Genomic DNA, 72089 nt, shown 5'->3' with positions numbered 1-72089 from the left:
TTGCCTTTGGGTCCCCATATTGTTAATCAATGTATATGCTCCCCCCACGAGTGGAGAACATACTTATTTGATGAATGTTGTTGAGAATGTATTATCTTGGTTTGAGTGGTTTCCTAAGGGAGAGTAATACCAGTAGGTGATTTTAATTCTCCTACATTGTACCCTCAACCGGCCCTCATCAGCGGCACTTCGAGTGGCAAAACATATACAGAGGCAAGTGGTAAACATCGCACTAGATGCATGGGTTGGGGGTACCTAATTGGATCATATGATATGCTCTGCCTTAATAACAGGGGGGACCAAGTGAGGACATTTCATCCTACATGGACTAATGGCAGTGTAAATTCCTGCCTGGATTATATCTTGGCAGATTATGACACCTCAAATTGATGTAGTGAACTAGACATACAACATACTGGGTACAGTGACCATGCGTCTGGACAAGCCCAGTTGTAGCAGAAGTATTGGCAATTGGGTTACGTTAAACTCCGAAGGAAATTGTATCACATGGTCAGAATTGAACCTTAACAAGTTTAATAAACACATTATAGACAGGGAATATTCCCTCTTAGGCTGTCTGGAAAGCCATGGCTGGGATTTTGGTGAGCTGATCAGGGTACTGGGCAATCAACTTGGCATAATTAAAAATATAGCCACAAGAGCTGCTCGTGGACATGGTCCTATTGACATTCTAATACAGACACACTAAAAGGGGACTATTGCTCTACCAGAGCTAGGATAAAGAGAGATAGGATGATTCCCCGCCTGATAAAAAAATAATGTCTAATTTGGCTACACATTATAAAAACCGGCTCAAGACTCAGGTCTCATTGTCCAGTGTCAATTGGATGCTCCTTTTTAAGCTATTACGGGTTAATGATAACAAAATATTTTGGTCTCTTATTAGGATATTGACATCAGCACAGATGGCTCAGGAAGATAATGCGATTTCGGGCACAACATTGTCTAATGCAAACCAAATCTTATAATGTGATGCCAGCATTATACCCATACCTGTGGTATCCTGGCCATCTGATGCGGATGAGAAGCTATCATTTGACATTGATGATTTACTGCTAATCATTAAGAGGCTTAATAATGCCCACGTGATGGGACCTGATAGTCTAGCAAATGTGGTTATTAAGGCAAATTCTTTGGTCTGGGCTATTACACTATCACAACTTTTTCATAATAGCCTTATTCCAGGTAACATCCCAGAGAGCAGGCAGATGACAGTTCTCATCCCAATATCCAAAAAGGGAGACACGTGTAGCCCTGATAATTACCGGCTCCTTGCAATGATGGACAGCATTCAGAAGATTTTTGCTATGATGCTTCTAAAGAGACTAAATAAATGTGAAGAGGAAAAAGGCCTACTCAATAAACTCCAAACTGATTTTAGAAAGGAGCATACCACCAAGTTAAATATTTGTGCTATGCATTGCCTGATGACAGAGGCCTCTCGCCAAAAGGCAAAGAAATTGTATCTGTACTTTGTTGACTTTAGCAAGGCATTTGACACGGTGCCCCAAGCAAGAATTTGGGTGAAGCTTCAGACTTCCTCTTGTTGCTTCACTAATGTCTATCACACTGGCACCATTCTGGTTCAGGGCCCACAACCCAACCTCCTTCTTTTTGACCGCATCTTGCCTTGTCTCATTAACTTCCTTCCTTTGCCTAAATCCCCCTTCTCCCTCTCTCCCTCCTCTGAATGGTGTACCACGTCCCTGTAACCCAACTCAGAAAACCTTCAAAGCACTGGCCACCTCCACCTGGTGACTCTTAATGCGCGCTCAGCCAACAAACACTCCTCTGACATCTCTTTCCTTGAAGACATTGTGCTCGACATTCTCGCTCTAACTGAGACTTGGTTCAATGCGACCTCAGTCACTAACTTTGACTTCCTCCTCCCCAATGGCTTCAAGATCATCTCCAAGCCTCAACCTCACTGCACTGGTGGGGGGTTGCCTTAATCTTAATCTTCCCTGAGTGGGTTCCTGCTTTGACCCTACCTACCGAGACCTATTTGAAAGCCTGGTTTGCAAGTTGGCCACCCATCCCACATCCACCCTGACTATTGCTACCATCTACTGGCCTCCAGGCACCATCTCCCTTTTCCTCTCTGAATGGGCTGACTTCTGCTCTTCTCTACTTTCCTCCACCTCTATCCTTCTCCTTATGGGTGACTTCAACATTCAACTGACTCCCCTTGCTCTGCATCCACTCTATTCACTGACAACTGCTCCTCGCTTTCCCTCTACATTCTCACTTTGGGGCCAACCCACACAGCTGGACACACTCTGGATGCCCTCATACACTCTAACCTCTCTCTCTCCCCTCCACAAGTCACCCCTCTCAACTAGTCAGACCACTCTCTCCTCTCTTCCCATCTGGGTCCTATTGGCCCCCTGACCTCCCCCCTAAAAGTTGCACCAACCTTGTTCACTAACATTTGCCTGATGAAACGAGTGACTGCAGCTGCCTTCGTCTCCTGCCATCGTCTCCATCTTCACCCCCTTTTCCCCCCACTTCCGTCTCTGCCCTCACCAACCTCCATCTTTCCATCACCAACACTCCTAACATTCTTGCACCAGTCATGAGGATCCGTCTGAAACCTGACTCAAAGCATAACACTGAAAATCAAACTTGCAGTCCTGAAATTAATATTCATGGCAGTAGAACGCAAGTGGATACCTCAGGCTCATCCTCTGACAAACTGGCCAGGCGCCTGCTCCAAAGGCAATACAGACTCACCATCCGTGCAAAGAAAAGAGCCCACATTCAGGCACAAATCTCCGTTGCATCCAATAACACGGCTGAACTTTTCCAAATCTGCAGGGAACTAGCCAACCCTTCTGCAGTCTCCTCCTCCCCTTCTCCTTCACAGGCCCTCTGAAATGCACTGGCCTCCCTTTCTATACTCCCTCACAGACCATCCCACTCCCCCTCACAATACTCCCCCCTCCCTCCTCCATCCTCCTTTTCCTCCTTCTCTCCTGTCACACCTGAAGAAGTTACCAGCGTCATCCGCTCCATGAAGGTCTCTTCTAAACAGGTCTCCCCTTGCTCATCCTGTACCTTCAAGGATAATATTGACCCCCTTGCCCCTGCTCTCAGTGATTTCCGCGATCAATCCTTTATCACTGGATCTTACCCCTCCTCTCTTAAGCACTCCTTTGTGTGCCCACTTCTAAAAAAAACATCCTCTGACCCTCACTGCCCTGCCAGCTATCCCCCTTATCTCCATCACCCCCTTCCCGTAGAAGCTACTTGAGAAGCTGGCTTTGCCCCAACTTAACTCTCACACTGAACTTGTTGGAGGCCTCCAGAACCATCAATCTGGATTCTTAGCACCCAGAGGTACAGAAACTGCTCTTCTGAAAACCTGTGAAGAACTGCTCGCTTCCCTGGACTCCAACTCCCCAGCTGTCCTTACCCTTCTCGATCTCTCCTTTGCCTTCGACACAGTTAACTGTTCCATCCTCATACAAAGGTTTCACGATACACTTGGTATCTCGGAAAAAGGCAATGGATTGGTTGTCCTCTTCCCTCACTAACCGCTCTTCTCAAGTCATCCTGGTACCCTTCTCCTCTCCTTCTACTATCTCCACCGGTGTGTCCCACAGGGCTCTACACTGTCCCCTGTCTCTTTAACATCTACCTTGCCCTCCTTGCATGCCTCATCGCCTCTTTCTCCTCCAACTTCCAGTGTTACACAGACGACACACAGCTCCTCCTCGAACTCCTTGCTGACCCTCTTGCACCCTCCATCATCCCTGACTGCCTATATGAAATCCAGTATTGGTGCGCCTCCATTGATCTCTGCCTCAACGCCTGTTAAACTGAGATCCTTCCCATTGGGACGCATGCTCCCTACTTCTTCCTTTCACTCTGGCCTTCCTCTTTGAGCTATCCCCCTGTGCCTTCAACTGAAGCCAGAAACCTTGGAGTCAACTTTGACTCCTCTCTTTCCTTCCCCCCTCACACTCAGGACATTGCCAAGAAGTCCAACTATCAGCTCTTCCTTCTCAAAGGAATTCTACCTTTTCTCACTTTCCCTCAGAGGCTCAATGTGACTCAAACACTTGTTCTCTCTAGAATTGACTACTGTAACAGCCTCCTACTGAACCTTCCTTCTTCCACTCTGCGACCACTCCTGCTTTTCCAGAATACGGCAGAAAGACTTATCCTTGGCCTTAAGCCCAGGGACCGCCTCTCTCCTGCACTAAAAAGTCTGGCTCCCGTTTGCTACACAGATTAAATTCAAATCCCTCTGCATCATCCACAAGGCTGTCTGGGCCTGGGGACCATACCATCTTCAACTTTATATCTTGAAATACTCTCCCTCTAGACCACTTTGCTCCTCTGGCACCAACTCATTGTTTGTAAAGCGTTTTGCTAAGCAAAGGGCAGGGGGTTGCTCACTCTCCTCTGCGGGCTCCCTCCTTTGGAATAGCCTCCCCCCGCGCCTTGAGCAGGATCTTCTCAAATTTTGGAAGTTCCTTAATACTTTCCTCTTTATTCTAGGCTACCATAACTCATGTCACCTCCGTGCACTAACACCCAGGACATCAAAGATGCATCACACATTTAATTGATGACATCGTATATCTGGGCCACTTCATATTTTGCTCACTGACTTTTTTAGGCCACATGATTTTGTTAACTGATTGAGATGACCATTTTACAAATTAAAAGGTGTTACATATGTACACATTAACCTTGCTGTATGCTGTTAAGGCACTTTCTGTAGGATTTGCCCTCAGTTAATGGTACACATAAATGGGCAATTAAGCAGGCCTCAAACACACAATTCATTTGTTTACTTAATGATAAAGTCTAATATTACTGTCATTTTTGGTGGTGTTGTTTCTTTCCTCCTTACTGAAGTTTTTCTGTATGTGCCTCAGATTTGTATGCATTGTAGGTCTTGATATGTATTGTTTGTAGTAACACAAGTATGTAAGTAATTTTTAGCTATTTGCTATTTAGTGCGTGTTTATCATTACTCAAAACTCTGATAACGTACCATTCATTATTTTACTATCCAAAATTACCAGATTCAAAATATTGTACTTCTACAGTGCATTCTGCAGTCATTGCCTATGTGTCTGGATGATTAAGTTCCTGTATTAACAACACCACTCCAATATTATGTTTTGTTCAGATGAGTACATTCTTTAATACAGTAAGTAGTTCATGATAGATCTACTGATCACCCCAGACATTGTGTTACTAAAATTATAAACAGAAACCCATTTAGAGACTTTTTATCATCAATGACATTTGTGATGTCGTCTTTGATGTCCTGGGTGTTAGTTTTAGCAGTGCACAGAGGTGGAGTGAGTTATTGTTGCTTAGTCTACCATAACTCGCGAGTTTCAAGAGTTTTTCAGTTTTACTTGTAACCATAACGTCCCTTTCACAATGTTTTTTCACTGAATTTCATGGGTTTTTGTTAGGACAACTTAACCATAACGTCCCTTAAACAAAGTTTATTCAGCAAATATATATATATATATATATTACATGGCCACATTGGTGGCCATGTAGTTATGGTTAAGTTGGTGTTTCCATAGGAAGAGCACTTTTGGGCGGCTTATAACTTAGCTCCCCCTGCAGAAAAAGTATATGGCCCACTCTAAATTTGTTTGCAAAGTTTGGTGAGGATTCGTCCAGGGGGGGCAAAGTTATAGGGGGGGTCCCAAAACTTTTTTTTCCCCATAGACTGAATGGGGAAAAAACTTTGCTCGTACCTACAGCCCAAACCGCTGGACGGATTTTCACCAAATTTGGACCAAGAGTAGCGGCTTGGTCCCGAAAGCGTGCTTTTGCAGATTTGGTGAAAATCCGTCCAGTAGTTTTTAAAAAATGACCAAAAAGTAGGTCATAAAAAATTAGTGATATCTGTGTTCGGTGCGCGGACACACTTCCCTGTTCGCTCCGCGGACAGTGTCCTGATTGGCCAATCAGTTTGCGTGGTGTCCGCGGACAGGTGACGTGTTCCCTGATTGGACGGTGTGGAGCGTGAAGCGCGCCCGATTTTCGGTAGCGCCCGCCATCTTGGATTCGCGGACGTCCGCGGACAGCGCGGTGAAACTTGGTTCAAATTTTGTATTTAGTAGAGTGTGTTGGTGTGTAGGAGTGTTTGGGGAGGGTGGGAGAGTATGAGATAGGTTGAAAGTTGTGTTTTTTAATGTGGTAGACATTCTTGTGTTCGATTTGTCTGCGGACATCACAGATGTTCTCAAATGTTCTAAATAAACTGAATCGGGGGTGTTCTTAGGACTCAATATGTGTCCGTTTTGTTCACAAGCAAGCTGAAACTGTTCCAAGAACACTCGTGGTGTCCGGAAATGTTCGTAAATAAACAAAATGGGGGTGTCCTGAGGACACTGTCCATATTGTTCTCTGGTAAGTTGAAAGTGTTCTAAGAACTCTTGCAGTGTCCTGAAATGTTCGTAAATAAACAAAATGGGGGTGTTCTGAGGACGCTGTCCGTATTAGGTTCGTAAATAAACAAAATGGGGATGTCCTGAGGACGCTGTCCGTATTGTCTGTTGTCAAGTTGAAAGTGTTCTAAGAACTCTCGCGTTGTCCTGAAATGTCTGTAGGGGATGTCCTGAGGACGCTGTCTGTATTGTTTGTTGTCAAGTTGAAAGTGTTCTAAGAACTCTCGCAGTGTCCTGAAATGTACGTAAATAAACAAAATGGGGGTGTTCTGAGGACGCTGTCCGTATTGTTCGATGGCAAGTTGAAAGTGTTCTCAGAACTCTCGCGTTGTCCTGAAATGTTCGTAAGGGGTGTCCTGAAGACGCTGTCCGTATTGTTCTCTGGCAAGTTGAATGTGTTCTAAGAACACTCACGGTGCCGTGAAATAATCGCAAATAAAGAAAATGGGGGTGTTCTGAGGACGCTGTCTGTATTGTTCGTTATCAAGTTGAAAGTGTTCTAAGAACTCTTGCGGTGTCCTGAAATGGTCGTAAATAAAGAAAATGGGGGTGTTCTGTGTTCTAAGAACACTTGCGGTGTCCTGAAATGTTCACCAATAAACAAAATGGCGGTGTTCTGAGGACGCTGTCCGTATTGTTCATTGCCAAGTTGAAAGTGTTCTAAGAACTCTTGCGGTGTCCTGAAATGTTCGTAAATAAACAAAATGGGGGTGTTCTGAGGACGCTGTCCGTATTGTTAGTTGTCAAGTTGAATGTGTTCTAAGAACACTCGCAGTGTCCGGAAATGTTCGTAAATGAACAAAATGGGGGTGTTCTGAGGACGCTGTCCGTATTGTTCGTTGTCAAGTTGAAAGTGTTCTAAGAACTCTCGCGGTTTCCTGAAATGGTCGTAAATAAAGAAAATGAGGGTGTTCTGAGGACGCTGTCCGTATTGTTCGTTGTCAAGTTGAAAGTGCTCTAAGAACTCTCGCGTTGTCCTGAAATGTTCATAGGGGGTGTCCTGAAGATGCTGTCCGTATTGTTCGCTGGCAAGTTGAAAGTGTTCTAAGAACAGTCATAATGTCCGTGGACATTAAAAGTTTCCATAGGCCATAGTTGATATATTTGACTCTATGGGTGTGATATGCAGTGGTGGTTGTGGCCAGGGCATAGAGTTTTGGGTGCATGGCCATTTGGCATTGCACCCAACACTCTATGCCCTGGCCACAACCACCGCAGCATATCACACTTATAGTTGCTTATAACTTTGGGTCAAAAACACATTTATAAGGAACAAAGTTATAAGATACAATGGGTGTGATATGCTGCGATGGTTGTGGCCAGGGCATAGAGTGTATAATATACTGACTGTTTGGTTTAGTAACTGGAGTACATGCATTTCTTGTTAATTTCTGTGATAAAAGAAAATAGCATGTTAGTATTAGTATTTTGTAATGACTTATTACATTGTATAATCAACATTTTTTTTTACCCTCATATTTAGTAGATTACAAACCAGAGTACTGTTCAATTTGCTCAGTTTCTGTGTTCGTTGCTAAAATCATTGGGTCTGTGGGAGAAAAAAAAATCCATGTTGGATTAAAAAAAAAAACTTTTCTGTTATGCTACAGTTTATTTGTTTGTTTGTTTTCAGTGTTCACTTGTTTCTGGCTAATGCTTTATACATTGGCTTGTTGCATTTTTTTGGAGCAGTAACATATTATTTATTTGTTTGGATATTGCAAAATCTTGGAGCATTTAGATACCAGTAGCCATATTCTAACTGTCTATTTTTTGATATATTTTAGTGGTATTGATTTATCTGTTTGGATATTGTTAAATTTTGGGACAGTTAGATACCAATTGGCGTATTCTGTCTATTTTTTGCTATAATTTAGTGGTATTCATTTATCTGATTAGTTGTCATATCTTTGGGCAGTTAGATAGCTTTTGGAATATTCTAACAGTTTATATTTTTTTACTACAAGTTTACTTAAGGTTTAAGTACAGTTTAGTTATCAAATTTTCATTTTAAGAACATTAAATAAGCGTTTGTAAGATTTGCTGGTAATCTCTGCTTTAGAGTAATGGTACTATCATTACATTCAAACCATCCACATTTTTTTTAATATATATGCAGTGTAGTGCCCTGAATTGGTTGTGGCTCCTGCATGGTAGATTATTCCTATTGTTGTGAAGGTTTTCTTACCAAGTGATATTTGACCATGTGTGAATCCAGTCAGCTTGCAGTTGTTTTTGGTACCATCTGCATTGTAACGTAGAAGCATTAGTATTACGTATTTACTATGTGTTTGCATTACTAACGTGGAGCGATTATCTGAATTGCAGGTAGAACATAATCTACCATGGTTTGCGTTTTGTACAAGTTGCTGAAATGGAATGGATTCACAATTAGGTATTGATATATATACGAAGCGTTCATTGTGGATTTGTTCTTGTGTCACATTGTTGCAGAGAGTGCATGTATGTTTCCACATATGTATGTTTTTGTTTTCCAGTACCTGTAGTAAGTACATTAGAAATTCTTGTGGATCTTCCTGTGAGTTTATAGTGAATTTCACCATTCCAGCACAGTAGTCCAATTGTTGTCTTATTCCATAAACACTATACGTGTTGTCAGGATTGTTTGTTGCGTTTCTATGAAGTACTAACATTTGCAAACACAATGGGTCTGTACTGTGTAAGTAAATGTTGTCAACAATTGGTGGTAATTGAAATAGAATATTCATTGCTACATTTGCATAGCAACTTACACCAATTATATTTGAGAGTTTAAATGGACCAGGTAGTTCTGTATCTGACTGCTTTTTTTGGAGTTTGTCTTCTTTCTTTGAAGAAGTACCTGGTTTACTTTCCCTAATTGATTCTTTTTTGCTTGTGGTACTTGATGAAGTATTAGGTTCTTTTACTCTCTTTGGAGGATTTGCAGTGACATCCTGTTGCATTTCTGTTTGATTTATTTTTCTTTTATAATGTTTTATTTTTGTGGAACAGAATATGTGTTTAGATGGGGGTGTATAGTGAGCGAAGTCTATTGTACTCTAAAATGCAAGGAATATCAGTGTTTACTTTACTTGCATCAAAGTTGATTAGAACTAGACCGTCAAGTGTACGTAAGCATTATAGTGCTATGTAGCTTATGCCTTCTTTAAAGACTGTGTTGCCAATATCTATCATTGCTTTGTCTAGGGTAAGTCCTTGTGATTTATGAATCGTGACTGTGTATGCAAGAGTTAGAGAAAATTGTTCTCTGCTTACATTCATGTCTTTGAAGAGAAGTAATCGAGCTGTTCAGCGTCCTCTCCTTTTTACTTCTGAAAGTTTGTCAAAGAGAATATTGACAAACTGAATTTTGTTGTCACGTGGGTATGTTTGAAAGCCAACAACTGTACCCAGTGCTCCATTAACTAGTCCTTGGTCCACGTCAAGGTTACGTTCAAGCATTACTCTGCAATTTAAAGATAATTTTAATATCTTTTCTAAGCCTGCTGTGTTTGAGATTGATTTTTCTAAACTATTTAGTCTTGTTGTGGCTTGGTCACACATGGGTAGTGTCATACCATGTACATCTAGTTTGTCTGTGGCGCTAATTTCCATTATTGGTTTCATTTCTTTACTTAACATTATTTCATTGATTTGGAAACAGCTTGCAAGAGTTGGCATTAAGGCCATACAATTGACATTTTTGTGGGCTAATTGTTCCATAACATCTGTAGCACATGCATTATCGCCATAAAGTGCATGAATGTGCCGGGTTTTCAATATTGCTTCTGCTTCTTTAGAAAGTATAACAACTCTGATAGTTTTTAAGATGTTGGCATAAGTGAGATCTGCAGATTGCCGCATGTTTTCTGTTAATGCTCTGCATTGGAAATGTTGCCAAAGGTTGACATTTCCCATGCTGCCAACAGTTTTATGGCAGAGTTTGTGTCCTAATGTTTTAAAAATAGGCTCACCTTTTACTGGTGTCAATTGAAGAAGATCTCCGAAAACAATAATGTGTTTTCCTGCAAAGAGCTCTTCATAGTTTGTTTTGAGTACTTCTTGTAATCTGAGGTGAATCAAAGCCAACATTAGGTTGGAGACCATGCTCGCTTCATCTATTAGTAGCATTTTCATTTGTTTCAATACTCTGCGTAGTTCCATTGCAGCTTCTGCAGAAAGTTTGTAATAGTCTAATTTGTTTTGGTGTTCTACTGGCAATAGGAGTAATCAGTGTAACGTGACACCACCTACGTTGTAGGCAGCTAAACCAGTGGGGGCAGTGACAACAGCTGACAGTTTGTTGTTTGTCAATTGTTCAAGGAACTTACTGATGATTTTGATTAGGAATGTTTTTCCAGAACCAGCTTCACCACTGACATACAGTAGTATAGGTTTTTAATTATGGCAGGAACATTCTTTATTTTCATGTTGTACACCATGTGCAATTTGTTTTGTTACTTCTTGAAACATGCTATGTTGCTCATTGTTTAGTTTTGATTGTAGTATAGTTAAGTCTTCTTTATCTTCATACTGACACATGGTGTTTTCTACTTATATCATAGCTAATTCTGCCTCATTTATTATTAGTGGTTCTCCTAGTGGTTCTTGGCTTCCTGTTACAGAAGGTTGACTCCTGTCAGGAGTTTCTTTATCTAGTTGGGCCTGGAGTTCTTCTTCGTGTTACTGTTCATTGTGCAACATTGTTTTGTACTGTGTAAAGTTTACATCAGTTATAGTGCTTTCATTTGCTTTGAAAGCATCTTCATCTGAGTCATAGTTATCTAGTATGTCTTTTTCTTTTCTCCATGGTTTAAAGAGTGGTAGCAGGGACATGTAATATACTTCTTTATGTTGAGGAGTCTTTAATGACAATTTGATATGATTAATTAAATTTGGTTTGGTGAGTTTAACTAAGCTGCCTTCACAGTTTGTCACTCTGTATTTACCTTTTTTTCATCAGGTTTAATATTATTTTTGTATGTGTAGTTTTGGGCTATGTGGCATAGACACATGGTTTTTTAAAATGTCTTGGCTGTTGGGATCACATTTGGCTATTGTTTCTATATCTTCGTATGATTTTAGAACTCTTTTTCTAGATTTAGCTGGACCAAGACTTAGCCATACTATATTTTCAGATTTACCATACAATGCAGTACCAGTTAAACAATCAGCTGCTTCATATGATCCACATTCTCTATGGGAGAGCATTTTTATGCCCAAGCTGTATAATTTCTGAGACACTGTTTTATCTGATGACAGGTCATTCCAGAGGTCTTGGAGCTCTGTCTTTTCTGCTTTGGTTAAGTATGCTGTGACATATCGTGCAACTGCAGTAGAATTGTCTGCAATGCACTGCACATCTATGTTTGCATTCCATAAGTGGGCAATGATTGCATTATAATCATTGATATATTTTTCTTCTTCTTTTCTTTTTATGTAATATGTATTTTTAGGTGACTTACCTTTAACACTATGTCTAACTGAAGACATGAGGTTGTTCACTTGACCTGTATTTGTAACTGGTCTAGGGAAACCAAATCGGCATTTGGTGTAGTATTTCCCTTTGTTTTTATATTTGCGATAAAAATATTTTCCATATTTGTGTCTTTGAAATTGTAAAATTTGTGCATGAAGATCACTATTTGTTGCTTCCAATGGAATTTCACAAGTGACATATTTTTCAATAAACTGTAAAACAGTGGCATCACTGTCTTGACCAAATTTAGGAGCATCTTTAATCCATAAAAGCACGTGGATATGTGGTGCTCCTCTGGCTTAGTATTCTTTTCTCCAAAAGAAGTGTTGCACTTCTCCAAGGGGAGGAACAGTTTTATTACAAATAAAATGTAGCATAGCAATGAAGCGATGGTGAAAATATCTTGAAACATTAACAGGATCCAAAGAACAAAGTTCTCCATCTGTTAGTATATCTATGTTTGTTTTGTTTTTGTTTGATATGCGTAGGAAATCATGTAAATCTTCCCATGCATATTCTGCACAACTTAATGTAACAAATCAAGTGGGTGGGCCAAGGTTTCTGATCATACAACGTACATCTCCATGATGTCGAAACCAGTACTCTTTAGTACCACGCATATTTGCTAATAGATTTGTAATATTTCATTGTAAAACCTCATCCTTTTGTTGCACTTTTTGTAATAATTGTGTAGCTGTCATATTTTGAAAGTGTGATCATGATTTTAATATGTGTGCAACTCCGTAACATAAAGTTGCTAGTTCACTTTCAAAGAGTAGGTGGAATATGTATTCCACATTTTGTCTAAATCTGGGATCTTCAGAATACATCCGTAATGAGCGGTATTCTGATGCTGATATTTGAATAGGTCTATCATCGTACCTTCCTCCTTTGCCAGTAGGAAAGAGTAGAGGAAAAGCACGTGCTTCTATGGTTTTTTCCCATATACTGATTGGTGATCCTTTTGTTTGACGCATTTGGTATGTTTCCAGTGCATCTTCTATGGTGTCATTAGAGTGCAAAGGATGAATTGTATAATGGTCTAAAGTATTTAATATTGTAGCAGGATCTAGGAGCTCAAATTGACCAGTTTCTTGTGTTTGTATCCTTCAAGTTTTCTTCAATTTTAATTTCTTTGTAATATTCATTATTCTCTTTAAGATATTGCAAGGCTTTTCTAACTTTATGTAAATCTACCTGCTTTTGCCATATTGTTTTGTCTTTTGTAAGTACTCCATTTACTAAGATAATTCCAAATTATTTGTGATAGCACGTGAAGGAGTTTGGTTGTTGTCAAGTTTTGTAGTGCAGTAACTGCAAAGTATTAAGGGGTCAGTTATTTCATATTTGTTTTCTGCTACAAGGTAGAGAGCTAATTCAAACCATTTAGAATCTTCATTGTCTTCTATTTTGTATGATAGGTCTACAGTTTTTGTGTTACTTTTATAAAAAGTTCTGCGGCAACATACACACACATGGTTTGGTACTTCAGCTGATGTACTTTTAACTGTTATTATTTCTTTTTTGTATGTGTTTAGTAAAAGGTTGCCATGTGTAGAATAGTTGCTAATTTGGTTTAAAGCTATTTCATTCTGTAAGTGGCTTTCACTTCCAAAATATTTTTTCTGGATATAGTCAATTTCTTCAGGTAGGTCTTTTGCTGTACCATGTAGAAGAATGTTATTTAAATTTGCTGGTGCTGAAGCAGGACTTTTAGCATAGTACAGTTTATAGACTGGATTTCTTATAGTTGAATGATGTGTTGATATCCTTTTGATATCATGGAAGGTGGTTTTACAAGTAGGTCCTGCAATGCAGGCCAATGAATGTCCTTGTAGTCCTGTGTACTTGCGCACTGGACAGGTAGCCATATTTTGCAGTAGTTTAATTTTTATTTTGTATTTGCTTTTCACATATTCATTGAGGAATTGGCGTAAAGACTTGAAAAATTGTTTGGGAATGTTACACATCGACGTGCATGGCTATTTGTACACTAGATGTTCTGATTCAGTTGAATGGAGGGGTAATTCTAAGTTTTCACAGCATATTTTTGTAAGGAGTACTTCTTGTTCCATTATGGTATTATTCACTTTTTCATAACCTCGACCACTGCTATGTATGGCAATTGTATCTGTTTGCTTTTGTTTGTACGCTTCTTCATTAAAGTATGGTTCTGTGCTCGTTATGTGATTCCATTCACCTCTGCAGATACTTAAGAAGTTCTTTCTCTTGACATTTCGTTTATTGAGAAGTCTTTTTTGTAATTTAGTTATTAGTTTTGTTAGTGGTTTCATTTTGTTTAACACTAAAATAAATAACTTTCTTTTCAGAAGAATTGCACTGTTTATCAACGCTTCTAAGATTAATTTCCTACGATAGGTTTTAAGCATTTTACCTGATTCCTCTCCTGTTTTTATAAGATTTTGAAGGACTTTGTGACGGTACATTCTGGCTAAAATACTTTTCTTGGTATGCTTACTTTGCACTATATCAAAATTTAAAGAAGCAGTTTTATCTGTAGTGATAGCTGATTTTCTGTTAATTTTTTTTGCTTTGTTTTACATTTTGATAGAGGAGGCAAAGTTTTTGTACTTGAAACTTCTTGTGTTTCACTAAATTACTGTATTAGCTGTTTTGTTTCAACTTTTTTGTACAAATTCTGCTAGAGATGGATGCTTATGTTGGACACTTTTATTTTCATTTGCTCTACTTCTGCGTTGCTTTCTACGGATTTGACTTTTGGTAGGCATTCTTTAGGGTCTGTTGAAAAAAATAAAGAAGGTATGGGTTGGGGTGTTCTGCAATGTATGTGTGCTGTGTGCGTGAGTGTTTGAGTAAGATGATAAAGATGTATGTAATGGTGTGTGATTGTGCATTGGGAACTACAACTAGTAGGGATGGGTATTCTTGAAAGTATGTGCTACTAAAATGGGGTTCAGATAACAGAAAAAGGTAAGCTAGTGGTATGGAGAAGTACAAATAGTAAATCTAATGCATACAATTAAAACAGTTGTTTGTTCTATAATATCAAAATTCTAGCAGTTGAGTTGGGTAATTTGTGTGTCCAAAAATAGAAATTTGCGGGCCATTCTGGCTGTAAATCGCTGTTTAAGACATGGGGATATTTGGACAGATTGGTGCACAATCTCTATTTTTAGGCAAAGAAATAGCATGAACTTCAGTGTGTTTGAGTAATAAAACAAATATTATGGTGATAGTCTACTTACTTTTTTTCTAAAATGAACAGGTTACTTCTTAGTTCTTCTTTGTTCTTCAAATTTGGCTGCTTCTTTTCAGGAGAATGGTCTTCACTGCAATTGTAAAAGAAACAAATTAGTAATTTTGCTTGTTTATGGCACTGTTTTTAATTTAGATATTGATTTTTTTAATTGAAATCCTCAGCGCCTTCCTCAAAACCATTAAAAGTATCTTATTTACATAAAATACATTGCACCAGATCAATAAATATGATATTTTCTTAATGAACAAATTGTATTGCAATGACTAACTGTAGCAAACAAAATATCTTTACTATGTCTTGTGAAATTCATAAGGTACCACTGAATACCACTATTTCTGTAACTAAGCTCTTCCAGGTAATAGTGCCTCAATGTCATTCTTAAATTAAAGTAATTAAATAAATAAAGAAATAAAAAAAATGATGTCATTGTATAAGTATTATTTTTTTAGATTTGAACATAGAGTGTGCATGCATGCAATTTTGTTTGAATATATGTAGTCTATATATTTCATTTAAAAAATGTTAGTTTAACATGATTTGTGTGTGTGTGTATAAAGAAAGTACATTTTATAAAGGTTTAAAAGTGACAGTTGATTTTAGGAGATTGAAAAAAGACAGTACATTCATTTTACAGATTACACAAGCTAAAAGTCAGTTTGAAAATGTGTTCATGTACTGTACAGAAAATATGCATACCTGTAGTTTGTGTTCATGCATATGGATATGCATGGAGCTGCAAGTAGAAATCTTGGAGACTTGTACAGTATTTCTTGTAGATGGTGCTTGCCAATGATATGACACTTGTACTCAGAGAGATTCACAGTACATTTGCAGTGCTGATCTATGATGATGCAGTTAGATGTAGAGGTCTTGAATGCGATTGGTGGATGGTCATGTGACTTCTTAGCTACATCCAATGAGGGAATGGCAAAGAGAGTGAATTGGAAATGGTAGAAGGGCTGTTCATGTTACGATATGTCCGCAGACATGGTGGTAGTTCGCGGACATCGGGTGTTACATCCAGGGATTTTTGGGTTCAGAAGTCATGCAAATGAGAATGAGCACTGAAAGGGATTGGTCTGGAAAGTTTAGGGGGTGTGTTGTGCCAGGAGAGAGTTTATCAGATACTCTTTTTGCTGAAAGAACAACAGATAGCTATGGCTGTGTGTTTCAGAAAACAGATTGTTTGGATTTTGGGAGATTCGTGGATACATTGGTTGAAGGTGCATGCTGAAAGCTGTGGAGTCGCTGTAGATCTTGGATTTCCACATGTGGAAGTACACTGGCATGGAGTAGGTGGAATGAAGTGGTTGGACTTTTTACCTCTCTGTGCTACTTTGGAGACAGAGCAACATCCAGACATAATTCTAATTCATTGTGGAGGGAACAGTTTAGGACATGTGTCTGGAATTTCTTTGCAATTTGCTATGAAAGAAGGACTTGGGAAGGTTTTGGACATGTTTCCTAATTCTCAAGTAATATTTTCACGTATTGCGCATAGACAAATGTGGCTTCGTTCTTCTTCATTTGGTCCACAAATGGAAAAAGCAAGGCGCAATGTTAATAAGGCTGTTTGTGCCTTTTGGCATGTCCTCTTTTCACAATGAAAATATTATGTTTCATAGTACATACATTTTTCGCAGAGATGGAGTCCATCTTACTTATGGTGGCAATCAGATTTTTCTGAGAAATGTACAAAATGCATTGTGACCTTTTTTAGAATTACAGCATCCATTTTGAAGTAGGTGTTGAGTATTTATAATTTTTGACATACAAACACCTCCCAAAGGCTCTTTTCAGAGCCACCACTTCCTTCCAGAGAAAATTGCAATGGTTATGATAGGGTAGCACCCCAAATTTTTAGATGTCTGCGGACTGTCTGCGGACTTCTAAAAATTACAAAGGGCCCTTCTTCATTTATTTTCACTTCTATTTTTTAACTGTGAAAGGCGGCCCTGAAAAGAGCCTTATTTTTTTTTTTATTTTTGTTATTTTGTATTTTGTTTGGTTTTTTATACACGACACAATAGGAGAGGAGGGGAAGGAGGGTAAAGGGGGGGACACCAACCACAGGGATAAGAAAGGGCGAGCTGAGAGAGGAAGATGTAGAGTGGGTTTTATTTGGGTAGTGAGCAGGTCTTCTCATGCTCTGAGACGATAGTCTCAAAAGCACTGCAAAGTCGCTCCCCCCTGCAGAGTACTGTGTCGCAGTACATACATACAACTGTGACCCTCGAAAGGTAAGGGTCATCAGAATTCTGTATGGCCTGTGAGGCAGCTTGAGGAAGACGCTGTCCCACAGAGGTGGTCCTTGTGGTGACAGGATCAGAAACGGAGGATGAAGTAGAGGAAATCAACCTATTACGCTCCTCGCAAGGTACAACCTTGCGAATGGCCCCAGAGTGAAATGATCTTAGGCGTCGCTTCATGGTAGTGGTCCCAAAGCTGTACGAACCATGCCTCCCACGACTGAGTACCATTTTGCACTCATTACAGGTGACACAGTTCGCACAAGCCTTAGGACCATTCCCATGAATGGTAAACAACCGCCACACCCTAGACTCACACCTAGTGCGGGTAGTAGGGATTTCCTCTACCTCATTCTTATCATCCTCTTCTTCCTCCTCTGCATCCTCACTCCTGTTCCCCTCTTCACGCCCTTGGGAAGGTGGTGGTGGTGGAGGGGGTGGGGGTGGTGCTGAAGCAGGTGCAGCACCAGGTGGCAGTAGTGCAGCCATGGATGCCATCTCGATGATGGTGTAATCTGCAAGTTGCAGGAAAAATAGCTGTGCTCTGAAGAATAGCCAGAAACACAATGAGAATAAGCTCTAGGGCATGGTCTTTTATAGGGGTGCTTGTACGTGGTTCGCGGACATGCGTGCTGTCCGCGGACAGATCGAACACAAAAAAAGGTTCAAATACTTTCAAAAAGTATGTAGAAACTCAGGCTTAGTATGTGGGACTTGTGCTATGGTGAGTTTTTATTGAGAAATATTGTGGATTACTTGAAAAACTACTTTTAAATTGTTTGGGACACAAACAGTGTCCGCATTCAGAACACGCGATCAGCATGGGCGCGGTCACATTATCGCTTCGCGAACATGTTCGTGAAGGAAGCGGCTGTCCGCAGGACACCAAATGCACGGACATTGGTTTGCGCATGCGTGTTGTTGTTCTACGGACACTGTTCGGGTCCTGAAGTAATTAAAAGTGTGTCACACATCAAACGAACATTTCTGGACACCGCATTTGTTCTAGAACAGTTTCAACTTGCTAGCGAACAGCACGGACAGGTATAGTGTTCTTCAGGACACCTCCATTTTCGTTTATTTACGAACATTTCAGGACACCAATTGTGTTCTTAGAACAGTTTCAGCTTGCTAGAGAACACTATGGACAGGTATAGTGTTCTTCAGGACACTTTCATTTTCGTTTCTTTATGAACATTTCAGGACAACATGTGTGTTCTTAGAACAGTTTGAACTTGCTAGCGAACAGTACGGACAGGTATAGTGTTCTTCAGGACACCTCCATTTTCGTTTATTTACAAACATTTCAGAACACCCGCGCTGTCTGCGGACACCTACATTGTTTTTTTTTTTTTTTAAACGGAAACTAATTACAACACAATATAAACATTTAACTTTATTTAACATATATTAATAATTTATGATAGAGAAGGTGAGGCAGAAACGGAAACAAAAACAGGAGAATTAGGGGTTTCAACATGATTGGTATCAGGTGAAGAAGGGATGGAAGTCTCATCAAAACGTTTTGGGTTATGGAGAGGGTTTGGGGATAATTGACTGGGATATGGTGAGGAGGGACAAGTACATGTGGGACAATGGTATGAGGTTTTGTTTTAAAATGATCTTCAACAAAAGTTTTCAAATTATTAAAATTGGTCAACAATAAATCCATTTTTTCTTTTATGCTGTCAAGAGTGTTATCCATAACAGTTTCTTCAGAGGTATTTTCTATTTTGGTATGCTTTGTACAAAAAATATATATATGTTAAATGTATATAAAATTATAATAATTAAATGGTTTATATTGTAAAGTGTTTACCATAAGTTTCACTATCTTCCGACATTTCCTCATGTGGGAAATGCTCCTCTAGCCATTCCAGAGTACTAGACATTTCTGTGAGAAAAAAAAAGATAATATTTTTTTTTTATCTAATACAGAAAGTTTATGAATATATGAGTAAAATGAAGTACACTTACTATTTCAGGTAAGATATGTTGTAAGTACTCTGTAGGTCTGGTCTTGCTCTTAGTTCTGTCGTGTCTGTGAGGTAATTATGTTGGAAGCCAATTTATCTTATTTTGGTATATTCCATTTTAGAACATTATGGGCCTCATTAAACGGATGGCGGTGGACCAAGGTGCTATTTGCACCTTGGTCCATGCCGGTAACATACCGGCACCGCCTTGGTGGAAAGGGGAATTACCGCCCTATTCCAAGGTTGGTGGGGCGGTAATTCCCCCTTCCCCCATTGCCCTTCCCCATTCCCATTTTTGCCCCATAGGTCTCAATGGGAACGGGGAAGGTGCTAATTACGGCACCGCAAATTGCAAAAAGCAGGCGTTAAATTCCCCAACCCGCAAAGGGACCTCATAGTAAGGCAGTAAGTGTTTACCAGTACCGGTAAAATACCAGTACCGGTAAACCCTTATCGCCTACCGTGTAATGAGGCCCATTGTATTTAAATGAATGGTTAGTGTGTTACATATATGGGTTACATTTCTTATGTATTACTATACATAATGTGTCTGTGTGCTGTTTTTTGAATTTGTTAAATGTTCCTATGTTATGATATAACAATCAAACATACCCCCCCCCCCGAGTTTTTAGGTAGTGGTACTGTTCTCCGAACATGTCCGCGGACATTAAAAGAGTTCGCAGACATCAGGTTCAGTAGAAGGAGTTCAGTGTGTTCCATATTACATGTACATAAAGTTAAAGTTATAATTGTTAAGTTGCGCTACTAAAAACCTATGAAATTCAGTAAAAAAACTTTGTTAAAGGGACGTTATGGTTAAGTTGTGCTACTAAAAACCTATGAAATTCAGTGAAAAAACTTTGTTAAAGGGACGTTACGGTTCCAAGTAAAACCGAAAAACCCTTGCAAATTCGCCAGTTATGGTAAGCTAAGCAACCATAACTCGCGCCACCACCGTGCACTGCTAAACCTAACACCCAGGACATCAAAGATGACATCACAAATGTCATTGATGACATCACTGATGACATCAGATGTGCATTTACCTTTCATGAAAATTCTGTACAAGGGATTCTTAGTGTAATGTTAATAAAAACAGTGTCAAGGATTATTGGAATAAATATCAAGTGCTAATCAGTGCATTAAGCTATGCATTCATATAAATAGCATTCTATTATTAATTTCAATCCAGTATACTAAGATACTCATGTAGAAACATAGGCATTGTTTGCAGCATACATGATGGAGATGCAATATTCATAAACTTGCCATGTTGAATAGTGAAATGATAACTGTTTTCATATTAGAGTTTTGCGTACAGTGAAACTTCTGATAAGTAGGTAATAAAACCCACTTACTACATAATTGCATTATTATAGACAAATCACAAAGAGACAACACCACATACAAATATGAATATATACAAGGGTATTGAAGTAAGAAAAAGAAAATAGCAATAGTAGCATAAAGTGTTCATAACCTAACTGATTACCTTTATGCAGAGAAATGATTGCTCTGTTTCAAAGCTGTTACTTACCCTATCTATATATATCACATGATGTGTTTGGACCCTAAGGAAAATAGTGTGAGTACAACATATAAAAATATGAGCATATACAGGGAAAGTACAGTAATAAAAAAACATAAAAACTATCAGAAAGTGCTGAGAAATCTACTGATAATTTTAATGCACAAAAAGGATTGCTGTCTTTCAAGGTTGTGTCTTCCCCTATGTATATGTTTCATATGATATGACTGGACCATAAGGGAATTATCGTAAGAACATACTTGAAGGATAAGGCTACGAATATAGCACATTTACAATTAAAGTTCCTGACTGTTACTGAAGAAAATCATGTGGCCTAGATATGTCAGGAAAGGAAAAAAAGGGAGAGTCAGACATGTGATGTTATCAGTGATGTCATCAATGACATTTGTGATGTCATCTTTGATGTCCTGGGTGTTAGGCTTAGCAGTGAACGGTGGTGGTGCGAGTTATGGTTGCTTAGCTTACCATAACTGGCGAATTTCAAGGGTTTTTCAGTTTTACTTGGAACCATAACGTCCCTTTAACAAAGTCTTTTCACTGAATTTCATAGGTTTTTAGTAGCGCAACTTAACCATAACGTCCCTTTAACAAAGTTTTTTTACTGAATATATATCTAGTTATAGTTAAGGTGAAACCCTTGTAGATAGACTTTTCAAAAAATTCTATTGCTAATTACTTATGAGTCACTAGATGGATTTGGGTAATATTTACCAAACAAAGGTTTTGTCGGGGGCCTGTCCTAGGTGAAAATATTGTGAAGGTTTCATTAAAAAATGAAAAAGTTATTGGGAAAACAATAAAACTTTCTTTTCGGCATATTCCCATTCATTTTCCAATAGAGAAAAAGTCCAAATGTGGTAACACCAAAGAGCAAAAACTGATGGGTGGATTTGGACCAAATCGAAGCGTTGACTTAATTTCTGGGACAGGTTTGGGGTATATCCGCCCAGCAATTTCTAAAGTATTTAACATGGAAGGGGTGCTATATCTCCTATGGTGCTTTGCAGCATAGGATGAGAGGTTTTTCAGAAATTAAAAGATGCAATTTTTACCACAAATTCTATTGCTAATAAGTTTTTACTTCCTGGATGGATTCAGATTACTTTTTCCAAACAACAAATGTTTCTAGGAGCAGATTTCTGGGAATAATATGATCAAAAATGAAAAAGTAATCAAGAAAACAAAAAAAGCCTATTTTTTTTTCCGCAATTCCATTAATTTTCCCTTAGAGATTAAGTGCAGGATTTTGAACAGCCAAGCATGAAATCTGTTGTGCAGATTTAGTCAAAATAAAAAAGAATATGGCACAAAGTGTTTACTTAATTTCCTTGACTGGTTTGGGGTAAATTCATCAAGTTGTTTTTAAAATATTCAAGAGAGATGTGGGGGTATTCAACAGAGAAGGAGGTGCCCACTGCTCCTTAATACCTTAATATCAGCCTCGGTGCATTGCACCAGAGGATGAGAGAGGCTAATAACTTTTGACTTGCCAGATGGATTTGGAGGATATTTTCTAAACCAAAAGTTTGTCAAGGGCCCCCAAACTGGCTGGAAATCCTTGACTGGGTTGGGGTAAATTCATCCAGTAGTTTTTAAAATATTCAAGAGATAAATGGGGGTTACTCTGCTCCTTACACATCTTATGCCTATCTGCCTTGATGCTTTGCAGCAGAGAGGATTTTCAGGAATGACAAGCCACCTGTTATCAGATATAGTAAAGTAAGGAAAGTAAGTATCACAAGCAACGCAGGACCACGTCTTCTTTCACTAACCAACCTTTATTATAGTTTCATTTCCTTTATATACCATCAAACTGACGTGTTCATGCCCACGTGGGTCTTCCTAAAAGGCACAGTGCCTTTTACCTTCGACCCGTGACATCAGCCCCCCCCCACAAAAACTCTTAGTGCAAACTCAACATTCTTCTATTAGTCTCGGTGGCCATTTGACAGTCCTCTGGGGGTGGCACTACCATCCAGGACACCAGCCCCCTTTCTGGGCCCTGCATCTGTAGCTGTCTCTGTAAAGTTCTTCCTGGGGAATTTGCAAATACCCACCCCCCCCCGTCTCCACCTCCTTCGGAGGCACATCTCGTCCCACTTCACGTTCTGTCACTGTCTCGGTCTCTTCTTCACATTTGATAAGATGTTTAAAGTGGGACGCATTTCTTGTTATCTCTTGAGCTTCATTTCCTGATGTTATCATGGACCCCTTATCTGCTATGACACTAAGCGGATGAGGTTTATATTTTGAATCTATTTTCTTTCAGCCTTGTTGTTTCACCAGCACCTCATCCCCCACTGCCAAGTCATTTGACCTGGCTCCTCTTCTGCGGTCAGTTGCTTCTTTATCATGACGTTTATGTTCAGCTTCCCTTTCTTTAGTTCATTAACCCTCACACCTCTATCATCAGGCAGAGTGATCAAACAAGTGTTAACTTGTTAAGCCATCATAAATTCAGCAGGGGTTTTCTTAGTATTTCATGAGGGGTATTCCGATAATCTCTCAACATACTACAAAGGGCTTAATGGTAAGAAAAACTCTGAATGGATGCTCTCTGAATGGTGTTTTTTATAGAAGACATACATTGCTCAGCCTTCCCATTCGCCTGAGGCCATCTCAGTATTACCTTTAGCTGTTTAAACCCCATTTACTTGGCGAAGGTTGCAAAGTCCTGACCATTACATGGAGGCCCATTACCTGACTTAATAGTACTTGGAATCCCCCACTTGCTGAGCGCCTCATCAAACAGAGAAGCAACCTGCAGGAAAGCAGTTTTCATCACTCACTTCACTAGAGGGAATTGTGAAAATTCATCTATGAACACAAGTAGATGACTTCCAGTGTCCATGGGCCATAAAGATTAAATTCCACTCTATCCCATGGTCTTTCTGGAATTTGAGTAGGTTGCAATGGTAATGGGGTATCCATTCCAGTCATGCACTGGCAAGGTAGACACTGTCTCACTAAGGTCGCTACCATCATATCCTTGTGAGGAAACCACAAATGTTTCTGCAGCTGTTTCTTTGTATTTTCAGCACCCCTGTGACCTTCTTGCACCGTCTGTATGACCATCTTCCTCAAAGTGGGTGGAATCACGAGGCGGCATCCCCTCAATAGAATCACATTGTTCATTACAGTCAACTCCATATACACCTTTGTCAGTCACTCCATTTCAGTCAGACTGGCTTCGGGATGGGCCCCACTCTGTCTATGATAACCCTTTCATTGATTTTGATTTGTGAGCTGAAAAGTCAGGGCCATAGAGGGATCCTTCCTTGACTCATGTGCCACCATCTCTAGAGTAAGGGCAGGTGGCAAAGCGTTAGCCATAACATAATTAATGTACACCAGATCACCTTATTTTGTCACATGATCTACTCTAGGATGTCTCAAGATGTATTCCGCCGGGTTTTGATCTCCTCCCGCTTTATGGATAATGGTATAATTGTACTATTGCAGGCAAATTTCCCATCTCTCAATTCTACGTGGCAGTTTGGTTCGAGGGTTTCCAAATAAAGAAAGAAGGACCTGATGGTCTGTCACCAGCGTAAAAACATTCCCAATGACAAAATTGTGAAAATGCTCACACGCCCATACTTCAGCAAGACTCTCTGTCTCAGCCTGAGAATATGCCATCTCAGTACGAGGCAGACCCCGACTAGCCTAGTACCATAGACACAATATGTCTATGGTACACATGAAAAGGTGTATGCTTAATCTCCACCTGGGCCGGGATAGCCCCCAACCCCACAGGGCTGACAACAATGATGATTTCAGTATGCCATCTAGGGTTAAAATATGCCAACTCTTTCCCCTCTGCCAGCGCATCTTTTATTCCCTCAAAGGCAGCCTGACACTCCTCCGTCCATTCAAATTTGGAATCTTTTTCCAACAACCAGCTCAAAGGTTCTGTCTTAGAGGCATGATGTGGAAGGTGCCTAGCACAATGGCCTGCCATACGCAAGAATGATTGCACATCCGCCACCTGTACAGGAGGGGCTAAATCCACAATAGTGCTGACTTTCTCAGGATCAGGAGCCATTCCAGTATTAGAGAAAATATGGCTTCTTGTTGATATTGCATATGGCCACATTGAGGGCCAAACCCACTTCATGAAACGTGTCCACCAAAGCCTGATAATTCTCTTCCTGAAAGGACCCATACACAAGAATATCATTGCTGTAATTCAAAGTAGATTTCATAGGGAAAATGATTTGACGAATTGCTTCCTGAAAAACTTCGACAGCCGAGAAAATGCTGAAGTTCAATCTCCAATATAGAAACAGGCCATCATGGGTTGAACAAGTTGTAATTTACTAGACTCAGGATGCAACTCCAACTGGTGGTACCCCTGATTTAGATCAAGCTTCGAAAACACGGTAGCACAGTTCAGTTGTGCAATCATATCCTCAATACTAGGGCCAGGATGTCTCTCTTGCTGAATGCGGTAGTTGCAACCCGCATCTCAATGCACAGCCTGATCTTTCCACTGTCCTTTCGAACAACCACCAACAGAGAGACCCACGGTGTGGCTCCAGTAGCTCTCCCAATGATGTTGTTTCATAAGAGCTGTTCAAACTCTTCAGTTACAGCTTCTTGCAAATGAAACCCCACTCTCCAGTTGTGTTGAGGAACGGGTCTAACCGACTTGTCGATATGCAGCTTGACCATTTAAGCCTACCCATTCCCTCAAACAACTTTGGAAACATGACTTGGGTAGATCATTTGGAAAGAGGCACAGTATTTATCATACAGAGGGACTTTGGACTTTCAGAATGTCGTTCCACAGATTGCACAATGTCACTATCCTGATAATGAACCCCAGTTGATAAGCCATACCATAGCTAAGGAGACATCTCCCTTTTATGGGACTGCGAATTACATGGAAAATATCATCTGTTGATCTACCCTTGTACACCTTGTCTGTGTTGAAACTGGCCCAAAGCCTGCAATGGATGAACAGCACCCCACTGAAAGATCCTTGCCATAAACCTAGCCAGAATTGATAATTGGACCAGTAGTCATCAGCAGGAATTCCTGCTCCCCCCATGACATTCACAGTCGCTACCGTATCTGTCAGGAAACAATGAGTTGTACCCCCGCCCCATGTCAATAGATACCCTTGGGGCCTCCTCTACTTCCTGACCATCCTGTATAAAATTCACATACTCATCTGAATGATCTTGCTTCACCACAGGTAAAAAATCATGGTATTGATCACCGTCAGGATACACATGTGCTACCTCCTCTTGATCATCACCACAATAAATGTATTGAGGATTTTGATCCATCCTGCGAGTGTATTCAGGATCCTGACCCATCCTGCGATTACATCCTCCAAATACCTCATCAAACGCTCTCACATAGTTCCAGGGACCAAAGGCATCCCCGGAATGCATTCCCTTTGGACCTTCAAATGAAGAATATGGACCATGAAATGAAGAATATGGGTACCCTGACTGCTGCTACCTTTGTCATCAGCAGAAGTCGCTCTGGACATTAAAACAGACCTCCCAGCCTTACAAACAGCCTGAAAGTGACCTTCCTGGCCAATATTAGAGCAAAGCTGAGAAATGGCCGACACACCCTTGTATGCGGGAAAGCCAATCAACATCGATAACACAGTCTCTGAACATTTGACTTCCGATCTGCAGTCCGATTTACAAACCGCATTTGATCCCGCACTTCACAAGTCTGCATCCATCACCTCACAATCTACTTGCTGACCAGGAGCACCCTCGATGCTGCCTGTAGATCAACCCTCTCATACATTCCTGCCATTTCAATAACTTCATCAATAGAAATTGGTTTCCTTAACAGTTGTTTCCTAAAAGTAGAGGAGATACACCCTTCAATGACACGAAGCCTAATCACTTCGTCATCTGAAAATTGAGAGAACTGGCAATGTATCCATTTCTGGCATAGCCTTGTAACAAATTCACAAATAGTCTCTTGCACATGCTAGGTACATTGATTGAACACATATCTTTCATTTCATAATCCCTATTGGGCTGGGTGGCAACTTTCTTATTCAAAGCATCAATCAATTTCTCAAAGGTGTCCCATTCACCCAACGGAATAGTCTTAATAATGTTCTTAATCTCTGTCCCAGCAAGATTAATGAAGATGTCAAGTAAGGCTGATGAATCATCTTCCCCCACAGCTTTAAGAAAACCTTGAAAATCCTCAACCCACTCCAGCCATCTGGGACCCTTGTCATCCTGGGAAATCAATGTAAAAAGGGAGTGGATTGCGAAAGAAGGCCACCCTAGCCCTGGAGGCTCAAGGTTCATCTTCAATTATATGACTGAGAAACGGTACATCAACACTCACTGTACCTTCCAATGCTTCTCCACGTTCAGGAAACTCAAACAATCCAGGCAACAGCGCAACTCCACTCACTGCCACTTCTCCCTACTCAGGCAGCGTGGCACCTGCACTGTCACGGCAGCACTTTTCTAACTCCAGCCGCCCTTGCGTCCCCGCAGGGGCACCAGCGCACCTTTAAACCATGGCCAGGTGCACTTCCCGAGCCCAGATACAACACAATGTACACAAGTCAGTAGCCGGTACACAGGACCCCTTTTCACAACGCACTGTTATGTCAGCGCAACTTCAGTGATGGCAAGCAGCCACCCAGGACAGCAGACAGTCAACAGGAACACATAGGCCAAAACTTAATCACCAGTTGTTATCAGATATAGGCAAAGAAACTAAGTATCAAAAGCAACACAGGACCACATCTTCTTTCACTAACCAACCTTTATTATCGTTTCAATATCTGGAGCAGTTTAAAGTGAAAGAACTCAATCGGTATTTGAAGGAAGAGCAAAGATGCCATCAAGCTTCGGAGTGAACTCCCATATGATCAGTGGCCAGTCAGAAGGACGAGACAGACCAGAGTTCATCATGTTTTAACTGTGTTTTATTGAATACAGGAATAAAAAGCCTAACATTCCCTAATCTGCAGGCTACCCTACCTAACACAACTGAATGTAGGGCACTCATCGTCAGTGCCAAAGTCCAAATAATGCCTGTTCTAACCTGCTCTGACCCTACCACTAATCTCTAACAACCAATGACTCCATTCTCCCGGAGTTGAAAAATCCCTTCCTGTTATAGTGTTTCTCTTCATTTTTTTATCTTCCAATAGCGTCCTGCTATGTGCTTTAGCAGTTCATTCAATTCTATTATAGGACTCTCCCAGGTCCTATTATTCTTCTTTCTGGATCTTCTGAAAAAAGTCTCTTTTCAGGGCTATTGACTCCTACCTTCCTCTGTAACTGGACCTTATCAAAGAGCAATCTTTGTTGTTCCTTGTCGCTGTTGTGCCTCTCTCTAAGAGACTAATCCTTAGGCCTCTTTCTTTCACAGCTTCCTCCTTGGGATCTCTGTACTGTACCCAGCATCTCCCCTTGTTTTCCTTGTTCTTCTCTGTATTGCTGGGATGAGTACTGGGAGTGCCATGGTTTTCTCACTCTTCTTGCAATGTTCGTGAATACTGAGATGAGTAATGTGAGTCTCGTACTTATTCCCACTCTTCTGGCAATATTTGTTATGAGTTGGGTGAGTATGATGAGTCCCATACGTGTTGTCACTCTTCTGGCAATATTCTCTATTACTGACTTGTTCTCACTCTTCTGCCAAAAATTCGTTACTGATGGGATATGCATGATGAGTCCCAAATTTGTTCTCACTCTTCTGGCAACATATTTTACTATTGGGACGAGTATGATGGGTCCCATACTTCGTTTCACTCTTTTTATCAATGTCCCAATTATAGTTACACCACTGTGAACAGCGCCACTCTCCCCTGGTCTCCCGCACTGCCCATTACCTTCCTGTGTGCCGGGTTGCATCACCAGATTGGTGTCTCTGTTCGGCGTCCCTCTCCCTCAGTTCAAGGGGGCTTCCTTGCTTCTGTTTTCTGGTATGTCTCGGCATACCTCCAGGACGATCATATAAGCTCTGGGAGGAGTGTCCTCTCTCTTCTCCTCTGATCACCATCCATCTAGTAAGTTATGGTTCTCTTCCCGCTAATGTCAACAGGTACCTCTCGGGATACTGGCACCTCGATAGCTTGAACAAAGAGGGTTTCTTCCCTTCTACCATGCTACTGCCACCACAGTCCAGGAGCGAGCCCCTCCAGGGACACTCTTTCACCTCCAAGGCTTTTGGTAGACCCTCTACATATTGGTGCTCTTTGCAACACGTGGTTGTCCACCCTTGCTGGACAAACATCTTTCTTGGACTCCTCCTCCTTTTATGTTATCATCCGGAGACTTCCCCAAGCTACACCAATAGTCCTTCGTTTGTCTCTGAGTTATGCTCAGCGTATCTCTCTGGGGCCTCCTCGTCTCAGTGTCAGTTGTAATCTTTTTGATGCTTGGGCGTGTTTCTGTCTCACAGGTTCTAGTGTAACAAATGTAGGGGGATTCTGGTTTATGTGATATTTATTTATGGGTCTCGTGATGACTTTTTCAAGGGAGTTCCCTTTCTGAACGGGAGTGCCTATCCCAAAAGGTGGAGTCTCTCCCTCTGAGATCCCACTTTCTGCCACCCCTATGGGGAATATTGCGTAGCGGGCTCACCTCCCTAGTCTCACAAGAAGAGGCTCCCCTCTGGGGAGAAGTAACCAAATCCCCCAATTTGTTACAGATTTTAAAGAGTCTAATATCCTTCTCAACTGAAGACTCACAACTCTTCTGTTCATGTAGTCACTTCTAGAGGAACACTGATTGCTTTGAACAACAGTGCTTAGATGACCTGGCCATAGCTGCTATATAAACACCAGTAGTAATAGCAATAGCAATCTCATCAAGCTAGAGGTCTTGATTGGGAAAGAAGATACCATGTGAAGTTGGGGATTTGGAGGTGGTTTGGAGAGCCAGTTAATGCTCAAAATGTTTGTTTTATCTGGGCAAGAACATGGGAATCTCATAGGATTACAGTGGCAACAAAGCAAGATGTGCTCAGAATTTGTTTTGCCTCACAGGAAGCAATGAGTGATAGTGGTTAATGGAAGAGGAATAGGGAGGGAAGAAGCAATTGAGTGGATTGAGGGAACTTAGAAAAAGAAGGGTTACAAATGCTGAGTGCCTCTGATGATGTGGAAGTGTTTTTAATTGCAAGCATTTTGTACTGTTATCATGGGAATCGTGAACTACCACTGTACAGCAGGAATTTCTGTTATTGGAAACGATTAATGTGAAATTATCACGGGAGTAAGGAGTTAAAAAAAGGTTTAACATCTGCAGAACCGAGTTCTACTGGGCAAGAGGCAATGGGTGTTTGGTAACAAATTAATAGTGTGGCAAGGCCAATGGGCCCAAAAGAAAGCTATTGGTGCAACATATACAGAAGACACGGCCGAAGCCCATAGCTAGTGAGACCTCAAGAAACTATGCAACATGTACAGAGGTCATGGCTGTAGGCCGGTGCCACTGGCTATGGCTAGTGGGCCTGAAAGAAAACTATTGGTGCAACATGTGCCAAAGGCCATGGATAGTAAGACCTCAACCAACTAACAAAGGCCATGGCTAGAGGGCCGAAAGGAAAACTATTTGTGCTACATGTACAGTGGTCACGGCCGAAGCCTATGGTTAGTGGGCTCTGAAGAAACTATAGTATAACAAAACCCTGGAAATTCTGTGAAAAACATGATTTAAGAGATAGTTAAAGTGATCAGATTTAACGCAACAAAACCCTTACAATTTAGCATGCACATTTCAAGCAAGTGCACTTTAACTATGGGCCCCATGTTGCGCAGCTTATGACCACAACGCTAACATCACAGATGACATCACTGATGGCATCATGTGTGACATCACTAATTACATCACACAAGATATAACTGATAGCATTACTAATGGCATCATGGAAGACATCACTGATGAAATCAATAATTGCATCATATATGACATAATTGATTATATAAGTTAGAATATCTTTGTTCACATCTTTGTTCACCTCTTTTGATATATATTTTATTGTATTACACTACACAATAATAACAACATAACATGGAACAAGACACTTATACAGAAGTATCATCATCACGTGTGGAGCCTTCGTTTGTAGTACTTACCAACTTATTTCATTTAAAATAAAAATATGTAACATTATACAAACGGGTTGAATCTCATGTTATTAAGCAATTACAATACTTAATTGAAGGAAAAGTACCTGATTCCGGTGAAATGATTCCAGGTATTTCAAACATTTTATAAATATATGAGGAAGTAAATAAAATAAGAATAGATGGAAGTAGTAAGAGAAAGTATGTGCTTGTGTGCATTGTAATAGTTTAGAATGTAAGAAGTCAAAGTTTGGATAGTATACAAACAAAAACAATTACGTATGCTTCATAATTGTATAACTGTTCTGTATAATGTATGATTTAATTAGTGAGGTCACCAGTGATATCATCATTGTGGTCATGCACTGTGCAATAGGTGGTGCATAGTGAAGATGGACTTGCTCAAAATGAGATTGCTGATTTTCAGGAGTTTTGTTACATTAAATGTATTTGTAGCTATGTATTTTTCACATTAAATCCGATCACCTTAACTCGCTCATAACTAAAGTGTTTTCACTGAATTTCAAGCATTTTGTTATACTATATTTTCACTGGGGCCCACTAGCCATGGCCTTCAGCTCTGGCCACTGTAGCTGTTGCACCAATAGGTTTCTTTGACACCCACTAACCATTGCCTTCAGCAATGGCCATTGTCTACGGCCTTCTGGCGTGGAAACTGTACATGGTGCACCAATAGGTTTCTTGGGGGCCCAGTGGCCATGGCAGAAGACCTCGATTTTCAGCTCTGACCACTGTACATGTTACACCAATAGGTTTCTTCTGAGCCCACTAGCCTTGGCCTCTGGTCATGGACACTGTACATGTTGACCAAGAGGTTTCTTTAGCCATGACCTTCGGCACACAGACCCATTGCACCCTGCCTAGGAGATGTGATCACTGCAGATGTAAAACTAATCTTTTTTCACTCGCTCCCGATTTTCACAGGATTCCCCAGATTTCCCCCTGATAATGGCAACAAATTACACATACAGCGGCATTGAACTACCCATGCCATCAGGATTCCCCTATTATTCCCCCGATAATGCTTGAAAATACCAAACTCTTCCCTGTCATCTGAGGCACTCATCAAGTGCCCCCTCTGCTTTCCATGGTCCCCGCAACCCCTTCAATTGCTTTTTTCCTCCCTGGCCCTCTCCTGGCCATTACCTCCTATCACTGATTGGTTTGTGAGACACATTTGATTCCTCGATGTGGACTTGATTGAAATGCAATTGCTGAATTGCAGGGATTTTGTAGCATTAAATCTCTTGACAAATAGTTTTTCATTGAATTTCAAGTGTTTTTGCTACTCCTTAGTTTCCTCATGGCCCACTAGCTGTGGCCTTCAGCCATGGCCAGTGGCCATGGCCAAACATGTTGCATAATTTCTTGAGGTCTCATTAGCTATGGCCTTTGGCTGTGGCCTCTGTATGTGTTACACCAATATCTTATTTTGGGCCCACAAGCCATGGCCACTGGACATGTCACATCATTAATTTGTTTATAAACACCTAATGCCCCCTGCACAGTAGATGTAGGTGAATAAGAAGACCCATGAAGTGATATACCAGGAAAGAATGATGGGATGTACAAGTTGTAAGAAAACACAAGTTTATTACAAAGTCACACGGCCTTGAGACTGAAAAGCTGAGATCTATCTCTGCCCACATCAGTCAGTAATATTTAAAGCCAAAAGCCACACAATTAGTTTAATTGAATACACAATCATGACATTATTTGTAAAAGCATTCTAAGCATTCAATTGGCTCTCGCCTGTAGAAAACGTCAGTACCTATGTTCCTCTAAGCTGATTTGTTAGTGCCTATCCCTGCTCTTGTAGGTTAGTACTTTTCCCCGCTCCCCATTGATTAGTACAACATCACTTTCCTTCTGGTGTTCCTCCTTCCCGCAGGTGACCTAATTATGTGCAGTCAGCAAGGAGAGGAAAACTTTCCCTTATTGGCAGTAAACTAACCCCAAAGCCACCTTGCCCTGAGGGACCAGATACAGGCCTCCTGGCCAACTCCCTGCACCTGCAGTTTGCAACTATCATCTTCTTGTTTGGCTATGCCAAGGACACAGCTATAAATTCACTGTGTGCTTGCCTCCCTTTGGAGGTTCTCATGAGATAGTGTACCAGGAACCTATTTACTAAAGCTAATAAATTGCTCTGCTGTGCCATTCAGCCAGGGCTCCCTGGATGTAGAACTAAAACTTTAATTCAACATGGCAGAAACACTCAAACAAAATGGATGGCATTCTGAGGCCTGTTTCTTAATGCAGCGATTCATATTTGTGCTGCCAATACATTCGATATGAAAGCTTCTGTAACCTATCTCATCAGTTGATTGGCTGCTGTTGTACACGAGGCTGCATGTATAGCTGTGTGTATTGAGCCATACATTTTCTGTGCAATAATCATATTATGTGGATGCTAGCCCACAGAATGTTACTTGTGTTTCTGATTGTATGTCCTTAGGTTTACCCTTGTTTTATTTGCACTTTGAAAGGTTGGCAATGTTCGTTTCTGAGCTAGTGTGAAATGTGCGTGTATCTGCGGCTACAAGACCAAGTTTCTAGCCACTTTTGAATGGCTGCAGCTATCAAAGATGTTGAGGGGGAAGTTTTCTTTTTTTTTTCCATGTTTGTAATTGATTGGTGTAACTGTTGTACTTGTGTAGTTGTCTGTGATAGGTTGGAGTGAAAATGTGTCAGCCATTTTAGTACTTTGCTTATTATATAGTTCTCCTCTTGTGGTATTGGTTTTTGAAAGTATAAAAGCAAAAATTCTGTGTACCTTTCTCATTTTATTTCAAAATTCATACTGTATACATGCTGAGGGTGTGGCTGATGTGAGCGCAAGTGTCAGTAAATATTTACATATTTAAAGGTTTATTTGCAGTGTTGTGTGTGTCAGCTATATTAACCACCGTTATCAGCTGGCATATATTACCACTATTTTTTCAGATTAAGCAGCAGTTAATTGTGTATTTTTGTTAGATTCTAATACTCTTATGAATAGGTATCCCTAAAATGTAGCATTTTCTTCTATATATAAAGCCACAGTATTTTATAAGCACTGCTATTGATTACATGTAGTGCTCGCATTGCACAGCTGCTCTTACGAAGTTCTACTTACCAGTATTGTAGAACAGTTTTTTTTCAGTCTACTGTGTGTTTTTCCCGAGCAATCAAAAGGTTCTCATAAGTGAAGACAAGAACAATTCAGCAAAGGTGTTTGTATGTTGTGTTGCTCGTGAGTCTGTCAAAATCATACCAATGTACTCTTACCATGTGTTGGGTGAGAATGGATGTTTCAAAACTCCGAGATGGGACATTGGATGGCTCCTGATGTAGTTTCTTCTGACACAGCTTGCATTGCACGTTTTCACTTTCTTTAAGAGAGTGGTGCTCCTGTACCATGAAATATCTCCAGCTGTCTGCCATTTTCTTCATTCTGCATAATTGTTTGCAGGGAGAAATAGATACTTTGTTCATCTTCCCCCCCCACCATCCTCCCATTTCCTTAGCCATGCATTGTACCCTCACCCACAGTATCACTGTGCACCATACTGTCACTCTTGATATTCAACACACACTATCCCCTCTTTTTTAACCTCAGCCACCCGACCCTAGTATCAGTTCCTCCACCCTACCAGATTTCCAGCCTCTGTACTCTCACCAACCTTACTGCATCCTGTGTACCTGTACCCATTCAGTGTATCCCCATCCACTATATTCCCACCCATTTACCTTGTTGAATTTTTTGTGTATGTTGTTTTAATCCTCCTTGGATTTATTTCCCAATGACCCAATGATTACTGTATGTGAAGAGAACAACAATGTACTAGGCATACATGTTATATCGAACATGTGCATATTAAACGTGTACAACTATAACTAATTGTATTCCATTCTTTTTTACAGGCAGTTATTACTGTAGCCATGGCCATGGCTGGGACAATCCAATCATGGCATATAGTGCATAGGATTTTCATTACTGAAACATTGAGTGCCGGTGGAATGGCAGCAGGTGCTTTTGAGCTACCAGTAGGAGAAGTTGTGGCTTCAATGTTGGTTGGAGGTGTTGCGATGGTGGAAGGAGGTGTTGACGGAGGAGGTGCAGATACTTGTGGATGTAATGAACGAGGGCATGCACCCTCAGCTTGTGGTGCTCATGGCCTTCCTATATGCATTTTCAACATCATTCTAGTGGACATGTAATAGATGATTGATAAGGACAGACGTTCACAAGCTCTGCGATTGAACAGTTAAAGGGCCATGTTGTTGCAGAGCAAATCAGGACATCATTACTGTGGACTTAGTACTTTGGCCATGGGTAGTGTTTCTACCTGTGTGACTGTTTTGTATCCCACTTTCTCTATATTTACTCTACCTACCCATCCTCTCTACTGCAACCACCTTCCATACTCACCCCTGTTTATCCTCACCCAGTTTATTTAGTCCTGAGTATCCCCATCCATTCATTATACTGACACTTTTTCTACCTTTATTGTATCCCTCTTGCCTCTTCCCTTATCAATAAACCATATGCACACCCTGTATACTCTTATCTAGTCTTCTGCAGAGGGGATGGGTTTGGAACTGAAAACTATATCGTCCTCAAACCACTTCTATCAGACATGAAACACTGGGTGCCGGTGGAATGGCAACATGTGGATGTAAGGTACCACTAGGAAAAGTTGTGGCTTTGATGTTGGTTGGAGGTGTTGCATTGGTGGAAAGAGGTGGTGATGGAGGAGATGCAGATACTCGCTGATGTAATGAATGAGGCCCATGCATCCTCAGCTTGTGCTGCTCATGGGCCTTCCTGTATGCATTTTCAACATTATGCTCGTGGACTTGTAGTAGATGATTGATAAAGACAGATGTGCCCAAGCTCTGTGATTGAACAATTGAAGGGCCACTTTGTTGCAGTGCAAATTCTATCATAATCACTGTGGACCTATAACGGTGGCCTTAGGTAGTGTATCTACCTGTGTGACTATCCTACCTTCTCTCTTCTCTACATCCACAAAACCTTCCCCAACCTTCTCTACCCCAACCACCCACAATACTTCCTCCTGTTTATTCTTACCCATGTTACCTAACCCTGATTATCCCTACCCACTAATCCTACCGACACCTTTTCTACCACCATTGTGCCTTTAACGTCTTTCCCCTGAATGATAATGCTTACACACACTTACCATTTTTTGGGGAATGGAGGTCCTTCACAAGAAACTTTGTGAAACTGTAAATGTATACAATGGATTTTTTTCCAATCCACCTTGGATTTTTTTCCCAATGACCCAATTATTATTATATGCAAAGATACCAACAATGTACTACGCACACATCTTGTATACACGATAGTACATACAATATACTACTTATGAGGGTCAGAAAATAAAACGTATGTGTACAAGTGTAAATGATTTTCATAAAGTATGTTCTGTAACTAATTATATATATTTTTTATAGACAAAAAAGTGCAAATTATGACATGATCACTGTGGACATATTGTGGCTATGGCTAGTGCTCTCTACTCTTGTGGACGTATTGTATCCCACTTTCTCTGCATTCACTAAAACTACCCTACCCATCTACTGCAACTACCCATCATACTCTCCCCTGTTTATCCTCACCCAGCTTATCTAACCCTGACTACCCCCACTCTCTCATCTTAGTGAAACCTTTTCTACCATCATTGTACCCTTACTGTGTCTTCCCTTACGAGTATACCATAGTCTCACCCTCGGAAGATACCATAGGAAGCACCTCAAAACCTTCCTCTTTGCTTCTGCTTTCTCTCTCCCTCTCCCCTGCTAATTCGTCGCTGAAACTGCACTGAATTTGCAACTGGGCCACTCTCACCGACCCCGGTCCTGGGCCCAGCCACTCTCCACTTGCACTGCCTCCCTGGCAACCCCTGCACTGCGGGACTGTCTCTGTATCCCTACAGCCCCCCCTTCCCAGCACTTGTCTGCACTTACCTTGCACTTGCCACCAGCTGGCCCTCTTTATTTATTTATTTTATTTTATTCTACTTACCTTGTACTGCACTTCCCCCCTCCCCTTCCCCATGCACTTTCTCCCTTCCCCCTACCCCTGCACTTGCGCGATCTGAATGACACCTGGCCTATTAGGATCGTTGTCTGTCTTCCCCTTGTTCCCCCCTCCCTGCCTCGTCGTGCCTTGAAACACTTGTGTATAGGCGCGTTACAAATGCCATATCATATCATATCATATCTATACCCCTACTCTGTCTATTCCCACCTTTTTTACCCCAATGCCCCCATTCTGCCATTACAGAATGTATTCATGCTTCTGTACCCTATTCACACGTTCTGTTACACTGTATATATTGAAAAATAGAACTTACAAGTACTAAAAATACACACATGTATATTAATATGTAATTTTAAAAAATATATAATTTTAGACCCGCGTCTACTGCATCAGCCAATACGACGCAAGCTTTGGAGGGACTTATAATAACAGCAATGACTGAAGTATATGCGGCTACGGGAGCGCCATTCACAGCAGGGTATAGCCATGGCTACAAAGAAACATTTTGAAAAATATATGTCATTAACTCAAACTGCATAAAACAGATTACAAAAGACAGTGGAATGTATTTTTGCAGTCTGTGTTTCATGTCATCTATTTAGGCCATTTTGGGGGATGGAAAGAGGGTGGTGGGACAGGGAAGGAAAACACATTAGGATAAATCATATAACAAAGGCAATTAATACAAAAAGCAACATTACATATATATATATATATTTTTGTTATTTAGTTTTTTTTTTTTTTTAAAGGGGGGATTGCCACTTTAAAAAAAACCTAAGGATGGCAATGAGTCTGATGTTCAGAGATGCTTTTTTGACAATCCTCTAGTGTGTCTCCTCCCGTGGAAACCCGTTTGTTGCCTATACTGCACATGATTTTCATGATCGACAAATTGGATGCTGGTAGAATGGGCGCAGGTGAATATGAGGTCTCAGAAGTTGAAGATGTGGCTTTGATATTGGCTGAAGGTGTTGCGATGGTGGATGCAGGTGCTGATGGAGGAGGTGCAGTTACTTGCCGACATAATGAACAGGATCCATGCATCCGAATCTTGTGATGCTGATGAGCCTGTACGCATCGTCAACATCATCCCAGTGGACCCATACTAGATGGTTGATAAGCACTGATGTCCACAAGCTCTGTGACAGAACATTGAAAGGGCTTTATTGTATCATCTTCTGGCACAAGTTGCATTGCACCTCCTCAGCTTCTTTTCTGCAACAGAGTGCCTTTAAATGAAAATACCGCCAACTGACTGATGTAGTCTTCATTCATGTAGCCCTTTTACGTGGTGGGGTTGATTTCGGAACCCAGACTACATCGCCCTCACTGCTGCCAGTTGGGTCAGACATGCTGTTAAAGGTCTGACAGGGAAGGAAAATATAAAACAACAAAAATGACAACTCAAAAAGTACAATGCCACAAAAAAATAAAAATGTTTTTTAAAAAATAGTCAAACAGAACAAATAACAATACGAGGGAAAGGGGTATTAGGTACAAAGTGGTTAAAAAGGATGGAGCAGTAATGTATGAGTAGCCAAAAGGCCTTGCAGCTACCTAGGAAACCTGTTGACTAGCAACGACAAATATTAAGTGATTCGCTGTGGGTGTGGTGAATATCCACAGATACGGAATCTTGCATGCACTAATTGGTCAATTTTGCACGCACTGATTTTGTCATATGGAATGCGTGTAGCTGATTCATGCATCTTGTGCTGTCATTGGTCAATTTGTTGATGCAGATGTATGTAGTGTGTTTGCGCACAGCTGCAGTGTGCGTTCTGACTGGTCAATTTTGCATGCGCAGATTTCATCATACGGCATGGGCGTAGCCGTGTTTACGCATTGTGCGCTGTCCTTGGTTCATTTGTTGACACATATATATGTCATGTGTAACCATGCAGCCGCAGAATTCATTCTATTTGGTTAATTTTGCACGTGCAGAGTTTGTCATACAGTGTGGACGTAGCCGCTTTTATGCATCCTGCTGATTTTTTGATGCAGATATATGTCACGTGTACGCGCGCAGCCACAGTGCATGTTCTGATTGGTCAATTTAGCACTCATGGATTTCATCATATGGTGTGGGAGAAGTCACGCTTGTGCATCCTGCGCTATCATTGGTTGATTTGTTGACACAGATTTATGTCATGTGTACCCACCCAGCAGCAGCACGCATTCTGATTGGTCGATCCTGCGGGCGCGAATTTCTCATAACCTAGGCTACCAAATGTGCATTGTGGTTGGTTTGTTAGCATAGCCACGGATACCCTCTATATGTTAGAGGAAGCCCCTTTACTTTTCCTAATTGGTTTTGGATCTTGGTTCCTAACACTTCTGTGTAATCCTTCAAGAACTGTCCAATCTTTCAGCCTTTATGTTTCCAAACCCTTTGTGCCCTCCCTTACTTCTAAAACACTTTCCTTTGTCTTGTGCTTTGTGGTTTGTATACACTTGTTATTTTATTGTATTATTTTCTTTTTTTAAAGTTTTTTTTTCATTTTAAGTCGCAATGTCTTTTTTGTGGTGTCTTTTTTATTATTTGTTTTTCCTCCCTGTTTGACATGTTGTCTGAGCACAGCAGTGATGAGGAGGTGGTTTGGTCTCTACTGCTTTACCTCTCCACAAGAACCAGTATGGGATTGAAGACAACAGCGGACAGCTGGAAATATTTTACAATGAAACTACATTGTAGCCAGAAGGAGGAAGAGCATGTCATGGGCACTTTGTGCACAAATACACTGCAGATGGGTCCAGTGTCAGCACTGTCTCAAAGTCAGAGGACTTTGACACTAATTTAGCACCTTGTGAGAGTTCCCTTGGATGATGTTAATGATGCACACCGTGTACCTCATTTTAAACATGAACGGACCCCAGTCGGAACAGCGGTATCTAAGAAACTCATCCTCCTTTGTTGCTATAACATCTTCTGTACTTCTGGCTACATCACCACCAGAATCAAGTGCATCCTCAGTTGGTACACCAAGGACTAGTACACAACCTTCTTCCCTCCTGCCAGCCCACAATCTGATGCAGCACAAAGTTATATGTTGACTATGTCACAATTGGGTTGTGGTGGGAAATGCCACCCCACCTGGATGAGTAAGAATCATTTGTGAACACCATGTTCACTGCCACCAGTAGGCTTTTTTTTAAAGTGCCAATATTTGTACCCCTTTTTTTAAAAAAAAGAAAAAACACAGAAAATGTACAAAACAACATGCAAAGAATTGTATTACCCTTTGTTATATGTGTGTATCCTAATGTGTTTCCCTTCCCAGTTCCTTCCGCTTTCTTCCCTCTTCCCTAAAATGGTCCTTTTTAGGGCAAACTTTTCTACTATGAAAGCAGACAATAAAAAGACAAACTGTATAAATGGAATGATCCTTCATACATCCTTTCAATACAACTGTTGGGCCTCATTACGAGTAAAGTGGTAAGTGGTAAAATTGGAGGTAACTGAGTTATCTCCAATTTTACTACTACGCCAAATTATGAGTTTTGGCTTTGAGTGGAAGATTTACCTCCTCCAGCAAAACCCTGGAGGTAAATCTTGCCACTCAACGGCCAAAAATTGGCAGGATTGGTGGAATTACCACAGAGCTAATTCCGCCATAGTTATTGCGCAAAAAAGCTCCATTGGGTCCAGTTGGGCCACAATAAATGGGGATTTACACCGCTACCACCACTTCTAACCAGGCAGAATTTACACCTGACCAAGTGGCGGTAACGGTAAATCCGTTTGGTGGTATTTCAGAGGATTTTCCTCTGAAATACCTTCAAACTTGTAATGAGGCAGTGTGTGTTAAAAAGAAGCACATCTGTCCATATATTTTATTGTAGCCATGGCTAAACTTCATGGTAGCTGTGGGTGCACCCCCAGTTGTTGCCGTTATTAACTGTGTCTGCAGTTTAAGCAATCACATTGTCCTATCCCGTAGCTGCGGCTATGAAATATTTGTTTTAAAGAATTGCATATGTAGATATATGTGAGATAGATAGTCCTGTAAAGTTCCATTTTAAGATATATTGAGTGTAGTCTTTGTGGAAAATTACTTTAATACTTTAATTATTTTTATTCATCAAACATAAATATAACTGTAAATATTTGTAAAAGTTAAATAGGTATGCAAAGAAAGTTTTTGGTAAAAATATGTATTTGGGGGGAATGTGGCTCTGGAATTTCTTTTCCAGAATGTTCTATACTTTCTTGTGGCTGCTTCTCTTCAGTATCTTCTTTTAGCATTTCTTTCTCTGTGGGATAATTGTCTTCTAGCCAGTCCATGAAGTTGTCAATTGTTGTGTGGGGATGGGACTGATGTTGAGGACATAGGTGATGTGTTTTCAAAACATTGGCTTAGTATGTTTTTCGGGTTCTATTATATTTCTTTAGATGGAGAATTTGATCATCACAGTGATATCATCATTGTGGTCATAGGCTGTGCAACAGGGTTTGCGAAGTTAAGCTGGCCTTAGCTGATTTTCAGGGGTTTTGTTATGTTAAGTTCACTCCTTAACGTCCCAGTTAAGGTGAGCCAGACTCCCATTGGAACCCCGCAAAATTCTATCGTTAATAACTTTTGATTCGAGTAACAGATTTGACAGAAATTTTGAAAGTGATTAAGGCCTCTCGGCCTACCCTCAGACTGCAAGGTTTGCAAAGATTTGTTAAATTATAAAAAAGATTATTAAGAAGACATTTGTTTTTTCCAAAAGTGCTGGCCCAAAACAACTTAGGCATGGGCGCGTTCACTCGCGATCAATGCATGGTTTGGGGTTATTCTGTGCGGTCGTTTTTTTTAAATATTTTACGGCGAAGGGGGTACCCACTTCTCAAAAATAGATAGCTCTATCTCGGGCATATACCAAAAACTGGGTGTTTTTAGAAATGAAACAGCTGCCATCTTGTTTTTCTCTTGATGCGAGGGAAAACCATGGCAATAGCTGATGATATGGGAAAATGAAACGCAGGAAAAAAGCTATTTGCTGGTCAAAAACATGCAAATGCCATCAGGCTAGAGGTGGGGGTGGCTAGAGGACATCAAGTGAAATTTGGGAGTTGGAGGGGGTCTAGGTTCTTAGTTTGCAACACAAAGCTTTCTGTAGCGTCACAGCGTGTGTTGTGGGGGAAATGGAGAAGACAGGGGAGGGAGGCCATCTAGGAAGTGGGGGGAGCTGGTACAGATGTGGGGGTACTTGGTGAGAGACTGGGGGTAAAAAGCATTTGTTTCCTACACTTTTTTCTGATATTCGTGGCTACAAAAGACTACAGATAACCGTGGCTATCTGTAGTTTTGTACCCAATGTAAACTGCACACACAGCTCCTGCCATTATTGCTGTCTTCTACCACGTTTGAAAGTGAGAAAATGTCACATTTGCTGCTGATTTGCAGGTACCGTGTAAGGCAGCTGCAGAAGGCATCCAGTGTTGCTGGCGTAATGGGCCCCCATGTGTGTTCCATGACCAGTTATGCATGGGGGTTGAGGGAGGGGATGATTGGGGGTCACCATGTGTCCAATGCCCAGATAGGCTCCAAGACAATTTAAAGCGCGAACTGGGCGCTGAAACAAAAAGAGCTTTTATTATTTTTTTTCTTGGCAGCGTTGGCAAGCATGTTCTTTTTATTGCGAGTCCATGCTTGCATCCGTTGGGCACCGAGTGTCCCATGCCCAGGTTGCCACCAAGAAAACTTAAAGCCGTGCTCTGCACTGAAATGAAATGGGCTTTTTTTCAGCGCACTGGACTGTCAAGCACATCTCTCCATCCGTCTGTAGTCCGCCTCTCTGCACCATGGAAGGGCCACACTGGGTCTGCTTTGGCAATAGAGGAGAATTGGGGTTGTCACTGGAACAAAGAGGCCAAGCCAATGGGAAGGCAGGATGCAAAGGGGGACAGATGTGTGAGTGCTAGGATGAAGGGGTCAGAATGAGAGATGGGTAGAACAGAGGGGCTAGCAAGAAGGTAAGGACAAATGGGTAGGAAGAAAGCAGAAGTAACAAGCAGCAATAGAGGGGTGGGGTAGAGCAGAGCGAATAGGCAGGATGCGAAGGATTAGTGGAGTGGTGCAGGACAGAAAGCAAGCAGAAGGGATATGCAGGAAGTGAGGGACAGAGGGGAGGGGACAAGTAGAAAGCAATAGATGGTGCAGGAAAGGCAGGAAGAAAGGTGAAGTGACAGGAAGGAAGAGAGGAGTACAGTAGAGTAAACAGGCAACAAGAGAAGGATGAAGGGGGCGGGAAGAAAGCAACAGAGACAGGCAGCAAGAGAGGGGAAGAGCAGAGGAAAGGCAGGAAGAGAAGGATGAAGTGAGGAGGACAGGAAAAAAGCACCAGAGACAGGCAGGGACAGAGGGAAGAGCAGAAGGGACAAACAGGAAGAGAATGATGAAGGGAGGGCAGCATTAAGCAGAAGAGGCAAGGTAGACAGAGCAAGTGGCTGACATGGTGGAGCAAGTGATGAAAGGCAACCCAGTGGAGGTGACAGCCAGACGGGCTTGGAAAACACAGCTTGTAAGGTGAGTGCTGAAAAGTGCATGAGAGTAATATATAAACAAATATATTGGGCCTCATTACACGGAAGGCTGTAAGGGTTAACGGTCACCGGTAATGCTACCGGTGACCGTTAACCCTTACCGCCTTACTTTTTCCCCTGTCCCACTCCCGCCCTCCCAACCCCACTTACCTTTTTTTTTATCCTTTTTCGGGAGCGGACGCGCTGGGAACACTCAGGTCCTTACCTATGGGCCCCGGGGCATTACCTGAGTCGGTAATGCCCCCGCCGCTCGGGTTCTATTGCTTAAGTGGCTGATGTGGAGGAACAAGTGTTGAAAGGCAACACAGTGATTACACTTCTTTTTTCCCCAATGGAACTGACATCATCCCTGCAGAACACCTTTCCCATTCAGCACCCTGATTGTCAATAAGGGTGCTGCAAGGGTGAGGTGTCCCTCGCATGGAGGCTGCTGTGCAGCTTTTGGGTGTTCTCAGCTGTTGGAGTCTGGCCTATTACAAGGTCTAAGCGTGGTGAAGGCAGGGGGCGTGATTCCCTCCCTAGAGCTTGTGGGGATAGGCTGAAGACATCCAGAGCCGTTCCAGTATGCTGACGTAAGGAGGGAGCTGAGGTGTACCGAGCAGGGGGCCTTGTAACAAGCCTCTTCTTCATCCGTGCCACGAGGCCCACATTCTCCCATCAGCAGCCTCTTCTTTCCATGTCAGTTTCCCCTTCTGCCCTGTCACCTCTCCCTATTTTCATGTGTAGCCTCCCTTCTCCCAGTCTCTTAATGTTACAGCTCTCTCTCCCCATCCATGTCGCCTATCCCTTCTCCCCAGTGTCTACAACCGCCACCTCTTCCCCTTTCACCCGCCCCGTCTTCCCCTTTTGCCATCAGCCTTTCTCATACGTGTGTCATACGCCTTCCTTTCAATAGCATCTGCCTATTCCCTGTGTCACCAGTCCTTTTTTTTCCATTCCCCTTCTTCCCTTGTAACCTGCCCCCTTGTTCCTCTGTCGCCTGCCCCTTTTTCTTCCTCTGTCACCTGCTTGTTCTTCCTCTGTTACCCCTTCTTCGTTTCACATGCCCCTTCTGCATGTCATCTGCCCTTTCCCCCCATGTCACCAGCCTCTTCTGCCCGTTTTACCTCCTTTGTCACCCATGTCATCATCCCCTCCTGCCTTTTCTTTTACATTCTCCTATCACCTGTTGCTTCTCCCCCTGTGTTTCGCAGCTTTTGCTCTAACCTCTTCTTCTCCTGTTCCTTTTCCCCATGTTACCTGGCTGCTACATCCATGTCAACAGCCTTTCCCTCACCCACATCATCAGCCCTCCAATGTCATGTGCCCATTCCTCTGTGTCATTAGTCACTTCTTTCTCCTTTAATTCTTTTTTTTTTCACCTCCCACTTCTCACCCTTGTTACATGCACCTTCTCTTGACCTGTGTTACCTACCTCCCTTCTCCCTTTGTCATCTTGCTGTTTCATCAGCTTTTCACCCCACACATGTACCCAACCATTCTCCCAATGTCATCTACCCATTACCCCTTGTCACCAGCCCCTACTTCACTGTGTCACCATCCCCTATTCCCCTTACCCCTTCTTTCCCTGTCACCTGCACCTTAGCCCTCTTTTCTCTCTCTGCATCATCTGCCCCTTCTCCGTTGTGTCAGCCTTCACTCCCACCCATGTGACCAGACCCTTCTGCCCTGTCAACTGCCACTCCTTCTCCATTTTTCCCATCCCTTTTTTCTTTGCTGTGTCTCAGCCTTTCCCCCTCCCATGTTACCTAACCCTTCTCCCCCATGTCTCCAACCTCTTCTCCCTCAGTCCCTTCTCTCTGGCACCACCTACCTTTTCTCCCCATACCAACAGCCTTTCTCTCACCTGTGTCATCAGGCCTCCAATGCTCTCCAATGGCATGTGCCCAGTACCCATTCCTCCATGCCATCTGTTCCATCTCACCCGTGTAACCAGTTTTTCACCCCACCAGGGTGCAGGGCATCTTGAAAATGAAAACACATGGCAGTCCTGGGTGTGGGGGGGGCAGGGGTCATTCACGGTTTTCCACCCATGCCTCTAAGTCATTCATATTTGTCCTGTCTCTCTCCCCACAGTGAACAAGGCTTCCCCCTATCACTGTCCAGAGCTGGAGGAGTGGAGGACCCTGGGCAGGAGCCACTTCCAGCACCGCAATGGCCTTGAGAAGACCCCCCTGGACCAGGAGTCCAAGTACAGCCAGGTAAGGGAGTACCCCTATGGCCCAGTATGGTGACTGCAGTGTGCCATGAAGTGTGCAGTGGAAAGTGGTAACAGAGGCCTGCAGTGGGTGGTGGGATGCACCAGGTAGACTGGTGTTTGCATCTGAAGGATAGCGGGTGTGGGGTCCTGTGCTTTTGGATGTCATTCCCCGATCCACATGTACCTAGGTGTGCCCTTGAGCATGTGATATGTGTTTGTGCATGTCTGTCACTCATGCCTCTAAACCACTGAACTTTATCCTGTCTCTCACCATGCAGTGAAGGAGGCTTCTCCTTATCAGAGTCCAAAGCTGGAGGAGTGGAACACCTGGGACAGGAGCAACTTCCAGCACCTCCTCGTTGACCTTGCGAAGACCCTTCTGGACCAGGAGTCCAAGTACAGCCAGGTAAGAGAGCACCCCTTTGGGCGTGCCATGGAGTATGTGGTGGAGGGTGCAAGAGAGTGCAGTGGCCAAGGTGGCAGCAGAGGGCTGCAGTGGATGGGGGCATGCGCCAGGCAGGCTGGTGCGTGCATTCAGAGGATTGGGGGATGGGGGCTACTGTGCTTTTGGAGGTCATTCCCAGATCCATGTGTACCCAGCTGTGTCCTTGAGCATGTGTCCTGTAGGCAGGTTGTGTCATGGAGACATCACCAGTGACACTGGTGTAGGGGGCATGTGTGAGGTAATGCTAGTATTTGGACCCACTCACAGGACTTTGACCTCAGCAGTAATGAGGCTTTGAATGGTGGCACCCACTTGTGTTTTAATTTGGGGTGGCGTGATTTATCTAAAGGAAGGAGTGTCAAAGAAGGCTCTTGGCTAAAACACTGTTTTGTGCTCGTTCAAAATGGGCTATAAAGCACATAATGTTAGGGTTCTGAAGAAGGAATCTGACACAAAGGTGGCATATTTGTGGTTAAAGACTTGTATTAAAGGAAAAGACACTGTCCACTATCCACCTCTAAAATAGGTTTCCCTGCCTCATCTTAAATCTCATGAAACTGTCAGAATTTCCGTCCAAATGAAAAATCCACAATCCTGTGTTAGAACCTACTTCTAACCCTCACACTACAACTAAAACAAATATTGTCCAACAGAGAGTTGACTCCCTTCTCCTGGTTTATGGTTGGTGTTCCCCCAATGTTCTCTTGCAAAAACAATGCCAGGGGGAATGACACCCTTCCCCTGGCCTGCAGCAATCTGACAGAACGTTCTCTCCCCCGGAGAATAAATCCCTTTGACTGGTGTATGCATGATGTTCTAAAAATTGTCATCCTGAACACAAGCGCTAGCGGGAATGACTCCCTTCCCCTGGCTGCTAGCCAGCAGTTTGTACAGTCAACCTTTTATACCAGGAAAATGGCTCCCTTCTCATGCTGTTTGAGAGTTCTTATCTCGCTTGGGTTTTGCCTTGGCACTTTTTCACACAATCAATAAAGTTTTATCTCAGGGTCCCAGACCCTTCTCTGGTGGTCAGTAGTCTTATCCCCACGATTTAAATTCACTTCCATTTCAGGACTAACCCCACCTTGTCTTTTTTTAGTAGAGGCTAGAAAGTACTGGATATAACAAAACAAACAGCAAATAAGCCACCAACAAACATATGGTCTAACAGTGATATTTCTAAACCGAAGCATCTAAAAAAACAAGCACTCTACAAATCTGTGTATCTTTAATTATATATGTATCTATGGGATTTAAGAAGCACAAATCGAACTGGAAAGCAAGAATGTGCAGTACCCCAGGGGATAAAAATAGGGTGTAGGGGTAAGGTTACTATATTGCCTGGGTCTTCTTACTGGTGTGCATTTTGAATGAAAGGTCACGTACTATGGTAAAGTCAAGATATTTTGCAGTGGGTGAGCTATGAGGTGTAAATCCATCGAGCTTCATGTCAGTCTGCCAATTCTGGACTTGGACCTCTATGGTAGCGTTTCCTAGGAGAATGCATCAAAGTGTCAAGTTAGACTGTGAATATCTTAGAGGGCAGAGTTGTTTTGATGTCTGAGGTATGTGAGTGTCTGAGGTCAATCAGTATATACACTTTTCGTACAAGTTAGGGCAGCCAAGTTTAATCAGCTACTGGAAGGAGTAAAATTACTAAGTGATAGGTAGCCTGTATCTGTTTGTAGTGTAAGGTAATTAGAGATTTGAAGGTACGTCAGTTGGTTGGGAGGATGTGACGGTTTGGGAATAGTGAAGACTCCGGCTGGTGTGTCTTTATAATAGGCTGAACTGTTAGCCTGCTGAGACATGGAAATCAGACAACTGAAATTAGCTGCAGTGGGCTGGGGGAGGTATTGCGCCGCTTTTGGATGACTAACTTCTATTCTCTGTATGTTTTGGCAATTATTTCACTGAGACTGGTGGCTGCGGATGTCTATGTATACTACCAGGTCAATGTGCAGGCACTTGTGCAGATCATTGAAATCAACTCCAAGGTAAGTCGGTGACTAGATGGGTATACCTACACTGTGGGCACCATGTGGTGGATTTTCCAGCAGCATCCTAGACTTACTAGGAATCTGAGTTTATTACCTGCATTCATTGCTCTGTGAATGTAAATATTTTTCTCAGGTTTGCCTCCTCCATGTAAAATGTAAATTTATACAAGGGCTTGCCATTAGTTTAGGCACATGCAGTTTGTGTCTATCCAACCTGACCATGGGAGCGAATGAAGGGTCAGTGACTTCTCCCACCTTGTGATCCCCTGTGCATCTGATTAATGGCAAAAACTCTGCAGCCGTCATTCTCTTGCAGGTGGACCCGGGCGTCATCTCCTCTATGTCCAACACTGCAGACCAGGGCTCGACACTAGATTAGGCCCATTCAGTTTACATCTACCAACTCACTTATCGGAGCTCCTGATGGGTCAGTGAGTTCTTCCCCTTTGCATTCCCATGAGCAGCTGGTTGATGACAAAATCTCTGCTTTTGGTGGAACCAGACTTTGTCTCCTCTACGTCCAACACTGCAGATCAATGTTCGCCGCTAGATCAGGCCCATGCAGTTTGCGTCTATCAAACCGCCCATCTGAGAACCTGATGGGGCAGTGAGTTCTCCCCTCTTGTGCTCACCTGAGCCGCTTGTTGATGGCAAAATCTCTGCAGCCATCTTTCTCTTGCAGGTGAACCATCATCTCCTCTACGTCCAACACCACAGACCAGGGGTTCACTGCAAATGAACCAACCACTAGACCAGGCCTCAGCTATTTTTAAATGAATGCATTTCTAAATATATCAGTGAACTACTGGTAGCCTCTAGTTATTGCAGTGTTTGATTTTAACGCTGTCATTTACAGTGTGAGCAAGTAGATTTTCAAAGGAAAGTTGTGATGTGTGTAAAAATGGATTACCAGAATCAGCCCTGCAGACAGATCTTGAGAGGCCTCCCTATTCTGGTGATCATGAAAATGACTAATGTCTAGCCAAACTCTAACAGGGTAGCATTACTGAACGCAAGGCTTAGACTTAGGAGTGGTGAAGGGTTTGGTTCAGCACACACAGATCCCTCTTAATAATACAATTAGACAGAATTAGTAAAAACATTTATTTACATTGGCCTTAGACACACTCTTACGGAGGATAGCATAGGGGCAACACGCTGGCCTTGTAAGCAAGACCACAGAGAGCAACAGAGGTTCGAATCCTGGATCTGCTCTTAGAAACCGAACTCAGGTACGGTATTAGGCATGTTATAAAAAACAATAATATAAATGAATTACAAATGTTAAACGATAGGTAAGTATCACACTAAAATATCTCATGACTACCTGGCTTCCTAACCCACCTTTATTCTAAGACTCGTTCTCAGATCATCCCTTTTTGGCTTTGGGAAGCCTTTTTGTTTACCTTGCTTCATGACCTGGCTTCCATCTAGGACCTGCTTATGGATAATCGTTTCTGGCATTTGCCCACAAAGTGGCAAGAGAGTTTGCAATCCTTGACACTGGTGCAGTAATTCTCCCCTGAGTGGGGCTGCTTTTCAGGGCAAAAGTAAAGTACACATGTTCGTGGAAAGTGTAACCGATTTTCAGAGGGTGGACACACCCCTTGTTTTTTTTTGAGGTTGGCAAGATTGCTCAAGTATTTGGCTATCAGGATTTCACTCAGGTTGTCATGTTCCCAGTGCAGAAACTTACCCACAAGACCACAAGCACTTGTTTCTTATTGGGATTTTTTACAACAGATTGCTGGGTTTAAAAGGTGAGCACCTTTTATATGTTGCCAGCATATTTATTGGAACGATTCTTGTCTCAGGTTATTTTTCTGGTGTTCATGACTTTTTTCCAATGCTATTTTGTCTTGCACACTTTCTTCTAAGAGGAAGGCCAATTTAACTACATGGGTATATTACACTCTAAGATATTTGTTCACTTACTTTGCATATATTCATGGGTGCTGTGGGGGCAAAAGTACCTGGATTCAACAAGAGAACCCTCCCGTCCCCTGCACACTTTAGAATGTTTGGACTAAGTCCACTACTGCTTTCTCATATGAATACAAAAAACATATAAACCAAAGGGTTCAGTTGTGTGTTTTTATAGAAAAAGTTTATATCTAAAGTGTCATATACACAATATTTCAAAATGAGAAACATTTACAAATTCAAGAAGCAAAGCAGTGCAATAGTAGGTCACAATAAATTTGAAACAATGGTGGAATCCAATTCATGTGGCGACGCATTTCGAGGATACTTTCCTCTTCTTCATATGGCCAAAATTGAATTCTTCATACAAAAGGAAAAAAACAAAGGGGAGAACGTTTGTACAAGTTTTTTATACCCTGAGGTAATTCATTAAACTCATGCTGTACATTTCAGTCTCATCTGTGAGCCAGAACAGACTACATTGTCAGAGAAATTGTAATTAATCTAGTACCACAAGGGCACATTCATTCCCAGTTAAATTCAGGGTGAGGGGAGGAGAAGAGGTTCAGAGAGACGTTTCTAGTCCAGTGCAAGAGAAGTCGTCGTTCAAAAGTGTTTAGAAAGAATGTAGGTAGGTAAAGGAGCCATATAGGACAAGATATAAGAAAGTATAATTACCAGTAAGCAAAGTGTTCGAGGGCATCGGGTGCAGATAGAGATCTTTGGTGGTGAATCAAGCGATGTGTAGATCCCCCACGGGAAATATAGTTTGCTGTAGTCAAGAAGAAGACACAGCTGCAACAAAAATGAGGAGCAAGTGAGTAGAAATCAAACTATGATGAAAGGTAAGTTCAACCCTAGGCACTAGAAGAAATGTAGTACCTGTGGAGTGTACAAGAGGAGTGGCAAGTGCTGGAGAAAATATTCGAACGGCGTGGAAGCCTGATATATTCGGGGTTAATTCACGTTAAACACTGTGTAACTTCTGTTCAACGTTCATCAAGAGTCAGCAAAGCACTCTAGAGCATACGATATAAGTGTGAGCTTGAGAGGAATACTAAAACAACATATATTGATACAATACTATCCACAACTAAAGTGTTAGCTGATGAAAAAAATACCTTGTGGTATACGTTTAGCAGTTAAGGTGCGCGAGCTGTCAGGCACAGCGTGCTGGCAATGCGCTTTCTTCAGTGGGCGGTTTGTAGGGATAGGAACTCAGGCAAAACAAATACAGTGCACTTGTGCACTACGAGTCTCAATGCGCAGATGATGATCTGTGAAAAAGTGTAACAGAGAATTAACCCGGATCGAGGTTAAGAAAGTACTTAAACTAGAAATCTCAATGGGATAGACAATGCCTGGTAACGTGCGCTTACCTGCACAATAGGAGACCAATCGCAAAGACAGCTGCCGCCGGTCAATGCGTCCTAGCAGCTATGGGAATGGCGCGCAATGTGGAAGAAAAAGGTTGGCGAATGTGAAGATAGAGGAGGGACTAATGCAGTCACCTAAAGGATCGGCCATCTTAGAATGGAGTAAGAAGTCATCGGGTGAGCCCGCCGAGGTAAACCACAATGTGTCAAGAGGAGTGAAAGTATATGTGGAATAAATAATAAAATTGATGAAAATAAAGATAAAAAATAAAGGGAAAATAGAAAAAGTATGAAGAGAAAATGTAAACAATACTAATGAGAAATCCTGCAGAGTCAGCAAAAAGAGACTATTCAATGGAGAAGTAGACAGATTAGGAGGTGCCACTGAAATACAGAAACGTCAAAATGAAACAAGTTCCATCCGCGAGAGTCCAAATGAAAGAGGGAATTTTAACCACTCACAAGGTTAATTTGCATAATGTATGGCTGAAGGGTGGACAAAAGAAAATAAGCACAGTTTGTATACATAAGTTGTTGTCCAACATATAACACAAGAGTTCATTATATGTATATACATATATATACATTTTAGTTCAACCTTCAGTGGAGTATGTATTAAAAGGGTATCAAGAGAATAATACAAGTCATTGCAAAATGCAATCGGATATTACTTGTTGGCAGTTCAAATTTCCAGATAAAATAAACTTGACATAACTTTGATCTTTCCAAAAAAACAACAAGATGCTAGTTTTAGAGGTCAAACATACCCTATTCACAGGAAACAATTAAGGGTAAAATCTTCATTGAGGCCCCAAGGTTGCAAAGAGCCCATTCTGTCGATCCAATAGGCTTCTCTCTGTAGTAAGAGGGATTGAAAGTCACCGCCCCTTGTTGGGTGTTTAACAACTTCAAGTATCTGAAATTTAATTTGGGCAATGGAATGTTTCTCAGAATTGAAGTGTCGGGCTACTGGTGAATATTGGTTCTTACATCGTATGTTTGATTTGTGTTCTGTTAGTCTTAGTTTTATGGGTTTTTTTGTCTGGCCAATGTATACCTTCCCACAGGGACATTTCAGTAAATATATTACACCTGATGACAAACAGGTTGAGTAGTCTCTAAGTTTAATTTTTTGTCCAGTTCTCGGGTGGGTTACTACATCACCTTTGATGACGTTGTTGCAGTGTGTACATCCCAAACAAGGGAAGGTGCCCAATTTATTAGTGGTCAGAAACAGTTGCTTATCCTTCGGTATTTTTTCTGCCCTTACTAGTTTATCTCTAATGTTCCTACCCCTTTTGTAACACATCGTTGGTGGGGTTGGGAATAATTCTAGCAAAGTTTGGTCATTGTGAAGAATGTTCCAATGCTTCTTCATGCTCCTTGTGATTTGAAAACTCTGTCTTGAGAATTTCGATATAAATAACAACGGTGTGTCCTTACCACTTGGTTTTGTTTTTAACAAGTCGGTGCGTGTAATCTCTGATGCTCTGTTTTTAGCAATTTCCAAAACATCTTGAGGATAGCCTCTATTCTCAAATGTATCCACCAGGTTGTTGCATTCCTGTGTGAGAACTTCTGGATCAGAAATGATCCTCTTAAGCCTTAGGATTTGGCTATACGGTAAGCTTTGGAGCATAGCTCTGGGGTGAAAGCTAGAGTAATGTAGCAGGTTGTTTGCATCAGTTGGTTTATGATATATGGATGTAGCGACTACGTTGTTACTAATTCTCATATTAACATCCAGGAAGTGAAGATATGGATTACCGAGTTCCATGGTGAACTTGATACAAGGATGTATTGAATTGATGTACTCAAAAAACAGGTCCAATTCTGCACGTGCGCCACACCATATGCCGAAAATGTCATCTATAAATCTCTTCCATGTCAGGATGTAAGGGGACCATGTGGGATGTTCTAACACATTTTGGCTTTCAAACTGAAACATAAATGTATTTGCATAGGCAGGTGCCATCGATGATCCCATCGAGGTTCCGGAAGTCTGTAAGAAGTATTTACCCTGGAATCTGAAGTAACTGTTAAATAAAATGAGGTTGAGCAACTCTAGGACAAATTGTGAATTGCCCTGAATCTCTGAATTGTTAAGTAGTAGCCATTCGACAGAATCCAGACCTTCGCCATGGGGGATCGAGGTGTATAGACTGCAGATGTCAAGACTAAATAGAATACATTCTTCACTGATAACTGAAAAATCTTTGAGGCCGTTCAAAAAGTCGGTTGTGTCCTTTAAGTAGGTGGATGTTGCCTGTATGATCGGTTGCAGTAGTTTATCCATGTAAATAGCCAAGGGGTCAAATATACTCTCCGTTCCTGCTACAATAAGTCTAAGAGGAGGATTGTCTTTGTCTTTGTGTATCTTGGGGAGTCCGTAGAAGACTGGAGTGATAGGATGAGAGTTGGTTAGAAATTGATGAGTCTTATCGCTGATCCACTCGTTTTCCTTTGCCTTGAGTAGCGTTCTGTTTATCAATATTCTAATCTCCGGTAGTGGATCTCTATCCAGTGCAACATAAGTGTCCGTGTCATTAAGAAGTTCAATGCATTTCTTGTTGTAGAAAGATGTGTCCATAATAACTATGGCACCCCCCTTATCTGCTGGTTTGATGGTGATCTCCTCACTTTTAGCTAAGTCATCAATCAAATCAAGTTGACGATTCTTAATATTGATGGGTGTTTTTCTCTTGTAATTAATCTTACTTAAATCTTGGAGAACACTTTTCTCAAACAAGTTCAAGATAGAATTCTGAACATGGGGGTCAAATGTGCTTTTTGGGCGAATTTCCAGCAAGTCATCTTGGGTTGATTCAGGTGCCATTTCTGGTTGTGTAGCAAAGAAGATTTTTAACCTCAGTTTTCTCAGCAATCTGTGTAAGCAGATCTTCTCCAGGAAGAGTGAGGTGTTACAAGTGGGCACAAAAGAGAGTCATTTATTAAGTAGATTAAGTTGTTCTGTTGTTAGAGACTTACTGGAGATATTCACCACCAGATTGTTAATCCCTATTTGTTTTTCTTTTTTGTTTGAGGCTTTCTTCCCTCTCCTGGTTTTTCTCTTAGGCCTAAAAAAGCCCCAGTAGATGAGTTAGGGTCAATTTCTTTGTTTGTTGGGGAGCTTGGAATTCTTAACGCTCTAGATCTATTTCTCTCCTCAGATAAGTCTCGTTGGTTGGTTTCTTCCGATGTAGGTCTCTGTATAGGTTCGCCAATGCTGCTATCACTACTGTTGCCAGAGTTTGTTGAACCTGTATTGCGTTGTCTGTTGCGATTAAAGTTCCTTTGTTGGTAGTATTCCTGCCAAGTGTAGACTATGTCATTTAAATAGTCAAAAGTGTCTCTCTTGAATTTAAGCTACTTTCTCTGTTCGATTTCCTTTTTGTAGTTGGCCAGTTTTGAATTGATGTCCTCCAAAATTTCTGCCAGATCTTTTGTTGTTTTAAGTTTGGATATTTGTTCTTGGACAGTCTTAATTTCGGAGTCAATAGTTTCAAGAGATTTAGATAATTCTTCTTTTGTTAAGAGTATAAGATCTAGGGAGCACTTGTTGAGGATTTGATCCCACTTCTTTATGAACGCTTTATTTTCACTACACAAAGTTAGTCTCAAATAGACTCTCAGACCTCTTGGGATTTTTTTAGCTTTAAAATATTCGACCAAAGTGCTAGCATGCAGTTTTTGGGATATTTCCCGTCTAATAAGTTTTTCAAGTTTTTGTATTGATTTATCTGGATTATCCTCACTTTGCAATGTTTTTTCTGTGGTTTTAATGAGGCCTAAGATGTGTGTTGCTTCTTCCGCACTAAAGGCTAGTGTGGTAGCATGTTTATCAGTTAACTCATTAAGTCTAGAAAAAGGCATTCTAAGTAACGAAAATTAGATACCAATGGGTGCTATCAATATTTTGTGCCACACTAGAGGACTAGTGCACAAAATAACAGAAAAAGGTTGCTTATTGATGCACACCTCAAATTAAATGGCAATGAAACATACATTTAAGAGATGCTGTAGATTAATTTTAGGTGCGGGGGAGGAACTGAGGCCATGGCACATGACCCCTACAAACAAGAGACAATTAGAATGAGGATTCAACAAGGGAACCCTCCCGTCTCCTGCACACTTTAGGATGTTTGGACTAAGTCCACTACTGTTTTCTCATATTAATACAAAAAAAATATAAACCAAAGGGTTCAGTTGTGTGTTTTTATAGCAAAGGTTTATATCTAAAGTGTCAAATACACAATATTTCAAAAGGAGAAACATTTACAAATTCAAGAAGCAAAGCAGTGCAATAGTAGGTCACAATAAATTTGAAACAATGGTGGAATCCAATTCATGTGGCGACGCGTTTCGAGGATACTTTCCTCTTGTTCATATGGCCAAAATTGAATTCTTCATACAAAGGGAAAAAAACAAAGGGGAGAACGTTTGTACAAGTTTTGTATACCTTGAGGTAATTCATTAAACTCATGCTGTACATTTCAGTCTCATCTGTGAGCCAGAACAGACTACATTGTCAGAGAAATTGTAATTAATCTAGTACCACAAGGGCACATTCATTCCCAGTTAAGTTCAGGGTGAGGGGAGGAGAAGAGGTTCAGAGAGACGTTTCTAGTCCAGTGCAAGAGAAGTCGTCGTTCAAAAGTGTTTAGAAAGAATGTAGTTAGGTAAAGGAGCCATATAGGCAAGATATAAGAAAGTATAATTACCAGTAAGCAAAGTGTTCGAGGGCATCGGGTGCAGATAGAGATCCTTGGTGGTGAATCAAGCGATGTGTAGATGCCCCACGGGAAATATAGTTTGCTGTAGTCAAGAAGAAGACCAGACATGGCTAGTGGTCTAGTAGTATTTTAAAATGGACAGTGAGCATGGTCAAAAGCCTTGCCCACTGCCCATGACTGAAGGCCAAGGCTTGCAGTCTGTTAGTGTTCTAAAATATACAGTGGGCACGGCTGTAAACTGTAGCCACTGGCCATATTCAGGAAAAATCTATGGAATAACAAAACCCTTGAAATTCAAAGAAAAAACTTTTAGTTGCAGAGATGTTAAGGTGAGAACTTAACACAGCAAAACCCGGGAAATTCCACTAAAGCCACCTTAACTTTGCGCTCCATGTTGCTCAACCTTTGACGACAAAGATGACATCATAGATCACATCACTGATGACAATAATTACATGTTGTATGAGACCACTGATGACAATACAAATCACATCACTGGTGACAACACTAATTACATTGTATATATCATCATTTATAAGTTAGCTCATGAAAATATTGATTACCTTAATAACAGTTTAGGCCGTGGGCTTGCCCATGACAAAGGCTGTGGTCACTGGCCATCACCAAAGGCCATAGCCAGTGGTCGGTTAGTGTTCAAAAATACCAATGTGCATGGTTAAAAGCCATGCCTAGGCCCATCACTGTTTTAAAATATACAGTGGGCAACGTTGAAAGCTGTAGTCAAGGGCCATGGCTAAAGGTCATAGCTAGTGCCTGTTAATATGTTGGACTATATAGTTGGCACAGCCAAAGGCTGTGGCCACTGGCTAGTATTGTGTGGAAGACCATGGCTAGTGGCTGGTTAATGTATATAATATAAAGTGGGCACGGCTGAAGGCCATAGCTAGTGGCTGGTTAGTGTTGTATAATACACAGTGGGCACGGTCGATGGCCATAGTTTATTGCATTTTATATTTTAAAATATACAGTGGACAGTACCAAAAGATGTACAAACTGCCCGAGGTCAAAGGCCTTGGCTAGTGGCCCATTTACATGTTAGAATATATAGTGGGCACAGCCAAAGAATTTGGCCACTGGCCAGTATTGTGCTAATGTCAATGGCTAGTGCCTGATCAGTGTATATAATATACAGTGGGCACGGTTGTTATCCACTTGCAAAGGCCAAAATCTATGGTTGGTAGCCTGTTAGTGTTTTAAAATATTCAGTGTACATGGGTGAAGGTTGTGACCAGTATCCATAATGGAAGGCCATGGATAGTACCCATTCATGTGTTAAAATATATTTGTCCATGCACACTGACCATGACTGAAGACCATGCTTAATGCCAGTTACTGTTGTAATATGATTATTGATTTCATCAGTGTTGTGATCTGTGATGTCATCATTGTGGTCATAGGCTGCGCAACAAGGGGTGCAAAGTTAATCTGGCTTTAGCTTAATTTCCAGGATTTTGTTGCATTAAGTTCTCACCTTAACGTCTCTGCAACTAAAGGTTTTTCCTTGAATTACAGGGCCTGCGGTGTCGGCCCTGTAGTTCTGGTTAAGTTGCTGGACCCATAGGAAGAGCACTTTTTGGACGGCTTATAACTTTGCCCCTCCCCTGAACGAATCCTTACCAAACTTGTAAAACAAGGTATATGGCCCCGTCAGATTGATTCTGTGAACTTCGGTGAGATTTCGTCAAGAGGGGGGGCAAAGTTATAGGGGGGGTCTCAACATTTCAGTTTTTTCCATAGATGCAGTGGAAAAACATGTTTGATCATGTCTACAGCCCAAACCAATGGACAGATTTTACCCAAATGTGCGACAGGAGCGGCAGCTTGGTCTCAAAAGTGTGCTTTTGTAAATCTGGTGTAAATCCGTCCAGTAGTTTTCTTTAAAATGGGCCAAAAGTAGGTCAAACAAATTAGTGATATCTGGGTTTGGTCCGTGGACTCACTTACCTGTTCGCTGCGCGGACGGGCCTTCTATTGGTCCAGGGGCCCACATGATATCTGTGTGCATGAAACACGCCTGCTGTTTGGATGGTGAAAAGTGTGAGGTGCGTCATATTTTCCGAAATCCCCACCATGTTGGATCCGCGAATGGATCAGTGGGGAAAAATTCTGGGAAGCACATTTTTGGTAATTTGGTGTTGGAACTGAGAAGGGTGAGGGAGTGGACAAAAAATGTTATGGGGCTCTTTGTTTAGGTGGAAGAAGAGCGTACGGGTGATGCGTAGTCCGTGGACACCGTGGTAGTCCACTGGCAGTCTTGGCTGGACCACTTGAGACACACGTTTGGGGTTATTTGGTGACTGAAAGAGGGCTTGGGTGGACAGCTTGGGTTATTTGGTGACTGAAAGAGGGCTTGGGTGGACAGCTTGGGTTATTTAGTGACTGAAAGAGGGCTTAGGTGGACTGCTTGAGACACACATTTTTTTTTTTGTGACTACAAGAAGGCTTGGTCAGGGTAGGAGAGTGGAATCTAGATGATATGGTGATATTTTCATTGGCAAACAATATGAGTGGTGGTCCATTTCGATGCCTGTAGACATCAATTGCATTGGGAGATTCAGGGCGAGTTGTGGTGTGGTCGTTGCAACCAGATTCTTGGGTGCATGGCCGTTTTATGCTGTGTTGGTTGTGGCCAGTGGCTAGATTCTTGCAGCCATGCGCCCGAGAATCTTCCCACTGGCCACAACCACCACCTCATAATACGGCCATGCACCCAAGAATCTGGCCACTGGCCACAACCATTATAAAAATATGTCTACAGAAATGTGCAACATGGTGACTTAATACAATTGAAGTGCAATGATTGCTTAACCATTGGGGTACAGGTTGAGTTTGTTGTACCTGGCACTGAAGGATAAATATTTGCTTCTTTCTCTGTGAAAGAAACACACTATAATATGTTAGGCAGGATAGCGTACAATGTCTCATTGCATACAATGTCACATATTCATGTACTTTTTAGACCCTCGTAATTAGTACATTCCAAGTACTATGTTTGAAAGAACATGACTGGGTGACTGTGTGTTCTGCACACTCGCTGTTTCTGTTTGGATGGTCAATGGGAAAAAAATCATATTTTTTTAAAACGACTTCATTTATGTGACTTTAACTTTCACAGTATTTTTGTGTGCAGTACCTAAGGGAAAATTTTAAGTAAGTGGCACAGCGAGTAGAGCACTCACTTTGACATCTGTGCAGAGCTTGTAAACACAGGTTCGAATCCCGGCAGGGCCAATCTCAGCCTTTCATCCTTCCGAGGTCGATAAATGAGCACCACACACCGTGGGAATAATAAGCTGCGCTCAGATACCTGAGGGTTTGTAGCACTATATAAATGCTAAATTATTATTCTTATTATTAGTAGTATTAAGTGTATTTGCTCTTATAAGCAGTGTTGCAGTAGGAAGAATCGTAATGGTGTATTTGCAATGAAGTTTAATGAAGGATTTTTTGAAGTTCTTAGATACCAGTTGGTGTATTCTAACTGTTCATAGTTTTGTTGTTCAGAAGGGTATTTTTTTAAGCAGTTAGATACCTGTTGGTGTATTCTAACTATATTGTTATTCAAAAGTGGCTTTGCAGTATTATGGATGCAGTTAGATACCAGTTGGCGTATTCTAACTGTTTATAGTTTGATAGTTTTGAAGGGTATTTTTTGAAGCACTTCGATACCTGTTGGTGCATTCTAACTATTTTTCTATTCAAAAGTAGCATTGCAGTACTATGGATGCTGTTACATATGAGTTAGTCTATTCTAACTGTTCATAGTTCTACAGGTCAGTGACTAAACTTTGTAGACCCTCATAATCAGTACATTGTAAGTACTATGTTTGAAACAACATTACCATGTGTTCTGCACAGTTTGTGGTTCTGTTTGAACAATCATTAGATCATTGAGAGAAAAAATCTATAAAGAATTTGAAAAAACAACATTTTTTTGAGTTTACCTTTCACAGTTTGATTGTTTGAAGTGTGCAGTACTTACAAGAATGCTTAAGTGCACTAACTACTGATAGTTTCACAGGTCAGAAACTGAGTTTAAGTTTAAGGAACATTAAATAGGTATTTGTGAGATTTACTGGTAATCTCTGTTTTACAGTAATGGAAGTGTCATTGCATTGAAACCAACCACATCTTTTTTTGATCTATGTAGTATAGCGACCTGCAGTCATTGGGGCACCAGTGTGGTAGATTATGCATACTGTTGTGAAGGTTTTCTTGGCAAGCGATACTTGCCTGTGTGTGAAGCTAGTAAGCTTGCAGTTCTTTTTGGTATCATCTGCGTTGTGCCTTAAAAACATTAGTATCAGATATTGGCTATGTAAGTTTATTTGCAAGGAGGAGCGAATGTCTGAATTGCAAAAAGTGTATAATATGGCATGATTTGCATTTTGCACCAGCTGATGAAATGGAATGGATTCACAATTCGGTATAGTTACATACACGCATCGTTCATTAGGGATGTGCTCTTGTGAAACATGGTTGCAGAGAGTGCATGTATGTTTCCACATGTATGAAATCTGGAAGATTTCATTTATAGGTATGTTTTTGGTTTCCAGTACTTGCAGTAAATACATTAAACATTCCTGTGGATCTTCCTGTGTATTCATGGTGAATTGTACCATTCCTGCACAGTGGTCCAATGCGTGCCTTATTCCTGAGACACTGTAAGTGTTGTGGGGATTATTTGTGGCATTTCTGTGAAGGACAAGCAGTTACAAACACAACTGGTCTGGGCCGTTCAAGTAAATGTTCTGAACAATTGGTGGCAATTGGAACAGAAGATTGAGTGCTACATTTGCATGGCAATTTACACTGGTTGTGTTGGAAAATGTAAATAGACCAGAGAGTTCTGTCTCTGTCATTTGATGGAGCTCCACTTGCTTTTTTAGAAGAAACATTTCTCTTTGTACGTGCTGATGGACGTGAAGTTGTGTTTGCACTAGATAGTTTTGTGGTTGTACTGCTTGATGTAGTAGCAGTTGTTTTTTGTTTCTTTACTGGCAATGATGGGAGAATGCTTATAAGTTCTGTTTGCATTAATTTTCTTTTTAAAACTATACCTTTTTGAAGAACAGGGTACATATATAGATGGGGTGTGTAGAGTGCACGCAGTCTGATGTACTCTAAGATGCAAGGAGTATCAGCCTTGACTTTGTTTGCATCAACATTGACTAGAAATAGTCCTTCGAGTGGACATAGACATGAAAGTGCTACATAACTCATACCTTCTTTAACCCTTTAAGTGCCATGGGTATTTCCCCCCAGTGCCAAGGCCTTTTTTGGTGATTTTGGTATGTGGCCATTCAATGCCTTGTAACTTTTTTGTTACATGAGATATCTCTGCCAAATTTGGCTCCTTTTTTTCCCACATGTAGGCGGTCGTAACGTCACCCAGGAATCCTAGGTTGCTGTAGGGGAGTGAGAGAAAAAACCAAAAAGTGCGAAAATGTTGTGTTTTTTCAAAAAATGCAAATAAAATGATGTACAAAGAAGCCTGTGGTTTTTTCCTTGTAAGAGCTAGGAACAAATGGTTTGCTGTGCTGAATTCCCCAATTTCCTGGCTTTCAAGAACAGGATGAGTGGAAGCGAAAAACACATTATTTTGATGTGGTTATCAACCGTTTTGTGAGAGGTAGGCGATTTTGTCCATTTTTGCCAATTGGACATGCCTTGACGGAATGGAAGAAAAGGGTAGGAAAGTCAAATTAGAGGACCGAAAGGCATATATTTCTGAAAAGTAGACAAAATTCCAGGTTTAGGAAGGGGTAATTTGCATAGGTCGGGCAACAACTAGGTAGGGGAAAATGCCATAGATTGGGGAAAAGAAGGAAAATGACCAAACAAAAAGGTATGTAGTGGACATGGTTGGTTTGGTATGGCAATGGCTTCTATGAATTTTGAGAAAAACCATGCTCCGCTACATTTCCCCGACTCTTACAGTTAGGAAAGCACACATTTTTTGTAGTGTTTCACAAAACAAGCAATACCACAAACCAAACACTGAGCCATGGTACACAGGAGTTTTATGCTTATGGCCTGAACAGACGTACTTATACTTAGCATGTGTAAATCAGGAAAACCAATGTGGTGAGGAATGGCAAGCATACATTTTTTGAAAGAGCACAGGCAGGCCTTTTCAAGCTTAGGTGACTTGTGCAGGTTACAAAAGTGTATGGTGCCTAAAGCAGCGACTAAATTTAGGGCACCAGGAAATGGGTCAAAACTTTATGAAAACCACACAAACACAACAAATCTCATACTGTGATCACTTGTGTCTGTTTTACGCGCATTCTGATTGGCTGCTGCACAAGGCGCGAAGACCTGTACCCGCATCAGTGAAACTGTTGGTGTGATTGGGCCTTGCCTTGAAGCGGCTACAGTCATGTGCAGGTGCGTCATCTCATTGAGTCATGAAATTGGTCAATAATTTTGGAGCGAACACGTCATTGTGCTTTGGCGTACCCCCGTCTACAGGAAATGCTCACCAGTTGGTTTGACCATGTAACTGTGGTTATACCCCACACCCAAGCACATTTTTCTTGTTTTCTGTCACTGCTTTTTGTCGCCTGGTGGGTGAACTTCATTGTGAGCCTTCACGAACTTTTAGAGAGCAGTTTCTTCTTTCATCCTTCCTTTCCTTACTTTTCTTGTTCCTATACCTTTGTCCTTTGTCTTGTGCTCTGTAGTTTGTCATTAGTTTTATTTTAGCTTGTTATTTATTTATTTTTTATATTAAGTGCCAGAGTCTGTTTTTCTTTTTTTTTTTTTTTTACAGTTTTCATTTTTCCTCCACAGTCTTACATTTTAAAATGACTTCAACCAGCAGTGAGGTTGAGGTGGGTTGGGTGGCTTTGGCTTTACCTGCATGGAAAAAGTAATGTGCACAGAAAATAATTGCTGACAGTTGGCAATATTTTCAGGTGAAGGGCGATCACAGCAAAAAGGAGATTGAGGAAGTGATATGCAACTTCTGTGGGAAGGTATTGCAGAGGGGACCCTCAAACAAGCCATCACAAAGTTTGTGAACCTCAACATTGATTCAACATCTTGTCTGCGTACACTGGAATGAAGTGGATGAATCGTATAGGAAGGCTCATGTGGAACATAAAGTTAAAGCTCATGGAGCAAAATCAGCACACCAGTATTTATCATCTGTGCTATTCCAATACTATCACCCAATCTTTCAGTCTGTTTGGTAATGTGCAAAACCTCTCACAGCTGGATCAAGGTGGGATATGCCAACTAAACGGTTTGGGCAAGGCTGTTTCAGAACATCAGGCCAATTGCCAATGCTAGGAACATTTTTAAGTAGCATTGTTTTACTCAAGTCTTTAGAAAAAAACACACAAAAACTTTCAAAATATTAAATGTGAAAAAAATGAATGTTCCTTTTTTTTACCCTTTGTCATACGTATGTATTCTAATGTTTTTTTCCTTCCCAGTTCCTACCTCTTTTCCCCTATCTGCAAAATGGTCCTTTTCAGGGCCATCGTTTGAGTCATAACATAGACAATGAAAACACCCACTGAATAAATGGATCAAAGACCTTTAATTGATCCTGTCAATACAGTGTGTGTTAAAAAAAGCATATTCTTTCAATACAGTGTGTGTTAAAAAAAAGCATATTCTTCAGTATTTTATTATAACCATGTTTTTTTCTGCTATTAAAAAGTAGCGCCCTTAGTAGCGCGAGTAAACCCCCCACTCAGATGTTGCCATATTTAGCCGCGCATACATTTATGGTATGCACTTATAAATGTGGGCGGTAGTCTTGTAAAGATTTATTTTAAGATATTGAGTTTAGTCTTTGTACACAGTTACTGTAACACTCTACTAACTTTCTATTCATCAATACTATACATACATGGAAATACTTTAAAAAGTTAAGTAAATATGCAAACAAAGTTTTTTTAAGAACAGGGTTAATTGGGGGGGAGTGTGGTTGCACAATTTCTTTTTATTATACTTTCTACACATGATACATCATCTTCATTAGCCCAATTATCTGGATTATTACTGTTGATCATCTATGGAATAACAAAACCCTTGAAATTCAAGGAACATTTTTTAGTTGCAGGGACATTAAGGTGAGTAATACATTCTAAAAAAACTTGTAATTAAGGGACAGCCACCCTAAAATTAAGGTGAGTCAGACTCACACAGGAACCCATGAAAATTTGATTGTTAATTACTTGTGATTCATGAAACAGATTTGACCGAAATTACAAAAGTGATTAGGGACTCGCTGGCCAGTTTCGTAAAGATTTGTCAAAAAATACAAAAGTTATTAAGAAGACCAGAAGATGTTTCTTCCAAAAGTGCGCCGTACTTCCCATTAATTTTCCTATAGAGAAACATGGTCAATTTTTGCCAAAGCACACCGGCCAAACCGCTGGAGGGATTTGGACCAAGTCCAAAACAACTTGGGCACGAAATGTTGACTTGCGATCCATGCCTGGTTTGGGGTTATTCTGTGTTCCCCCACACCCTTGTGTTAGCCTTTTTTCCTTTCTTTCCTCCCTTCTTTTTCTGGACAGTGATCAGCGAGCCTCCACCCTGGCAGGCAACCCCTTTAAATCCATTTATGCTGTCCTCTCTGGTCTCACCTGGGCTATTCCTCTCATTATTTGCATCTGCTCTGACCCCTACTAGCACACAGTCTTCACCCTCATCTCCATAAAAACACTCTTCCTCTTTATCCCCTGACGGCCTCCCATGCTCTACAATTACACCCACATTTGAATAACGTACTTTCTGAACAGTTTCTGTGTTCACTAGAAGATCACCTATTCCTGCAGTCCTAATTAAGCACAATGCTGCTAGCACCGGCTCCTCAAAAGCAGCCATAGTGCGTCCACATGCGCATAACTAAAACCTCTAGTGCGCTAATGGCTGTTCTCCCCAACAAGTAAACATTAAAATGGGTGGGGCTTCCCTGTTCCGCCTGATCACGTGACATACCCCAGTGACCAATGCCTGGGAAGGACCGGCCCTACACGTGTGTCGTGTGAAAAGCCATGCCTAATTACACCAAAGGGAGAGGATGAGGGATCCATTCCCCCAGGTCCTCTTTCACCCCTTCCTTAATTTATGTATTCCTTCTTTGCCAAATCTTTCCTATCACCCCTTTCCCATTCTACCCATTCAACCTTTTCCAAATCACTACACAGAGCCCTTTGCCAATCTATCCATTCACGCTGCATGTAACCTTCGTCCAGTTTTCCTACTCACCCATTGTGTTACCACCCTATTCACCCATTATCCAGTGCCACATTGCTCCCTTCCTCCTATGTTCAGAGTACCCATTGGCAAACTGCCCTATCCACCCCTTGCCCAATCTATCCGTTCACCCACTGCCAAAAAGACCCATTAACCCCAGCACCAGCTACTCATTCACCCACCGCCAAATCTGCTTTCTCTCCCACTGCCTGCTCTGCACAGTCACTCGGCTCTTCATTGATCGCCTGTTCTTTGAAATTGGTTGGATCCTCTCCCAGCGATTGCCTCGGGGGTGAAGGCAGGACAGAAATCTTTCATTTGTGTGAATGAAAGCAGCCTCACCACATCCTCGGTCAGGAAACACTTAGCTGGGCTGCCGTTTTTCCATCATTGAAGTTTCATGTCATTATCTAATTTATGTTCACTACATTGGGCCGCTGAGTCAATAAAGCATTAACCCAAAATGCAGTACTAAGTGGGCACTGGCGGCTTAAATTCTTTGTAATTATTAATTGATAAAGGCTTCCTTTTCTTAAAGTCCAGCCCTAGTAACATGACCAGCAGATGTGCGGAGACTACAGGTATAGAATGTACGCTCCATCCTATTATTATTGTATTGCCTGGCTGAGGAGTCAGAAAGGCCCAGTCATGGCTATAGGTGTGAGGACAGCATTTACAATGCCATTATCCTGTCAGGCTCGGATCCGTGTTGCAATCATTTCGAATATTGTTCTACAGTAGAAAAGGGGTTTGGAACCCATTGCACCCTGATGTTGTGATTCATCATGGATCTTTGATATAATACTTCATACCTTTTTGAATCTCCGAGTGCCTTGAGGATTAATGGCCACTTTATAGAATATCTCCCTGCCTCATGTGTGACTGCAGCTGTCGAGATGCCCCATGTTGTGTTGCACTCATCACGAGTTGGGCACTAACTCCACGGGTATTACCGCCGGGGATATTAGCCCTACCGCCAAACCCCCAGCGCTATTAGTGCCGGATCACGGGTTTGGCAGAACGGTAAATCCCCATTCCCCATTGGGCACAATGGGGAATGTTCGGTGCTGTTACCGCCGGCGGTAGTAACGGAGAAAATCGGTAAAATAGCAGCAGAGCTCAGGGCTCAGAGCTGGGGGTAAATCCGCTCAGCCCGTGATTTGGCAGACCCTTAAATGCGGCGGTAATAGCGTTACCTCCACATTTCAGGGTTAGCGCCAAACTCGTGATAAGGCAGTAGGACTTGCAGTTTCATATTTTCTCTTGGAAGCATAGACCTACAGTTTTAGGTGTCGAACATGATGCTGGCTAAAAAGCTAGAACTGTCTGAAGACGTTACACATGGCATGGCCAGTGCATGGTCCTTATGCCAACTTTGCATTAATCCACACAATATTTTAAAACACAGTAAATCCAATACGCTTTCAAATCAAAACTATCATTTTCAATAAATAAATCTAATCTGCGTACTGCTTGTCCTGTTTTCATATGTTACTTTGAATTGGCAGGAGTCCTAAATAAGTTTACCCATAAGTGGCACTCTTTTGAAATGAAGGGTGCCATTGAGAAATGCTCAGAGTTATAGATCATTGAAAGGCAAAGTATCTGTATAGAATGATCTTTTTCAATTTAAAGTGTGTTCAATTTCAATTCTGGCCTGTGTGTCTGCTATCTGTGGTGTTGACACTGCTAACCCTGGGGGAGGGGCAACAGCATTCATGTGGTGGTGATGCCATAAAGATGAGACAACAGTGAACACTTAGGAGGGTAAAGGATGATATGGTAGTAGTCTGGGGATATATTTGAATACCTGTAGTGTCGTTTATGTTTATATATAATTCCTGAGTGTTTATTATTTGTCTTTGAATATGTAAATGACCACTTATTGGCTATAGCCAATACTTGCCTCAGAGGGCTCCTTAAATGGACAAGCTCTGTAGGATTGCTCAGACAGTACTTTCATCTTGGACTATGCCAGTTTAGACCAGCTCGAACAATGGGACCTTATTCTTTGTCAGAAGTGCATCAGGTGCCGGTGGCCCCACACCCCACATCTGAGGAGAGCAACATCAGATCTCGTCAAATAGTACCGACTGACCTGGAAGCAAAGGACCATGTGATGACAGGAAACTGGATGGAAACATAAGATGGACTATGAGACGGAACAATAAGGGTCATTGTTATGTTTTGGTGTAGGAGAGGTCAAAAGGATATGATGTGTGTTATGAAGGGACTGACCATGGGGTGATATAAGGGACAGTCAAAATGGAGGCGGGTTGCATTAGATTTGGGTGGCGGGCTAATACCGGGCTAATAGGGTGTTGTTTGTTTATGTGGTTTGCAAACTAGTAATAAAGGATGTCTTGCTTTCTCCATTTCCAATTCGACTCTGTAGTCCTTCTGTTCTGATTGACTTTCATAGCGGCTTTCCAGATATTTTGGGCAACAACTCCCATGGGCCTTCATCGTTGACTATGCTAACTAGGGCTGTTGCAGATTGCAGACCGCTCGTAAGCCATTCTTTACTGTTTGGTTCTGGTATTTGTAGTTGGAATCGCGGTCTACAAGATTAGTTGTACAAGTACCCATGTCCATTATTAGCCTAAATACCCCTCAATCCAACCATATGTCTACCTGCTACACCTATTCCTTAATTCTTCCCTCTACATCCCATTGTCCTTTTTACCATCCAGGATCAGCTACCCCTGACGCAAGCCCAATACACACTACGGACAAGCCTTTTGTCAGTAGACAAGTATGATGGTACTGTAGCTGGCATGGTATACAATACTTTTTACTTGCTTACTAATAGGCAAAGTGCTGTGCGATACAATTCAAGGGTTGGCAAAAGGTTTGGACAAAACCTGGCCTGGGGCATTTTGAGACTCATGCATAAAACATCAAAATCCCTACCTAAGGAGTTAAGCCCGATAACCCCAAACTGATCTCTTTTCCCATATCTATAAAGTGTTTCGTTGCTTCTGCCTTCAACTGTCCAGGTTTCATTTTCTGAGTACCACTATCTTGAACGTTTGAAAAGTGAGCCTCATGCAAGTCTTTTGTCTTCTCCATTATTATCTTTCTCCAACATTTCTCCTGCCCTCCTTGCATGTCACCCTATTTTTCCCGTGGGTGGGTGATTCTCCCCCATTTGCCTTCATCAACTAGAGTAATTGAGAATAGTGCTTGATTGTGGCCCGGCAGCTATTAGGAAAACATATTGTCCCAGGTTTAGCATTTATTCCACATGTAGTAACCCTGCCAACGAGTCTACTACATCTTTGGAAGCATCTCTTGTTGCCTTTCCTTAACCCCATAATTCCCTAAAGTCTTCCAGGCCACTGCTGATCTTTCTCCTGCTTGACTTTGCTGCTCAATACTAGTTGAGCAGTCATCAGGACGCCCAACTTCACAGATGCTATCATTTAGCCTCAGAATTAGAGGTGGGTAAATATTCAGAAAACTAGGTATTTTCAACTATTCACCAGTCTGGCGCTCATAATTTGGGTGATCTGTGAAAATGTGCGGGTAAATGGAGGATGGGGGGGGGGTCTCCTGAATTATTTGGTAGCCCTGCCTGAACTTTATTTAAAAGAAAATAAGAACTGCGGTAGGTGGGACCAAGCAGGGCAGTATAGCATATTTTGTACATAAACTCTCACCCTATCTCCAAGCAGGCTTACTTAATTGCGAAATTGAAGAGTGATACCTTGCAGGTTTTCAGTCTGCTATGCAGTTACAAATTGGGAACATTTATATGCAAACCAGGCTTGGCCCCACCCCAAAAGGAGCACTACTGTGCAAGTGGCTAGGTCGCGCCCCTTGTACCAGATTATGAGTAACCACAGACATCTTTATACCTAATTTAGTGTCATCAGTGGACTGTAGAATGGATCTTTGGGCACAGCAAGCTTAAGACCTCTGTCTGGGAATGTCTGTCACACCCTGGGTGATTTTAGCAAATCTAGAGACTGGTGGCTGAAAGGTTGTGAAGGCAACGCTCTAGAGCATTGTTTTTTCAACCTGCCATGCCATTATAGCATGGGAAAGACCATATACAAAACACGGTTGGTTCCACCCCAAAAATAGGATCTGTCCACTCCAAACTCCTAGGTCACATCCCTTCTGCATGGGATCCCAAGCAACACAAGATTTGTATCGGCCTAATCGTATGTCATAAGTTAAATAAACAGCTTGGCTCTATGCACGGCATGCTCAGGGCCCACCTCTCAGTATACCTGTTTCATTCTGGGTGACTTTAGCAAAACTGAAGAGTGATGACTGGAGCTTTTAATCAGAACAATGTCATTGCTCTGTAGCACCCTCCAGACCATCGGTTTTCAGGCTGCCATTCCCAGCATTACTAATTGCCATAACAACAAAGCACTCTTCAATGATTGAAAGGCATGATTCGCTTCTGGGTTCCAGTTCAAACTGGTGTTTTTCTGAAGTAGTTGAGTCAGTGGCAATAATGTCTGTGAAAACGCTAGAATACATTTCCTATAAAAGTTTGCTCGTCCCAAAAAGCCAGTGGTCGAAGTGAGCAGGAGCGGACGGGAGCGGTGCTCCTATACTTTTTTTAATTAAGTTTTACAGCTCCTATACTTTTATTTTAAAAAGAAATCAATCCGGAACGGTTTCGTTTTAAAATAACAGAGTAGGAAGAGGTTGAAACTTGCACTTTCAGTGCACTGCACAGGACGTTCCCTTAAACTGCAGGCAAATGTGGATGGAGGTTTGTATTGTGTGTGGGTGGGGGCAGGGCGATGGGGTTTGTGAGGAGTGGGGCAGGATAACAGGGAGCATAGTTCCACTACTTCTTTTCTTACACTTCGACCACTGCAAAAAGCACTGTATGTCTTTGACTGAAGAGGGTGTTCCCCCTGCCCCCCCCCCCGATATAATCCAAATAAGGGTCTGTAAATGAGCAACAATTAATTTTTCCAGTTTTGTCCTGAGATGGTTTTGAAAGTGCCGACGAAGAACCTCTGTCATATGTTCGTGGTGCTGGTGGTGACTGCGTGAAAACAACAAGCTATCAGCCAGTTACTGTCATCCGCCGCCGAGACTGGTGGATACTTCCGTGGTATCGCTGGGAGTATGGGCTTAGAGACTGGTAGTCCTTTCTCTATGTTTACGGCTCTAGCAGCCAACCCAGTTCCCTCAGCGCGGAGCCTGCCGGAAGTATTTTTTCCTCCTCCTTCCGGTGGACGCTGCGTTGCAACCCCTCTGGATAGTGTCCACAGCTTTCGGGTTGAGCCTGTGCTCTTTCCGCTCTCTCCTCACTGTTTACTTTGGGTTCCTCTCCTATCGGAATCCAGTCTACTTCCTATTGTTCAGCTCTTCTTCCTGTGTCCTACTGGGCTGTTTTGGATACCAGTTACTCCTTCTGGCTTCAAGGTTTGCTACGGATCCCTGCCGTTTTGAGTCCACACCTCTTCCTGCTACATCACTTCAGAAGTTCCTACTTGGAGTCGGACAGAGTGCAGTTCGGCGCCTGACAAGGGTTTTTTCTGCCGCTTGGCTTTTTCCCTTGTGTATCGGCTTGCTCCCGGGGAGGGAGCCACAGGCGTGCTGTTCCATCAGCGTTCACTGTGGCTTCCCTCCGTGACAGGCAATTACCACCAAAAAAGGAGAAAGACTACCTCGCCAGGCGAAACCTGTCCACCGAAGCCTTCGACTCAAGCAGCTCTGGTGAGGAGAGTGTGGAAGCAAATGGGGAAGTGGGAGAAAAAGGGTCTGAGAAAGGACAGTTACACTACCACTGAGTGCATCAGTAGATCATAGAATATGAGAACCATAAACCTTTGGAAGATCGCCAGTGCACTGGCTAAGCCAAAGAGAATTATTAAGTATTCAAAATGACAGAAGGTTATTTGCAAGGCGGTCCTCCATACATCACCTTATTTTATTTATATGAGGTGATAGGCTCCCCAGAGGTCCAAACTGGAAAGGAACCTTATACAGCTTCTTAAATGTCCTACATCAGTGGCAGGGTATATTTTCCTTACCTGGTGATTTGTTAATACCCTTATAGTCTATACAGGGTCTGAGCTCTGTGATATCTTTCTTTGGGATAAAGAAAAGAGATGCCCCTCCAGGGGATCTCAAAGTAATTCATTCTCCAGACCAACACTTACATCATCACCCTCGGGGAAGTACTATCAAAAGAGGGAGAGGAGAAACCAAGCGTGTCTATAGGCTGCAAGCTATTCCACAGAAAACACATTACCCCACAATTAAAATTCGCCATCAGATGGGCCAGCTGAAGCTTACAATATTATGTGACTGGCTGGCAGTTCAAACTAGTGACAAACCATGCACTGCTAGTCCGGGTGGCCCAGAATCGTCACATTCTAAGATGATGCTTGGCTGTACCTCCATTTTCATTTAAAGTAGAACATCAAGCTGGTAGTAAAAAATCAAAAGTAAATTCAATTACCATTACCCCCCAGTCAGCTACTCGTCACAGAGAGGAGTAGGAGGAGTCAGATTACGGTATGTGACAAGGCCGCTACCTTGGCCTTGTCCAGAGGGAATGGGAACTCCTCTCGGACG

This window comes from Ambystoma mexicanum, chromosome 8, assembly GCF_040938575.1.
Source record: "Ambystoma mexicanum isolate Mex_15411 chromosome 8, UKY_AmexF1_1, whole genome shotgun sequence".
NCBI lineage: Eukaryota > Metazoa > Chordata > Amphibia > Caudata > Ambystomatidae > Ambystoma > Ambystoma mexicanum.
The sequence above is the reverse complement of the archived record's forward strand: the minus strand, read 5'-3'. Positions refer to the sequence as shown.